Source organism: Magnolia sinica, chromosome 16, assembly GCF_029962835.1.
Source record: "Magnolia sinica isolate HGM2019 chromosome 16, MsV1, whole genome shotgun sequence".
NCBI lineage: Eukaryota > Viridiplantae > Streptophyta > Magnoliopsida > Magnoliales > Magnoliaceae > Magnolia > Magnolia sinica.
The window spans coordinates 70,439,203-70,511,291 of NC_080588.1; the positions used below are offsets into that span (position 1 = coordinate 70,439,203).

Genomic DNA, 72,089 nt, shown 5'->3' on the forward strand with positions numbered 1-72,089 from the left:
AATAAGCCCATAGGATCACGCACTCAACCTCCTACGTCTGAGAGCCGAGATCAGGGAAGCAGGCAAACTAGACCCCAAAGGGGTGTATTGACTGCTGCTGGTCCAACTAGATCCCGAACCCCTATGCTCAGCCAAGGCCCGACAACTGCTATCGTTATAGCCAACTGGGCCACCTATTAAATACTTATCTCCAGCAAAAAGTGACAAATATCGCCATCAATGATGGTAGTGCTGATAACACATATGAAAATTCAGATATTAAAGAACAAGAGCACACCACCGAGGACGAGGCAGATGAGTCAGGTTAGGTTTAGTAAGATCGCGGCGAGTTGTTCATCGTGAGGCAGCTATTATATGTGCTAAGAAAAGAAGTGCATCCACAACAACATAACATCTTCCGAACTAGGTGTATGGTAAATCGAAAGGTTTGTGATGTGATTATTGACAGTGGGAGCAGCGAGAACATCGTCTCCAAGGTCATGGTGAAAAATTGTAATTAAAAATAGAGCGTCATCCCTCCCTATATACAATTGGTTGGATCAAGAAGGTCAGCGAAACAAAAGTAACTGAACGGTGCACCATATCCTTTTCAATTGGCAAACATTATAAGGATGAAGTAGTATGCGATGTGGTTAACATGGAAGCATGTCACATACTACTCGGTCGACCCTGACAATCTAACCGTGATGCCACTCATAAAGGGCGAGATAACATATATATCTTCGTCAAGGACAGCCGAAAGACTATATTGGGCCCTATAAATCCAGAAGGACCACATCGAACTTTTAAAGTGGAGGGCCATTTTCTCTTAACCATGCAAGAATTTGTGGAAGAATCTAAAAAAAAGGACAGGCTTATGCAATAATTGTAAAAGGGGAAGAACTCAAGCCTATTATCATCTCTGAAAGACTAAAGCTCTTGTTATATGAATTCAAAGAAATTTGGCCCAATGACCTTCCTGATGAGCTACCTCCTATACGGGATATCCAGCACTATATCGACTTTGTCCCTGGGTCCAGTTTACCCAATCATCATCACTATCGGATGAGTCTGAATGAGTGCAAGATTCTACAGGGGCAAGTGGAGGAACTAATCCGTAAAGGTCTTTTTCGAGAAAGCATGAGCCCATGTGCCATACCAGCTCTATTGACTCCAAAGAAAGATGGAAGTTGACGCATGTGTGTCGACAGCCGGGCCATCAACAAAATCACCATCAAATACAGGTTTTCTATACCACGGTTGGATGATATGCTACATATATGCTAGAGGGCGCAAAAATATTCTCTAAATTAGACCTAAGGAAGGGCTACCATTAGATTCGAATACGACTGGGTGATAAGTAGAAAACATTCTTTAAGACCAAAGAAGGATCGTACGAATGATGGTCATGCCCTTTGGTCTTTCGAACACGCATAGCACATTCATGATATTGATGAACCAAGTTCTAAAACCTTTCATTGGGCGGTTCGTTGTGGTTTATTTTGATGATATTTCGATATATGGTCAAGACGAAACCACTCATATGGAACACCTCAAGAAGGTCCTTCAAGTGCTTATTGAAAATAAACTGTATCTCAATTTAAAAAAGTGCAGCTTCATGACTGATAGACTGTTATTTTTGAGTTTTATCGTAATATCTACGGGCATTCGGGTGGATAAGGAGAAGGTGAAGGTAATCAAAGAATGGCTGGTTCCCACAAATATTCACGAAGTGGAAAGTTTTCATGGACTGGTGACATTCTATTGTCGGTTCGTGAAAAATCTCAATATCATTGTGTCACCAATCATAGATTGCATGAAGAAATGACAGTTTCAATGGATTGACGAAGCCGACAGGAACTTTGTCGAAATTAAGCACAGGTTATCCACAACCTCGGTTTTTGTACTTTCCAATTTTGATAAATTATTTGAAGTTGAATGCAATACCTCATATGTCGGGATTGGGGGAGTTTTGTCTCAAGAAGTCAGGCCGGTAGTCTTCTACAGTGAGAAACTTAGTGATGCATGCATGAAGTGGTTTACATATGAGATTGAGTTGTATGCAGTGGTCCACGAACTGTGACACTGGCGACATTATTTTATTCAAAGGGAATTCATACTTTACACAGACCATCAGACTCTCAAATTTATTAATAGGCAAGCTAACATTAACCGTGTGCATACTAGATGGATCTCATTTTTACAGGAATTCGCGTTCGTGCTTAAATATAAGTCTGGGCAACAAAACAAAGTAGCCAATGCGTTGAGTTACCGTGTAACTTTGTTAGTTATTATGAGCAATGAATGTGAGACCCGTATCCTAGACCATATCGTTCTGTAGGCTTTCACGGTCCTCCTTATCGAATTCTGGGAACCCGCGACCCGTAGATAGCAGTTGCACGTGACCCTGAGTCATGTCCCGTATTTCATAGTCAGCTCAACTCAATACTTGTATCCTTGAGACCTCGCCGTCGTCGCATCTCGCGCGCTGAGGTGATACTTGGGCCAGGAGATGTGGACCCATGCTCACTGCGAGAAAAATGTTGCTCATTTACAAACATAAGAACACATGTCCCATCAATCAATCACATCACATCCCATCATGTCAAGTACAAGGGCAACCCCAAAGCAACTCTCTCTCTTACAACCCATACCTAGTCAAGTACACTCATCCATCAGTCACCATCCCTCTCTCCCATCACCTCTCTCTCTCTCTCTTTCTCTCCATTTTCAAGCAACCCCAAGGAGAGGAGAAAACTCCAATGTCCAAGGAAGAGAAGCTAGGTGTGACCTACCTTCCTACCACCCAATCCCACCCTCCAAAGATCATCTCGACTATTAAATCGCATCCCTTGGAGCTCTAGAACACGTTGCTGAAAAAAGGAAGAGGAGATCAAAGGTGGGTGTTCATCATCTCAATTTTGATGATTTGAGAGCACACATATGGTGGGACCCATCTTGATGTATGCATTGTATAGAGAGGGGCCCATAGTGGCGGGATCCCTCCCTTTCTCACGTTTCTCTCTCTCTCTCTCTCCATTTTGTGGCCCACATTGATGTTGATCTACACCGTCCACCCATGTGGACCGCCGTGATGTATATGTTATTCCACACCGTCCAGATGCCCTGGACGGTGGTACCCACCTGAGATAGGTGTTGTCCAGCACGTGGGCCACCTTGATTTATGTATTATATCCTAGCCGTCCATCTGGACGATGGGCCAGCAGGTCACACCACGCAGCAGTAATTGTTATGCCGACGATCAGCAAGCTCTGTGGGTCCCACGGCTACACAGCAGCATGTAGCTGCTGTGGTATTAATGTCAGCAATTTCTGTGGGGCCCACGTAGCTCTCAGTTGAATGACATCAGCAAGTGTGGGCCCTGATCACGAGGTACATGCTTTCTCTAAACCGTCCATCAATTTTGCAGTGGCCCACAGATGTATGCGTTATATATCACACCATCCGTTTCTGGACGGTGATTGGTGGGAACGCACCATGATGTATTGTACAATCAGGCCGTCCGTCCAGCACTCATGGACGCTGGATCATCCAAAAAAAAAAAAAGAAGACGAAGACATATATTAATATATATATATATAGGGAAAAGGTACTATGCGCTCGACCTCACGATAAGCTCTTATGAGGTCGAGCTGTGTGGGCCCCACCGTGATGTGTGTCGACCATCAACACCATGCATTTGATGGGTCCCCTTTAAATTATGGGATATCCCAAAAATCAATCGTATACGGAACTCAGGTGGGCCATACCATCTAAAATCATGTGAAGACATGCCAAAAACATATAAAAGCACTTGGTGGGGCCCACCTGAGTTTTAAATGCTGCTGAAAGTTGGTCTGAACCCTCATCCAAGTGGGACACACATAATGGATGGGCTGGATTTGCAAATCACATCTTGGTGGGCCCAAAAAATGATTATGAATGTTTTAATGGTGCACGATCCCTCCCCACTTCTGTATATGGTGTGGCCCACACAAGTCACGGATTGACTTGATTTTTGAGACCTAGATCCATGATGGAATGATGCATCTGACTGATGGGGTAGATGTTCGAAACGCATCACGGTGGGGCCCACACAACTCGACCTCATGGGACAGTCTTGTGAGGTCAAGCGCATAGTACCTTTTCCCATATATATATATATATATATATATAATGATGGCCCCATGTGGGACCCACCACAATGTATTTATTCTATATCCACACCATCCGATTGCCCAAGATGGTGGGACCCTACGATGTATGTGTTATATCAAAACTGTCCATCCATTCCAACCGTGTGGGACCCACCCCACACGTGTTGCACATGTGGGATGGGACCCACCTTAATATATGTATTCTGTGTCCTGCCGTCCATCCATTTTGGACGGGCAGGACCTTGGTGTATTTGTTGTATGCACATTGTCCATTTGGATGGTGGCCTTATGTGGGCCCACCTCGTGTATGTATTTTGCATCCACACCATCCATCTGGACGGTGCGGAGAGGGCGTACCGTGATGTATGTTTTCCTCCACGCCGCCCATCTATTTTCTGATGTGGGGTGCACTGAGATCTATGTGTTTCATCTGAGCCGTCCACTTATGCTGCCCACCACAATGTATGTTGTATCGACGCTGCCTGTCCATTTAGGCAGGCCTGGATGAAGGAAGAGTGCAAATATCAGTTTGATTCAAACTATGGTGGGCTACTCACATGGACCTACCATGCCGTATGTATTCTATTTCCATGCTGGCCATCTGTGTGGGGCCCATTAGTAATATGTGGGGTCCCCACACCCTCCAACAAATTCCACCATGGCCATGTGATGGGCCCACTTATTTTGTATTTGAGGCCCACATGATGCGGCATAATTTGACGTATTCGAGACCCATGTATTGTGGCCCATTTGATGTATATGAGGCCCATTGATGTGACCCACTTGATGTATATGAGGCCTATTGGTGCGGCCCATTGATGCGGTCCACTTGATGTATGTGAGGCCCATTGATGCGGCCCACTTGATGTATACGAGGCCCATGTGATATATTTGAGGCCCATATGATGAGGCCCGATGTGATGTATGAGGCCCATTGGTGCGGCCCGTGGATGCGGCCCACTTGATGTTTATGAGGCCCATTCGTGCGGCCCGTTGATGTGGCCCACTTGATGTATACGAGACCCATTGGTACGGCCATTGATGCGGCCTACTTGATATATATTGAGGCCCATAGGTTACAGCCCATTATGATGTATATTGAGGCCCATGGGTCATAGTCCATTGTGATGTATTTGAGGCCCATGAGTAAGGCCCATTGTGATGTATATATATGGCCCATGTGAGGAGGCCCACTATGATGTGTTCATAACCTTTGATGAGGCTCAATATGATGTATGAGAGGCCCATGTGATGCGGCCCATTGTGATATACGATAGGCCCATATCATGCGGCCCATTGTGATGTGTATTAGGCCTAGGAATGTGGCCCGTTGTAATGTATTTGAGGCCTAGGAATGTGGCCCGTTGTGATGTATTTGAGGCCCAGGTATGTGGCTCGTTGTAATATATTTGTGGCCCATTTGATAAGGCCCATTGTGATGTATTTGTGGCCCATATGGCGAGGCATAATGTGGTGTATGTGTGGCCCTCAACTAAGGCCCAAGGCGATGAATGTGTGGACCGATGTAATGTGTGATTTCACTATAATGTATGTAATGATGTTTATGTGGGTCACTCTTTGAGAGCAATGTTGGTTAAATGTCCACATTGATGGACAATGATGGTTGAATGTCCACATTGTGACCTTTTCTTAGGCCTTGTTAGGCTCATTCTCACTGATTCTGATTGTTGAGGTTGATTGTCGAGGCCAATTCCGATTGTCGAGGCCGATTCTGATTGTTGAGGCTGATTATCGAGGCCGATTTCGATTATCAAGGCCGATTCTGATTGTCGAGACTGATTATTGAGATCGATTCTGATTGTTGAGGCCAATCTCGATTATCGAGGCCGATTGTATAGGTCGATTACCGATTCTGATTGTCGAGGCCGATTGTATAGGCCGATTATCGATGCCAATTATCAGTGCCGATTGTCGATACCGATTATGAGTATAACATCATGATACATGCTCATACGCATCATCTTTATATTTGTTATGAGATGTGGTTGACCATTACATATTCCATTGGACAGGTTATTATGAAACTCCCTAATAGGTGGAGATTATCTTACATGAGCGCACGGTATGCATAGGATTGATGCATGACTAGATTGTATGACTCATGTATCTTACATTGTGTGCTATGATTACTGTACACCCTAGCGACTTCAAGGCCGTAGCCTCCACAGGCATGTTGTGGATGGCCAGATGGAATACCAAAAATTTGTTACTAGCATCGGGGCGCCATAGATGTCCCTAGGTGAAAATCCTTAAACCTCCGTGGCCAGGAGGCACTCCAACGTATACACCGAGTGGATATATGAGTGCCCGAGTGCCGAATACCAGTTGACCATGTCTTTCACTGTGTCATGGTCGGTTGGGAGGGGGTGTGGCCTTACTCGCCCGAGGTAGGAGGCATAGCTAGGCCGAATTTGACTAGCTCGTAAATGGGTCCGCTACCGACGTGCTGGGTAGATATTGGCTGACTATTGGCCAGGCGGATAGTGAGGTCTCTTCCACTTGCATGGTTGCCTGTCCGGTGGGTAGCGATTGCATGTAGAGTGTACTAGACCCTGGTGATGATCCTAGAGATGTACAGTACTGATATGTGGACTTATTGAGTAGGGGTTGCATACTTATTCATTCACTATTCACTCAGGCTAGTGGTGTGCAACTATTTGTTATGTGTACCTTCGCAATGGCCAGGATTTCGGTTGGGGCGCGCGACTAACCTGAGATCAGGAGTTTACCATATTAAATCTGACTATCTAAATTTAGGTATGAGACTGGTTTGGATAGAAGTCCCTTATGGTAGACCCCGTAACCTGCGATACTACGTACTATTATCCCGACTTCATACTCCTGCATGGTCATTCGCACCGCCTATTGCATTGCATCCTCGACATCTGATATTTGGCTCCCTGTGTCCCCGCATTGCATACTCTGATATTGTATAATTTATAAAATTGCCAGTATTTCCAATATTGTATGATTTATAGACCTGCATTGTATACTTGACACTTACCTTGTCCACACACTTACACCATAAACTTTCTATAAGCTTATGCACGATAGATGCGTGTAGGTGGCGTTAGGTCGCAGCAACGTTGAGCTTGGAGATGCAGCCATCTTTGGGAGCTTTGATTATTGATATATGTATTTTCCTTTCAGCACTGTATTCAAATGTTTATATTAGTGGATATGTGATTATGATGTTGCCTTTGTGATTTGGATAAACTTGTGGTTATGCTTATTATGAGTTAAATGTGCAAATAAAAAAAAACCTTCTTGTAGGATCCTAGGATCAGAATTTGACGTATGGACGCTAAGATCCGAGAATGGGGTAATACGGACGTTGTTGGCACCAGATTCAGCAATCGAGAATTTTATGAGCCCAGTTTCCGAGTTTAGGTCGTGATAATGAGGTTGTCGAGTTCGAGCGCCTCAAGGACATATATCAACGACGACGACTTCAAGGATGCATGGGTTAGATGCCAAGAAGGTCACTCCGTTGACTTACATATGCAAAACGGGTTCTTTTTCAAGGGGAATTGACTGTACATCCTCGAAAGTTCATTAAGGGAACAGATAATCCAAGAGCCACATGGAGGTGGCCTTAATGGACACATTGGGCGAGACAAGACGCGAGCTCTTGTGGAAGAGCGATATTACTTGCCGCAATTGGTACGTGAAGTGGTAAAGGTAGTTCAACGTTGTTATTCTTATCAAACCTTTAAGGGGCAATCTCATAATACGAGCCTTTATACCCCATTACCCGTGCCTAACGGCTCTTGGGAGGATTTATCTATTGACTTCGTGCTTGGTCTCCTATGAACACAACACGGCATGGATTCGACATTCGTGGTAGTAGATCGTTTCTCTAAGATAGTGCATTTTATTCCATGCAAGAAGACTCTCGATGCAACACATGTGGCGAATCTATTCTTCAGAGAAGTTATGCGACTATACGGGGTTCCCAGGACTATTACTTCTAACCGTGATACGAGGTTCACTAATCACTTTTGACGGACTTCGTGGATTCGATTTGATACACGGCTTCAGTTTAGCAGTGTCTACCACCCACAGACTAACGGGCAAACCGATGTTGTGAATCACACGTTGGGAAGCCTCATTTGATGTATTCTAGGAGAAAAACCGAAGTAGTGTGATTTGCCTTTGTCTCAAGCAGAGTTTACATTCAACAACATGCTGAACCGCTCGACAGGAAAATTCCCATTCCAAGTTATTTACGGACGAGTACCTCATCACACATTCGACTTGGTCCCTCAGCCTAAGCTCTTAGGCATGAGCATATTGCAGCAGAACATATGGCAGACAATATCACGGGCATTCATGCGGAAGTATAGACCAAATTACATGCCTCAAACGAAAAGTATTAGGAGCAAGCGGACAAGCATCAGCAACAAAAAGTGTTCGAGGTGGGTGATCAAGTAATGGTCCATCTGTGTAAAGAAAAATTTTCGAACGGAACGTACAATAAGTTAAAGAATAAAAAGATTGGACTAGTACTAATCATCCAAAAGATCAATGACAATGCTTATGTTGTTGATCTTCAAGATGACATGACGATCTCACGGACTTTCAATGTCACGGACCCAACCGAGTATCATGAACCAGAGCAAGATGAGAACTTGAGGACGAGTTCTTTTGAACTGGAGGAGACTGATGTAGAGCGGGTCGTGGACAATTACATGGCTAAGATGGATCGGAAAAGGCCCAGTTGACGACAGAAGTGATCTGGATCATCGGACCTTAAATCGAGTGTATCTCGCAATCCGAAATGAGTTATCGGACGTAAAATATATGATTTTGGGGTAAAACGAGCTACTTTAGCCAACCAACCCCGGTTTGCTGGGTTATGTAAGCCGGATTTACGAAATACCGCTAGATCGACGATCATTTCCCTATTTTAATTCCGTTTTTACTATAAATAGTAAGTTTTAGTTTGATTATAACTCTTCATCCGTTGGGATTTAGGAGTTGTGCCCAACGTGAAAAGAGCTTAAAAAAAACTAAGAGAATAGCTTGGTGAGGTCAAATAGGACACTTACTATTTTTGGGCGAAAACCTTGTGCACTAGTAGACAGCACGACCATCTATAAATAGTAAGTCGCGAATTCTAGGAGTTTCAATCGTAGTTTGATTCTGATTTCTCTCCCATTGCTTGGTATCCCTATTTAAAGGGTTGTGAACTTATTTTTATTCATTCATCAATTAATTTTGAATTTATTAGAATTTATTTCTATTTTCTTGCTTTCTTTCCTCATGGATTTGAGAAGTCTCTATGAGGAGTTCAGAGAAGTTTCGTGGATTCAGATTAGTTATCCTCATGAGGAAGATGGTGCTTGACCTCACGTCCTTCCTTGTGTTAAATTGTCAAGAAATCTAACTGATGTCACCACTCCAACTAACTCTTATGAAAACGAGTGAATGTGTTGCCTGGCATATGGAATTCTCCATGCTTTTGCAAGGGGACTCTATGGGTGGTGTATCATCCATGTTTCCCCCAATTTACATTATTATGGTCCTAACTCTAATGGGCCTAGACCTAAAGTTTGGCCTAATTTTATGATGTTTGGATGAGTTGATTAGGTTGATAGGGCTGGTTGGATTAACTGAGTTGACTAGTTTGATTAAGTTGATTGGATTTGACTAGGTTGATTGAGTTTAACTAAGTTTGATCGGGTTGATTGATCATCTTGTCGACCTCCATATAGAGTATCTACAAAATGTGCATATGAAAGAGAGTTACAACTACTGGTTATGACCAAGTCAATCCAACTTATAGTAGGGATGAACAGAGCTACTCCTATAAACTAAAGGTTCTATGTTAAAAAGTCAAGGAGAGGATAAATTCCTGAGGGGCTGGATAAGCATCGTTGTGCTGGATTGATTAATTGTTAATTTGTTATTGAGTTTTGGATTGATATTTTGATCATTTGCTTCGAACTCTCCTTTGCTATCTATAGACTTCGGGTGATGTCGAAAGAATAACCGTTTACTTACGTAGTGACATAACACGTTGGTAGCTGTAAAGTGACAGTTGCCTTTACCCGACCATGCCTTGCTTTTGTTGAACATATCCTTATCATGATAATAAGCTATGTATCGAACGTATCTTGGTACTAACGTAGCCCTAACAATTACTCATCTTTATTCAGATATTAGTCAAGCACCACAACTCCTCAAAGATTTATTCATTAGTATGTTGTCATTTTTATATTTAGCCCACATTGTGGAGATATCATGCTTGTCACGTGGCTTCTTTTATACCATTAATTTGGTGCTGCCAGATCTTATCCAAACAGATACACACCTTCAAAAATTCAGGATCATAGGATCCACCTTTAAAAGAAAAAAAAAAACCTAACATTATGTTTTAATTTCTATTTATATATTGTACCCGGCATTCTTTGATCCAAATTGATGTTAAGATAAACCTCACCATAGAAGGCCCATGCGCCGAACATCTTTGGATAAGGAGATGCTAACCGTGTAATATATTTCACCTTTTATCTAATTGAAAGTGAACTATTGCTTTGTTTCCATTTCTAATTTTTGTCAATATTTGAACCATGAATTGAGGATTAAGAGCCTTACATTTTTCATATTTTAGGGCATTGGCCTTCGGCATGAATCATACATGATATAAAGGTCCGAATACCATTAGGCCATAGGTATGTTGAGAAAACCTAAAGGTAGAAGGTTAAGAATATTGAAGCATAGATATGATCAATCATGTATATCGTGTATGTCAAGATGACCATCAGCCGCCTAAAGATTTCCCTTCTCCAAAAGATTTCATGTAATTACCTATAGCTCATCAAGCAAGCCATAGGTCTACATCGAATGTGGACCGTTTGAGAGGCTTTTTTTTTTTTTTTTTTGGTCCTTTTTAATCATGCACAATGTGGTCAGCATGTTTCTACATCTTACCTCCTTCAAGATGGGGCCATCTTATGGACAGATCAGATGTCCCATACACTTGTGCGAGTGGTTTTGCTTTGGCCTACAGGAGTGCACTGTAGCTAGCATGCACATGAGGCTGCTCTAGCAAACCCGTTATTTGAGAAAAATTTCGTCTTCCTGACCGTTGAATTGAAGGAACCTATGATCGATGAGCGATGCATAAAGTTTTCCACAATTTGATGATTCTGATCCTTGGATCTGTATCCTCGAAATAAACGGCTAGAGATAAAACACAATAACAGTCATGGATCTGATGGATGGGATCAAGTAACCTTTTTAAAACGTTGTACAATATACGTAAGAAGAATCACATCAACGTTCTGGATTACTAAAATGTGCCAACTTGCGAAGATCTGATGCTTCAATACACTTGTTCGGATGCATGAGGAGCGTATAATTCTAAGTCGGTCCTTGCTTGACGAATGACCTTCTAGATTCGTGCCACGTGCCGGATCCGGGACGTCCAATGGGTGGGACTCCTTGGCCAAACTTTCAACGACCCATTCGTTGGGTTTGCATCACGCGTCATGTATATAGAAATGTATGGTTGGAAAAAGGATAACCAACGGTCTACATTCAACGTCCATGCTCCCACGATAGACTATTTTGGCACGTGTGGTGCTTTTGTGCTTCGCATCTGATAGTGGAGCAAGTGGAATTAGCTTTCTCGAGTTTGCACACGTTAGCACGTGTGTGCAACACAGATCTCCGATCCACCGCAAGCGAGTGGCATTTGTGGGAAGCGAATTGCCCGTGCGCACTTCGAACCGGAACTTCCTGTAGGCGGAAGCTACGTGGGCCCGCCACAATAACTGTGTGACATCTGGAAGCGGATTTCCTGCCAAAGCCTTACACTCCCACACATGAAGTTCCTGCGCATGGAAGCTGGGTGGGGCCGCCAACAATTTTTTGAAAATCTACTCTGTCCATCCATTTTTAGAGATCATTTTAGGATATTTAACCAAAACTGAGGTGAATCCAAAATTAAAGTGGGCCACACGGGAGGAAACAGTGGGAATTCAGTGAGAACCATTGGAATATTCTTGTGCCATAAAAGTTTTGTAACATGCTAATTTTTGTCTATTTTCACTCCATTCCAATGGTAACGACCTTATAAACGGTTTCGATGGCATATAAACATTAAGATGGAGCCTAAGAAGGTTTCAATGGTAGTAATTTCTTTCCCCAATTTTCCCTCGGCCCTAGATCCATCTAACTTTTAGTCTAGTGTCCTCAAATGAGCTCTCAATACGGATGGACTAGGAAAACTATGTTGGGCCACTATTAATGCATGTGGTATATCCATGCCATCCATCCATTTATTCATCTAATTTAAGTGGCTGAGCTTAAAAATGTAACATATCCAAATATCAAGTGGATCATACAACAGGAAAAGTAGCGCTAATGATTTCCACCGTTAAAACCTTGCTATCCCCCAAAGTGATGTTTACTTTTCATCCAATCTATTCATAATATTATAAAGATATGGGTGAAGGAAAACATAAATATAAGCTTGATCCAAAACTTCCGTTTACTTAGACCCCATTTGTTAAATCTGAAGTCTAAAGCCAAAATCTGAAATCTGAAACCTGAATCTGGAATCTGAAGTCAAAAAACTTGTTGGGTAATTATGACTGAAATTTGAAAATTAAGTACTGAATTTGAAATAATCTGTTTGTTAACAAATATCTGAAATGTCTGAAATATGTTAATTTGACATATTTGCCCCTATTTTCTGTTTAGAAATATTTTACATTATAAAGAAATGTTTGGAAATGTTGAATGAGCTTTGTCCATTGAAAACATTTCACGGCCATAAAAGTTTTGAATCAAGCCGATTCTTATTTTTTCACTTCATCTAGGCATGTATGACCTAATCTACATATTGGATGTCAAATAAACAGTACAGTGGGCCCTAGGAGGATTTTAATGGTGGATACCCTATCACTATTGTTTTCCTGTGGTGGGGTCCACCTGAGATTTATACCCATCTTATTTTTGGGATAGAAAAAAAAATGACATGTAAAAATGGATGAAATACATCCATCATAGAGCCACGTAGTACTGACCATCACCCACCAGGCTGGGGAGTAGCCAATCCGTTTTCGTATCACACACCAGCTACATCGCTGGTGTAGATACGTGTCGGCGCAAGACGCTCCTCGAGGTCCTAGTTGTAGGAATCAAAGGAGATCAAAGTTACATGGGCCCCACAATAATGTATTTGTAATATCTACACCGTTCATAAATTTTTCTAGATTATTTAAGAGCATTTTCCAAAAAAAAAATAAAGAACCGTATCCAAAACTCAAATGGACCACACCAAAAATAGCTACGGGGTAATGATTTTCACCGTTAAAAAATTTGCAAGCCCACCGTAACGCTTATTTTGCACCTAATCTATTCATAATGTCAAAAATATCTGAATAAAGAGGAAAAACAAATTTCATATTGATCCGAAACTTTTGTGACCCCAAAAGGGTTTCAATGGTAGACGTTCAATCCCCTACTGCTTTTTGCAATGTGGTCCAATATATCTTTAGATCTATTTTATTTTTTGGCTCAAGTCTTACGACAAGCTCACAAGATGAATGGACGGTTTGGATATAACAAATACATCATGATGCGACCCACGTAACTTGCTAACATCAATACACCAGCCAATCCCCTTCCAATCTTGTCCCTGACTCGGAGACGGATTGGCTACTCCACCTGTGGTTGGTGCTCTGTGGCCCCACTATAATATACGTGTTTCATCCATTTTGCTCATCCATTTTTACAGATAATTTTAGTGCTTGTTACAAAAAATGATAGGGATATAAATCTTAGGTGGGCTACACCACAGGAAAAAAAATGAATGGATATCCACCATTAAAATCCTTCTAAGGCCCATTGTACTGTTTATGTGACATCCAATCTGTTGATTAGTTCATAAAGACCCAGATGAAGGGAAACAATAAATATAAATCTTATCCAAAACTTTTATGGCCCCTAAAACGTTTTTAATGGTCAATGTTCATTCAACACTGTTTCTTGTAATGTGGTCCACCTGAGATTGATATATAGTCCATTTTTTCTTTGATACCATAACATGATATATAAAAATAGATGGACGGAATGGATGAAACACATACATCATAGTGGGGCCCACACAGCACCGACTGGCAGCCATTGGCCGGTGGCAGTGGGAGTAGCCGATCTGTTCCCGTCTTCTGTCTAGGACACGGATTGCATGCTGCCCCCACCCGTCCCTAGCTTCGAACGGGCGGGTTCTGTGGGCAGGCCCACTGAGATGTATCTGTACATTCAAACCATCAATCCATTTTCTCAGATTATTTTAAGGATGAACACAAAAATGATGCAGATCCAATGCTCAAGTGGACCACACCAAAAATAGCAGCGGGATAATGATTTTCACCGTAAAAAAATTTATGTATACATCCATTGTTGAAACCTTTCTAAGGGCCACCATGATGTTTTTTAACTATCCAACCTATTCATTAGGTCATGTATACATGGATGAAGTGAAAACACAAATATCAATTTGATCTGAAACTTCTTCGACTCTTAAGAAGTTTTTAACGGTGGACGTTCAATTCCCGCCTTATGGTCCAATTAACCATTGGACTTGCTTCTTTTATTAAATCACAACTTAAATTATTTGAAAAAGTTGATGGACAATGTGGATCAAATACATAAATCATGGTGGGGCATAAAGAAGTTTCAAAGGTTAAAAGTTAATTTTGTATTGCACACACAATTTAAAAGAAAAAAATTCCGTAGTAACTTGAAAAGGGTACTTTTGGAAGCCAACAATTTTTGTTTAATGAAAGATCACAGAGCGCATTCCGCGTTCACCATTAAGCCAGACTCCTATCACGGAAAGAATTCAGTGAAAAACCACTTAGCGCTTTCCGTCTTCCATATTAATAACGCATTAACAAACACCACTAAACATGAAAAATTTTCCTCATTTAGTGTTAAGTGCAAAAATTCAACGTGAACAAACACGGCCTTAGTATGCTAAGGGTATTAAGTCACTACGCAATCCGCTTCTCATGTTCTAAAATGATAATCTCACAACGAATGGATGAATTGGTACGGATATAATAAATACATTATTTTGAAGCTAACTTTGATCTCATTTGAACCGTTCTAATCACTCTGGAACTCGGGGAGTGACGTACCACGTTTTCACACAACACGTACCCACACAAGCTAAGTCGCTGGTGTGACACACCGTACCAGCGATCTAGTTGGTAGACTGATGTCACCAAGTTCTATAGTTCCTATCGTGAAGTGTGTTATAACCAAATCATTCATTCATTTTACGAGATCATTGTAAAGTTCGAACTCAAAGCTAAAATATATCTAAAGATCACACACGTGAAAAAGAAAAAAAGAAAGAAAAAAAAAAACAGTGAGGGATTGAACGTTTACCATTGAAATACTTCTGGGGTCATGGAAGTTTTGGATCAATGTGATATTTGTTTGTTCTCTTCGTCATATTCATGCAGGACTTTGTGACCTTATGAATAGATCGGATGGAAAATATATGTAACGATGGGCCCGATGAATGTTTCATCCACTAAAATCATTATCCTGTTGTCCAATTGGGCATTCGATACGATTATTTCCGGGCGCATGCTGTGAAATGATACGAACGGTATGGATATAATAAATACTTCATTTTGAGCCACGTAATTTGATCTCCTTTGGACCGTTCGTGCAACTCTCGAGGACTGTACTCGCTCGTCGACACGTACCCTCATCAGCTAGATCGCTAGTGTGCTGTACATCAGAGCCAATACGCTTCCCCACAATCCACGGCAGTAACCTGGGGGTTGCGAAAAGAATACAAGGCAAAACTTTAATTGCTCTGTAAGACTACGACTATCCCTGCACAGTCACACATGATATGCATACGATATATGTAATTGAAGGATCCAAACCGTTCACACAGTTGAAAACAATGTATGAGGTCCAACTCTGAAACTCACCAAGTTAGAATTATAAATCTCCTTTCCATGGTCAGAACCGGATGGTTAATGTGAAAACAGGCAATGGTGTGATTAAACAAACGGACATCCATTAACTCAAAAGTTAAGCATGTCCCAGTCCATCTAAATGGTGGATACAACTCATCTAAAGTGGGACCAACGGTTTGGATGACTTACATATAGTAGTTTGAGAATTCGTATGCATGTATATGGACCGACATACTCTCCCGTGCATCAAATAAAACCCCTTTCTTCCTTCTTCCGTCTGTCGTCAAAATCAATACCTCAGTTTTTTCTTAGCTTTTAGTCGTTTTCTTGGAATCGCAGAGAAATTTCAGATCATTGAAGGAGTGCAGAGAAAAAGTATTAAAAGATCTCTCTTCTATGCTCGCGCATCAAATGACTTCCTATCGGATGCCAGAAACTGCATTTTCTCTGATTCGCAGCAACAGATGAAGAAAGGAAATTCCAGTTCTCCAATCCGGATATTGAAGGTGAAAATCCAATCCATTTCGAGAAAATGAAAATCCCTCTTTTCGGATTCCAGAAAATCAGAGCCTTTTCCACTTCAATTCCATCGATCGCCTGTTAAGGATGCCTCCCAACGATCTCGCTCTGTTTCTTATTCTCATCCTTTTCTTTTCTATTCCAAATCTACCGTCCATCTCTGCTAATATTAGAGGCCACTGTAACCGCTTCTGCGGCGGAAACAGCGTCCAGTACCCGTTCGGCTTCTCGGACGGCTGCGAAATCCCCTTAAAGTGCAGCAACAGCAGCAGCGGCGGCGAGATCCGCATCGGCGATTTCGGCGTCAAAAGCATAACGTCCGACGCCATCCTGATCGATATTCCGTCGAATTGCGGCCGTCGGATCCGATCCATCTCGAAGCTCTTCGGATCCAACTTCGCGCCGACGTGGTACAACGGGCTGCTACTGCAGAACTGCAGCTCGAATATCTCGGGCTGCTTGATATCTACATCGGTGCTGGAGCGGAAGTTCGAGCTAGAGAGCTGCGGACCGAAGAGCAGCAACATCAGCTGCTACGCGAAGGAAGTAAATGAGGGTTTTCTGGGATTGGATAACGTGACTAACAGTGGATGTCAGGTTCTGTTTTCGTCCGTCGTGGTCGGATATGGCGAGGGTCGAGCGGCGTTGTCGCTGGATTTTCAGAGGTTAGAGCTGGGATGGTGGATCGAAGGTACATGCAGCAGGAACGGCAGCTGCTCATTGCAGGCGAATTGTACGGATATGACGTCGCCTGTGAACGGACGGAAGGGGTTTCGATGCCGGTGCGTCGACGGGTACAAAGGAGATGGGTTTCGCGCGGGCGACGGATGCCAAAAAGGTATGTTACGGAACTGCCCGGTGGAAGAGTGAAATTAGAAAAGGACAAAACCTCGATACTCTGGTAGAATGTGATGGATGATACGCAGACACTTAAAAATTACTTAGCCATTGCATACGAAGCGTATAAGAAATTTAAACTAAACTGTCCAACTCTTGAATCCCAGTTTAGCTTTATTATTAACCAAAAACTAAGATTATTTGTTGATCCACCTAACGGACTGGTGGACATTTATTGGACAGCCAACAATGAAAAAATCTAATGCTCATCTTTCAACAAACAAGTGTCCCGAAATTGAAGGTTAGGATTGTTCAACCGATCTGATTTTGGGACTGAGAGTAAGTGAAAGCAGATTCTATTAATTGAGTTAGTATTTACCAAGTGTATAATTTCTAAGTGCCTGCGTATCAAGCATCATAGGCTGCCAAAGTATCAAATAACTCCCTACACAAAAAAATAACTCTAACTCGCTGTGTACATTCTGGCATGAGTACGCCGCCTTTTAGTTCCGGTTACCGCCTTGGTGCTCAAATTCCGATGATCTAGACCATCCGCCCAGTGGGCTCTTCTGGAGATGAGCTCTGCAAAAGGTCGCTGCTGGACAATCCTAGCCGTTTGATTATTGATCTGGTGATGATAGCAGAAAACTGAAATGTAGTCGAGAGCCGCGGTGGTTATCATATCTGATCAATGGTCTTATTCACTCATTCAGGGTTCGTTGATCTGATGGATCACACCGTCGGATATCCGTCAGTGGAGCCCATCATTAATATAGCAGCCGCTGTATGGTTAGACTGGCTGTCCATGTGGTGGGTCCCACCTGTGAATGGCCATTGATCCAAACTGTCTAAATTGGTGGCCACTGGTCCAAAAAATAATCTACGATCCAAATTCAACGGTCAAGATCAGACGGTTAAGATCACATAGGTTGTACAGTTTTTCAAACTATGCACCGTGTGCAGCAATGATTTGGATGGTCTGAAATGACGTGCGTGACCACTTGTACGGTGATGTGGATGGTCTGTATTGAGTTGCAGGACCACTTAATCGGTGGATTGTTGCCATCGCAGTGATGTGTAGTTGATGTCGCCATGTCGGTATGGCAGTTCGTCGGATCACCTCTATTTGACTGGCGAGCTGTACCATTTCCACAATTGGGAGGCGACCCAACCACCTAATTTGGTGGACCTTGTTTTACCGTCCTTAATAGCCCATACTCCTAATTTATCTGTATCGGGTGGACCCACAGGCTGACGGTCCCGATCTTCTTAAGAGATCGGGATTAGAAAACATTGCCCATTTAAGTAAAATTAGATCAGGCTCTTGCTGACGGACGCGGATTGACTACTGACGCTCTCGGTAGCCATTAGCTACCGGACGGTTCTTTCTGGGCGCCGCCTTGATGTCTGTGTTTTATTAACGCTGTCCATATATATATATATATGAAAAAACGTACTATGCACTCGAGCTGGGTGGGCCCCACCGTGATGCGTTTTAAACATCTACCCCATCAATCAGATGCACCATTCCATCGTGGTTCTAGTTCTCAAAAATCAAGTCCATCCGTGACTTGTGTGAGCCACACCACAGACAGAAGTGGGAAGGGGCCGTGCACCATTAAAACATCCATAATCGTTTTTTGGTCCCACCGAGATTTGGTTTGCAAATCCAGCCCATCCATTATGTGTGTCCCACTTCGACGAGGGTTCAGACCAAGTTTCAGTAGCATTCAAAACTCAGGTGGCCCCACCAAGTGCTTTTATATGTTTTAATGGTATCTTCACATGATTTTAGATGGTATGGCCCACATGGGTTCCGTATACGGGTGATTTTTGGGATATCCCATAATTTAGAGGGTACCCATCAAATGCACGGTGTTGATGGTCGACACACATCATGGTGGAGCCCACACAGCTCGACCTCACGGGTGCTTATCGTGAGGTCGAGCGCATAGTACCTAAACCCATATATATATCATTTCAAAGCATGAGCCCAAAAACGAAAAGATCCAAATCTCATGTGAAACACACCACATGAAATAGGGGTGATTGAACGCCAACTATTAAAAGCATATTGGATGTACAAAAGTTTTAGATGAAGCTGATGCTTGTTTTTTTTTTTTTTTTTCCCTGATCATTATGACTTAATTAAAAGGTTGCATGGAAAATAAACATTACAGGGACTTATGAAGTTTTTAATGGCAGAAGTTCAATCACTACTATTTTCTTGTGGTGTGGTCGGCTTGAGATTTGGATCTGCCTCAGATTTTTTGGCTAATGCCTTACAATGATTTGAAAAAATAGATGAATGGTCTGGATAAAACACGTACATTCTGTAGCGTGGTGGACACTGGCAGCGACAGTAGGCAATCTGCATTCCTTTGTTGACGGAAGCCGATTGCCTGCTGAAGGCTAAGCCAGAAGGCTACTGAAGCCACGTGGCAGAAATTTGTTGGTGCTCTTTGGACACCGCCATAATGTATCGTTTTATCCATGCCCACCATCCATTTTTTTCGAGATCATTTTAAGGCATGATCCCAAAATTGTGGCAGATCCAAATCTCATGTGGATCACATCACACGAAACAATGTTGATTGAATGCCCACCGTTTAAAAACTTCCTGGGGCAGCAAAAGTTTGGATAAAGTTGTTATTTTTGTCTTCCTTTCATATAGGTCTGTGTGACTTAATCAACAGGTTAAATGACAAATAAACATTATAATGAGCCCTAGGAAGTTTTTTAATAATGGCAGTTTAATCACCACTGTTTTCTTCTGGTGTGGTTACTTGAGATTTGGATTTATCTCATTTCTTGGCTGGTAACCCGAAATGATCTTGAAAAATAGATGGAGAGTACATAAAAGACATATATCATGGTGGGCCATCTGGCAGCATCAGTATCCACCTCGCAATCCGCATCCCTTGTTGACCAAGTCCTGCCCATATGGTACCCGCCCATGTATAGTAAAAGAGAAACACTTGTACACAAGCAGAGTGTGATGGATGATATGCAGGCACTTAGAAATGCCTATGTTGCATGCACGTAGTTCAAATTAAAATGTCCAAAATATATATTGGACGGTTGAAAATGAAAGATATACAGTGGTCCTATTTCAATAAAAATAAATAAAATGGAGGCTAGTGATTGTTCCCCCAATCCGATTTTATGATCGCAACGTAGCGACAGTGATTTCACTAATCCGTCGGTCTAATTTAAAATTAATGCATGCAACTTGCGAAAGTTGTAGGATTATGCCTATCAACTGTCATGAGCTGCCATCGTAATAAATAATTCCCCATGATAAACATAAATCAAATAAAGATAGGCTTGCGGCCAATCGATTGGACCATCAATTTACCATCCAAGAAGGATAATTTCCATCTTATATCATGTGTGCACGACGTCTAATCTATCCAAAACGGTGGGACCCGCCACGTCTATGGTGTAGTTTGTCGGATGAACATGACTTATTCGGTCCCGTGTGCGCTAAGTCGGCCCCACTCACCCAAGTCGGCAGTGGACTTGTACATTGAATTGTATCCGGTGCTACCTTAGTCTGAGTCGACTTAGACGAGTCTTATCAGTCGTCCAAGTCTTAGAAACAAATGGTAACTTGCCATTTCAATTTTTTCACGAGTAGACCTGGGTTCAGGAATCTGCCCATTTGTAAGGCTGATCATCTCATCTCGAGTCATGGGTCAGGGTTTGGCTGGTCCTGACCCAACCCGGGCCCGTCTTTGGTAATTCCTATCCTCGCATGGGAGCCTGGTGAAGTAGAAACGAATAGATTAGTTTGGCAGTCCAAGTAGCCAATGGTTATGATGGACTGATGGCTCATCCACATACACGTCAATTAGCTTTATATGCGTTATAATCGAAAACTTATCACAAATGATACATGTAAATCGTGCGGTTCGAACTCAACAAACAAATGTCCACTAATCAAAGGCCCCCACTGATTACCGGATCAATCCGATTTCTGTGATATGAACTACGTAGAGTAGGTTTCACGATTTGAACTCTTGGGTTCGTATTTATATTTTCCACTTACATATGACAGAGTCCATGCATGTAAATCATCACACTCCATCAAAGAACGTGGGCCACACAATAAAAATACCTAAATCACAGTAGGCCCCACAGAGCGTACTCAGTACGCAATCTGCTTCCCATCTCGACTCCCATGTATACGGTCCTTCCTACACGAATCACAGATGCCAGCCCGCCCAAGGCTGGTCCACTGCTCTGCTGGTTGGCCCCTGTTAGAAAGGGCGGGACACTTTTTTAAAACTTGCCAACCGTCCATATTAATCGGACATATCTGGCGTCCTGATAAATGTTCACTGCATGACCTTTGCATTAGATCATCTCCGTAGTAGGGCCCACGTTATGCACGGTCAGATGTCCCACAAACTTGCTGTGTTGGCAGGCGTGTTGCATTTAAAGGTGCTGGTCGTTGCGGGGGCCAATCCAACATCTCCTTTTGTTGGCGTGGAGACTTTCGATCATGACTAGACAAAATCACCTAAAAACCCACTCAACGTTCTCCTACAAACGAGCACTAGTGTCCCAATATAGGTTGGCTTTTTGGTCAACTAACAAATCCACGGAAATTGCGGTTCATAAAGAAGAACGTGCGAGGGAACACGCTCTGCACTTTTTTCTTCCGTAATTACCGGTGAATGATGGAACATTTCTAGAAGGAGGCTTGCTAATTCCACACGCGTGTATTGAGCCGTACAGATCCATCTACACGCATGTACGCGAGCCAATATGAAACACGTGCGTGAGATCTGAAATTTCCATATGCTTGTAAATAAAGCTTAGATCTTCCGCCCGAAAATTCGGACAATTTCACTCTTCAAGTGGGCCGTAACGTACAAAGTGACGGTTAGAGATTGTTTTATCTAGCCATTTACTAGTTTTGAGGTATACCAACTGATGGAAAGGCAGTTCTGACACGTGTCAATATCACGTGCCCAACACGGCGCGAGTGGATTTGGAGAAAATCATTTTTAGTTTGACCACGACTCAAGAGACCCGGTGCATCCGGTCAAGCTAAAATTTGGCCAGTAGCAGCAATTCAGCAATCGCTGCATACACGCGTTCCAGTCTAAGACTTTTCAAATCGTGGGCCCCACTGCTGAAGGAGTATGGCCTGAAAATCCAACTGTTGAGACGATCTTAACCGTCTAAATTCCACGTGTTAAACTTGGACGGACAACGTTCTTTTAAGCATTCACGCTGTGGTCGACAAGTGGACGATTATGTACCATCAAACATCGGCTCCATGATTTGGATGTTCCCGAATTTTTATCCGTGTAAATTTCAAAGATTCTCAAAAGGGGTATTATAGTCATTTGGATGACGTTGTGGTACAGTCGAGAACGTGGATTGATTTTTGGTCCAATCGCAATCAGACGGATATTAGTGCAGCTATTTTTGACGTTCGCTCAGACGAAGTTACCGTCTTATACTGACCACTTGATAATCTTTGATTTTGTTTACAGTCAATCGCAACTGCAATCCGTCAAAGTACATCTCGCGCCGATGCGGCAGAACCATTCAGCTTGGCGTTATGATTGGAGGTAAATTACTCAAATGCTCTTTTAATTTCAAAGAAGTAAAAGTCAAAAGAGATTGGAGACAGGTTTGTGGATATGACGTCCAAAATCTGTCATTCACGATCAACACAGGATGAGATTTGGACGCCCGAAAAATCAGGCCGATCCAAACATCCCGTGACCACCACATAACTTTCTAGATTTTTATTTATTTTTACTGGTTTAGCCTATATAATGATTTCATAAGACTGATTTTTGGCCATCCATGGTGGGCCCCCATTGAATGGCATATGCACAACACTGTGGGCTCCAAATGAGAAAATAATGGACAACATTCCGTAAACCTCCAAATTATACATGATGGACCTGGACCTAATGATGGTTGGGTCTGCGTGGCCTTTTGTGTCCAAGTGTCATGATGGGGCTCATTGAATGAACACTCACACCTCGGTGAGCCCCACACCAGGCACTCTTTGGATAAGCTAACTCCACGAGTCCTTGAACCTTAATAAAAAGGGACTGTAGCGGATCAGATGTTACCTGGGTTACACGTTAGTGCCTGTTACCCTGAACGTGTGGGACCTACTTTGATGAATTTTTCGCATATGCGCGACCTCCATCCGTTTTACGGTTCATTTTAGGATGTGATCCTACTTATGAAGATCCAAATCTCAGGTGGACCACACACCACTAGAAAAAGTGGTGATTGATCATTAAAAATTTTTTGTGGGCCACACAAGTTTTGGATCAAGTTGAACTTTGTATTTTCCCTTCATTCGGATTTTTTAACCTTATCAACAGGTTTGGTGGCAAATAAAACTTACCGTGGGCCTTAGGAAGTTTTTAATGGTGGGTGTTGAATCACTGCAGTTTCCTATGGTGTGGTCCACCTGAGATTTGGATCTACTTAACTTTTGAGACCATGCTCTAAAGTGAACTGCAAAAATGAATGGAGAGCATGGATATACAACACATTAATCAAGGTGGGCCCCACGGTCAGGTAACACCCACTGACGTGATAGTGGGTAACACCTAATCTACTCCCCTAGCAGGGTAACAGGGCCTCTTGAGAAAAAAAAGAAGAAGAGAAGAACGGAACGGAACGGGACCGTGCCCTCCAATGAGATTCGCATGCTTGAAAAGCTGACTATTGAAATCTGACGTGGACACATGAGCCTTATTAAGTTGGATACACGCACGGCAAAGGTTGTTGCATGCGAACCTCTTCCATAGATTGAACGGTGATGAAACGCGGTGTCCCATCTGCTCTTACCTTTTGGTTATAGTCATGGGATATGTTGGCCTCACAGCCCATGTATGGACGGTGACGGCATTTGGGACAATGATAAGATGCCGGACAGCATACCACAAGTACAGTGCTCCGCGACCCGTGCTGTATAAGTGACGCCCATCTCAAAATCCAAACTATCGAATTAGTGGGCCGTAGATTCCCCGAAAGTCCAATTTCAGATTCATAATATGACACGTTTTGCTTGGTTTTGAAATTTGTTTATATTTTTCATATTTTCGGTCCATTATTTGTTCACCGGATCAGCTAGTTAGGATCATATTTTCACTATAGTTACCTTTTTTATATATATATATAAAAAGGAACTTTGATATTCTGGCAACCATGATAGATGATAAGCAGGCACCAAAGAATTACCTAGAATGTGGAAGGAATTAACAGAAAAATGACCCCGAGAAACTTACACTGACCATCTAACTTCTCACTTAGAATTTGAACCACCTACCATTTTACTTTTAACCATCCACTTGGTAGCCACTAAATTGATGGTTAGGATTGCTTGATCAGCGTGATTTTAGAGATATGCACCTAACATGGATCCCACAACTAGGATGGTCTGGATAACCGTATATGAATGCCACCTATGGGGAAGATGGGCCACCACCATCTTAAAAATGGTGCTGAACTAACATTGGAATCTAACCCTATGTTGATGTTAGGATGGCCAATGTGCTTGCCTGGCCTGAGTCTAATGGGTTTGAGTTAGGTATTTGGGCCCATTGGTTCAGCTTCGACTAGGACTAGAGACCAATTTCTAGTTTGGGCGTGGATGGTGGAGGATAAGGCCTGTCAATTGGCCAGGGGCCAAGCAAAATGAAAGTTGGCCAAGCAAAATGAAAGTTATAAAGCGATGCGTGGTGGGTGAGATTGAAGAGACAGGTCACAGCATAGGTTCCTGTGTGACACACGTGTGAGCCTGGGACATTCATCAACTGAGACATACCATAAACATTCCTTATCCCAAAAATCATTACGCTCCCTTCTGCAGATGGGCTCTACTCATATCTGGATGGTTACTAGGGCTATCAGCGGGCCGGCTTGGAGTCATCTTCAGCCTGGATTTTGAACTGTTTGGGTCGGGCTTTTTCAACATGTGTGGGGGCCCATTGAGGCGACATGCCTGGATTCTTGTGCCAAGGCATGTCACCACGCCCCACCTGCTCTGCCACAGATATTGCACGAGTGTGCCATGTCGGCACATGTGGCGTGAATAAGCTATTCGATGTCTCCTCACACGGATTGTTCATAGAATCATTGAGAGCTATCCGACTCGTTGAGTTGCTGGTCTTGCCCACGGTCCGGTAGTCGCTGGTCTAAAAGTCAGTATTGAACTTTGTGATCCACCAGGATTGGTCTAGCCTGTTGGGTCTTGGGCCTGGCCTAGCTTGGCTCATTGGGTCAGGTCAGTTCTAAAGCTCAGTCTTGATTAGTAATCAGCCCGGAGTCAGATTAAGCTCATTAGTCAATTGGGTTGGGTTTGGCCAATTTGAGTCTTGAGTTTGAACCATGTTAAGAATAATGTGTCATAGTCATGTATACGTGAAAAGGGCCTTTCAGTGGTTTTTTGGGCCCATCAGATAAGCAGGTGGACCACTTCAGTGCGTGAAATCTGAATTGTCTCATACACCATCCGTGGGGTAAAAACTAACTAAAATAATTTTTGAGCGACGTCCAAACATGCCCTAAAGGTTTTCAAATTAAAAGTAGATTTGAATTTTGAGTGGTTGTTTTCTTTAAATTCGTTAAAATGATGTTTCCAGGTTTGAAAATCAGTAACCTACACCTCCCATCTCAATGATGAGTGGGTTGTACTACACGTAATATATGCATTTGACATCTGGGCGGCAGAGTGGTGGGCCCGCCTTGAAGATCACTGGGCACAAAGTCAAGCTCATTCATTAATCAGATGGTCTACACAGTAGAAAACAGCAGATGGCGAATGGGTAGAACATACGGCCGTTTGATGTACTCAATGTACACGTGTGGCCCACTTGATGAATGGATCAGCCTCTCTTTTTTTCTTTTTTTTTTTTCACGATGATATCCAAGGTGGATCCTACGTTTTCAGTGGCTCGGATGTCGCATAAACATGACACGTTGATAGTATACGCTCGATGAACAGTGATCTTGGTGTGGACTGAAGTGGATGTGAAAATCTTTTGATAATTTCATTGTGGAAAAACCGTTATGTTCTGTTACGAAAGGTTAGGGGTGTGTTTGGTTGTGCCAAATTTCATAAAATATTATGAATTTTTGTAATAAATTAGACTGATTAGTCATATAATATTCTGAAATTTCATGATATTTCGTGATATTTCATACAACCAAACGCAGCCTTGATGCCTATTGCCAGAAAGAGATGATTTTGGCCACACAAGTGCATGCTTTCTATTTCTCAATCAGGAATTCTCTTCTCAGGTATTGTCGCAGGAGCTTCCTTGGTGGCCGCTCTCGCTTTTCTATGCTGCTACATTCGACGGTGTTCCACTACCCTCAAATCCCGACGGAGCGCTAGACTCTTGCTGTCCGAAGCCGCAGGTTCCTGCACCATCCCTTTCTATTCCTACAAAGAAATCGAGAGAGCCACGAATGGATTCTCGGAAAAAGAGAGGCTAGGAACGGGTGCATACGGAACAGTGTATGCAGGAAAACTCCATAATGAAGAATGGGTTGCCATAAAAAAGATCAGGCACCGAGATAGCATCGAGCAAGTCATGAATGAAATTAGGCTAATCTCATCGGTCAGCCACCCAAATCTCGTCCGCCTCTTGGGTTACTGCATTGAGAGAGGCGAACAGATGCTTGTATATGAGTTTATGCCGAATGGAACTCTTTCACAGCACCTACAAGGGGAGAGGGGATCTGGACTACCTTGGACGACTCGACTCACGATAGCTGTCGATACAGCCAATGCCATTGCCTATTTGCATTCTGCATTGAATCCACCAATCTACCACAGAGACATTAAATCAAGCAACATTCTGTTGGACTACAAATTCAATTCGAAAGTGGCAGATTTCGGCCTCTCGAGGATGGGCCTAACAGAGTCATCACATATCTCGACTGCCCCACAAGGCACGCCGGGGTATGTCGACCCTCAGTATCATCAGAACTTCCATCTCTCTGACAAGAGCGACGTCTACAGTTTTGGGGTTGTTCTTGTTGAGATCATAACAGCATTGAAGGTGGTTGATTTCTCAAGGGTGCAAGATGAGGTGAATTTGGCCAAACTTGCAATTGATAAGATTGGGAAGGGATGTGTGCATGAGATCATAGATCCATTTCTAGAGCCAAACAGCGATACATGGACACTCTCATCGATTCACAAGGTGGCTGAGCTGGCATTCAGGTGCCTTGCATATCACAGAGACATGAGGCCATCCATGATGGAAGTGGCAGCTGAACTAGAGCAAATCAGGCGTAGTGGGTGGACCCATATGGAAGATGACTTGGGATCCTGCGATTCATCCTGCTCATCACCATTGAATGGCAGCAAGAAACTGCCGGCGATGTCGAAGACGACATCCATGGAGAGTAGGAGATTGGTGAAGGATTTATCACCTGTGTCTGTGGAAGATCCGTGGTTCAGTGAACAGAGCTCCCCTTCATCAAACAGCTTATTGGATAATGCAATTCAATAATCTAAGGTACTAAAATTGCTACTGTTTGGTTGATTTGCATTACTGTCTTTGATTTTGATTACATTAAGTGTCCATATCTTTAGTATCTGTCACTGCTTTCTTTGCCTTGTGAGTTGAAGATACATAGATGTAAGTCTATTTGTGTATGTGGGTTTAGGTCCTGTTCTAACACTGAACATATATTCTTTATTGGAGTATTCTCTTCTACCTATTACTGATGTGCTTCTAGTCATGAAATTTATAAAATTGCAACCTTTTTAAGTATGTGCAATGCCCCACATAGGATAAAAGATAAAAGATTCATCCTCTCATGAATCTTAATCATTCATCGATGGGACCTACAGAGATGATGGGGCTACCGTATGTATGGCTTGGAATGATGATGGTAGCCAATGTAATGAACAGGCGGTTACAGCCATTCAATGTGCAGGAATTCTTCTGAATTCTTTTACAGGGCAGCCAATGTAATGTTGGTTAATGAATGAACAGTCCAGATTTATTTATTTTGGGTACACTAATGAACAGTCCAGATTGACGATCTGAAAAGCCCGTTGTGTTGCGTTGTCGGATGCCCAACCTTGAAGGTCACCGGTTCTGGCTAGGCTCATCAGCCAACCATTGTGATTTTCGGTTCCCAATAATCCATGTAGGACGTGACAGATGAATGACCAACGGTGCAGATATCATACATGTGTGCAAAGAAGCGGAATAGAGTGCTGGATGACATAGGCCAACCAGTAGAAATGGGTAGATGGCTAGCTGTATACTCACATTCATGAAGGTAAAAGAAAGCCACAAAGGCGACAACGAAAAGAGCCAAGCGCACGGTGTTGATCTTAGCCATCGTTCCAAAATGCAAGTAAAATCAGATGGTTGATATTTAAACTGTTCGTGTATGGGATTTTTATAAGTGGTTAAGCGTCCACAAACTTAGTATTTACGGATATAAGAATCTCATATTCATAAATTACGTTGATTCGAATATTAATAAAGGTAATTTACTTAAGGATAGAGATTTTATGGGATATTATAATCCATTGTGTATCAGCCACTTCTTGTGGCATTTATTACATACCATCCGCTACCATGGCTCGTGTGCGATGGACCCCACCTGGTGATATGTACGGAAACCTTTTTACGCATTGGTTGCATTTGGACTTGTTTCTACTTGCATCGCCAATCTGGACCATCCATTGGGTCTAGTACACTCTTCTCACTTTACTGTGCAAAATTTGCAGCAATCGGATCGTTCCGACATTTGTGTGTGGACCTATCTTCTACAAATGATCTTGTCCATTCGTTTTTACATGCCACTAAGGAGATGATTTGGACCTCGTAATCAGTGTGACTTTTTCAACATCAAGGTTGGCCCAGATAATGGATGGCCCACATTAAAGATGAACTCTGCATGATGGACAACCCACATCAAAGGTGGGTGCGACCGACATGATCGACGGTCAACGTCAGGGTGGCCTCACGTGGGCCGTGCATTTTGGACCCGTATACAACCAAGGTGGGCTTCGCATTATAGACAGTCCATATCCAAGGTGGGCTGCACACAATATATAGTCCACGTGAATGGCACCCAACATGATGTGCGACTTAGATCAATGGTGGGCCCCACAAGATGGACAGTCCACATTAATGGTGAGACACATGATTTACTGTCCATATGAAGGCGAGCCCCATATAATGGACAGTCCATGTATATCAAGGTGGGCCCTGCATAACGGATTGCCACATCAAACTTGGGCCCTACATGATGGACGGTCCACATCGATGGTGGCCCCACCTAAAATGTCACATCAATCCTCCGTTGAAAATACAGGAAAGAGCCTTTACCTGGGTGTTAGACAAAGCGCGTTTGAACAAGGAGGTCTTAGGTTGACGGACGCCCATACATACCAATAAATCAAAAAAGGAAAAAATTTATATAGAAAGGATCTTGTCCAACAAACTGTATAATAAGTTTAGAATGCAACCTGTTGCTTTAGACACATGGACCATCTTGAACAATCAAAGATGTGCACTTTTTTTTAAAAAAAATTTGGGAACTTTAACCAATTGACCCTTTTATTGAAGGAAAAACAATCAAAGAATCACAACAGATGCTCGTAGCTTATCCTTATCTCTATCTCATCCTTATCTCTCCTTTATTAGAGTAATTTTAACATAAATAATATAAAGATTGAGTGCATTAGACACCTCTCTCTTTTCTCTTTTCATTTGAACATTCAACATAGTATTAGACTAGAAGGCCTATGTTTGAATCTCGAGAACGGCTAATATGACTTGCTAGGGGTTAGGAAAATCAGTTCCAGCCCACGGACCAGGAAATCAAGCCCGGCCAAGTCAGGGTGGGCTGATCCTAAACCCAATCTGCCACCCTTTACTCTATGACCCCAACGCTCGATAAAATTTATGAAGTCCAAGGCCGACTTAATGTGGCCTATTTAATTGTAATTGGGTTGGGGTTGACTCACCTAACCGGACCCACCATGACCTAAGTCGAGTTCACAAATGGAACATGAGCCTAAAGGGCATGCACAAACTGACTCAAGGTGCACACCCGTCTACATTAATAAATCATATATACTTATATTCTTTATTTTGTTGGGGTTTTGGGTATTTTACCCAACCCATTGGAGCCTGTCTGTGTGGGTCGGGTAAAAAAAAAAGCCCTTCCCATGATCGGGTCACATTTCTAGCCCTAGCCAGAGCCAGTACCCATTTAGTTGGCTTGGACCCAACCAGAGGTGGCATTTGGCTCAGTAGCGTACCTGACTCATTTTTTGGGCATGGCCCGATTAAGTTTTGGTTTGAGCTTGGGCTCAAGTCATTTTATGTTGTACTATGCCATTCCAACCATTAGTTAGGTAACGTATCAACTTAAACATAGACCCGTTGGTTTCATCCCTCAAAAATGTTTATTTCTTTTTGTATGTGTGGCCCACTTGATCAACGGACAGTTTGGGAACATTCAAGTTGAAAAGTCTGCCCCGGCCCAAGTAAGTTTTGGCCTTGGGCTTGGGACTTAGGTGTTACTATTTGGGCAGACAAGGGCTTCGCTCCACGCCTTCACCATTCAGTTGAGCGCAGTGCGCACCGATGAATACGTTAGCACCAAACGTGTGTCGCCACATCCTTCTGTCTCACCGCTTGGGAAAGGGTTTAGGGTTTAAACGGTTGGATGGATCGTTAGCACCAGCCCCTGTATCGCCACATCCTTCTCCCTCACCGCCTGGGAAAGGGTTTAGGGTTTAATCGGTCGGAATACGTTAGCACCTGCCACTGTGTCGCCACGTCATTCTCTCTCACCGCCTGGTAGTGTTTAGTGTTTAAACGGTCGAGAGAGAGAGAGAGAGAGAGACGCCATCGACGACAGAAGAGAAAATGGCTTTGCAATCCGTCTCATGCTCCCATTTCCTCCCTAATCTCTCATTAAACAATATTAGCAAGAAAAAATCCTTCTCAAATCCTCCATTATCTTTTCCATCCGTAAGTACTTCCTTCCTCGTATCTGACTACGAATATAAGCTTGAATTTTATTTCATTTTAGCAAATTAAGGACAGAGAAATCAAGGGAGTAGATATCTAAACCCCCTTCTTTTGATACATGCACCCCTTTTCTCTTTCTGTGTGTCCACAAAGGGTGCAGCCGTGGAGGTATCAGAAATAGGGTCCATGCGTATCATTTCAATGAAGAAAATCAGTATTATTATTTTTTTCTTTCAGTTTTTCTTTCATCGAACTTGTGGGTGTTGAAAGAAAAAGATAAAAAAATAGACAGAATTTGAATTATGGTGAATATTAGATTGTTAAAGTCCCTTGATAAGCTCGAGCTTTTAGAGAAAGTGGCAATTTGACATGGGATTAGAGCAGTAGGCGCCATTTAGGGAGGCATATTTGATACTCCCATTCGAACACAGGACCTTCCGCTTTGATACCATGTCAAATCACCACTTTCTCTAAAAGCTCGAGCCATCAGAAGATGGTGTAACGATGTATATCAAGGGACTTTAACACTAATAGTGAAAGATAATTGATGTATATCAAGGGACTTTAACACTAATAGTGAAAGATAATTGTTCACTGCATTCGATTTTGAAATGGTATCAGGTTTCCACTGCCTGTATTTCTCTATACAAGAACTCCGGAAGTGGTGTTGGATGGCGAATTTGGAGAGTTCAATCTGGGGATGCTGTAAAATGTATGAACTCTTATTCCTTTTTCTTTGGAGGATCAGCAGCTGTATAGGTGGGCCCACCATTATCAATCCAGGCTATTTCATCTTTTGATCCCCATCATGAATGGGTCATGCTCTGCACAATCAATCCCACTGATCGTTTTTTTTTTTCACATTGAATTTTGTCTGAACTGTCAATTTGCAGGCCAAAGTTAGGATAGTTAAGAACGTTTGATGGATGGAAATTTTGGGGGTGTGGACCTTCAGTAATGGTGCCCAATAGATGAATGATTCAGATTGTTGGAAGGTGGTGGACCCCACCTGTGCATTTGCTGGGCTGGCTGGACAAAGATTGGCAATTTGTTCAATTTAGAATCATAGAATGCCCGTTTTTCTTTCTTTTTTCATTTTTTTTTTTAATGCTAATGAAAGCCGTGTATCAACCAACTTTCTTACATTACCTGACTGCTGATTATAATTTCTCGGCATTTCGTAGGTCATAATGTGCCCACCTTTTGCTTTGAGAAATTGCCCAAGAGAAAAAATGCAGTTTTCTATTCATCCAATTCAGATACAGGAACCGCTGTTGGTGCTTCGGATATTGGTCAAGTTGCAATCGAGTCTTCCAGCAAGAATACCACTCAGCAGACTACTGGTGAAATGATTTTCGATCGGAGAGAACCTTTCCGTGGTAAATCGGGTTCAATTTCATTCTGTGGATTGACTCACCAGCTTGTTGAGGAAAGGAAATTGGAGTCTTCACCATTCAAGGAAGGGACAGGTTCATTTGTTTGGGTTCTGGCCCCGATTGCATTGATATCTTCTTTGCTGCTTCCGCAGTTTTTCTTTAGTAATATAGAGGCAGTTCTGGATAATGAGGTCCTTGCAGGTATTTTGTTTGTTTTTTTTTTTTTTTGTTTTACAAATCTCCACTTCGATTCACTTATTTATCTTTTACTTTGTGCTCTCCTTTGCAAAAATTGTGCGGTTCCTTGTGCAGTGAAATTGTAGATCAGAACATTGGTTGCAGCTAGATGTTTCTTCAGATCACTGAATTTTTATAAGGTTTTCTTTAGTGCATTGTTGTGTATACTTGGCGGTTTAATGGTTTACATGTGCTCTGTTTTGTTCCTTTTAGCCTTGTCGCACTTTCATGGGGTCACTGAAAGCGGGCCCATGTCTTTTTGCTACATTAGTAGAGAGGGTACCTGAACCTTATCAAACTCAAAATGTCTCAAACGATCAATGTATGTCCCTAAGTGATCCCATCTGTTCATCTCATCAGCCCCATTTTGTATAGGCCATGTCTGATAAGTTCTCAACCACCTGATCGGCTTTGTAATAGGGATAATTTTCCTTTCTATTCAGCTGAGGAGGAACTCCTGAAAATTCTCACAGAAGTAGTTGTAAATGGTTTCAACAAATCCTTTTAAGACTTCAATCTGGGAAAGTCTCCTCAGAGAAGTGTACAATGCAGTTATCCAAGTCTCTTATGTAACAAAGTCAGTAAGAAATCCACCTAAGTAAACATGAAGTAATGGCTGATATGCCACAAGGAGGAAAGTCCAGGAGAGTGAAGAAACCTTAGCTGCATGATCCTTCTAACCAGGTCTGCTCCCACTTTGTAGCTGTTTATACTTGCTGGTGTTTTGAAACGGACGCTTCCACACTACTACACCTGAATTTGTTACTGCTTGCTTCAGCTTCGAGCAACCATAAATTGAAGAAACCAAGGTGTATCAATTTACTGCCTTAATGGATCTAGTTAATTAGCATGCCAGTTGATTGGTTCTACACAACAAACTTAGATGAGAACAATACATCAGAAGTATATACAAGTAGGCCTATGTGGGTCTCATCTTATTTTCTTTTCTTGTCTTGCTTGCACCTTGTTTTTGGTTGTCTGACATGAGTTTTGTTCATCGCCATTGAATCATATTGCATCTTTCCCTATGAATGTTTTCTTGGCGTTTTTCTTCCCTAATCTGTTACAGGTGGGATCACGCCAACATTATCCATTATTGTGCTCGAGTGATCCACATTCATATCAATCAATACCTTTTCTCTTGTATTTTTTGAAAGAGGATTTTGCATATGGTTGATTTTCAATAACATAATCAGTTTTGAGAGACATGGCATTTTCATTTTTCTCCGAAAGGGATATCATTAGACCCCATCAGAAGTCTATCAATTCAGAAGCTAATTGGTCTGAAGTAGGCTACATTTGAAACAGAGAAACAACTGATGAGGTTACTTCAAAGGGAAGCGTTGATGACACATATCTCAACATCTTTCGTCTTATAAGTTTGGTTATTCTTTGGGGACTTTTAGGCTGCATTTGGATGCCTAACAAATTGAATTGCAGTCATCAGTTTAATCAAGAGGAAATCACAAAAATTGCTATGATCAGACTTCAAATTCATTAAAGAAAGGAGTAGCCTCAAATTTCCGTTTCGCACCTTTCTACTCCTACTTGAAAGTAACACTATTGCAATTTGGAGCCCTGGCCCTTCATATGAATGCTAAGGAAACTACAATTTGGTTCTTTCCTCTTTATTAGACTAACGACTGCAATAGCAATTTGATTGTAGCCTTGTGAGTTCTGCTTTATTAGACTAATGTCCTGGCTCATTGTAACCCATTGTTCTTGTGTTGTGAATGGTGATGGTGGAAGGTGCCTGGCAAAATGCTGTGTCGTGTGCATTGTAGCCTTGTAACTTTTGATGGTCATTATTTTAATGAGATCCGGGACCTTGCCTTTAGGTCAGACATCTTGTTTGCACATGTTGACATGGAGGCAAATGGTATTTGTTAATATTTTAGCTGAAGATGGTGTTTGCCATGAGGCCCTTGTATTGTGGATTCATTCTCCAACGTTCTTTTCCCAATAAAATTACCATTAGAAAAATTCTATGGTGCATCCAAACATGCACTTAAATAGCACTTCTGCCTCACATTAGTTTATGCTGTGTATTATTTACTTCTGGTCATCTGCTGCAGTACTATCTGATTTGAATGGTCACTTTTTTTTTTTCAATATTTCTGTGATTGTGTGAATGATTTTGCTGATATCTTCATGGTTTAGGATTTCAAAGTAGCTCATGTTCACAACTATTCACACCTTTGCAGACATCATTATCTCCTTGGCTTCCGAGGCCATGTTTTATACTGGGATTGCTGCATTCCTGCTTGTCACTGATCATGTGCAGCGGCCATATCTTCAGTTCAGTCATAAACGATGGGGCCTCATCACTGGTCTCAGAGGATACTTGACCACTGCTTTCTTCATCATGGGCTTCAAGATTTTCGCTCCTCTTCTGGCTGTTTATGTAGTTTGGCCCATGATTGGCCTTCCAGCTGTGGTTGCAGTGACTCCTTTTTTACTTGGATGTGCTGCTCAATCGTTGTTTGAAGCCTATCTCGACAAGCGTGGTTCATCTTGTTGGCCACTGGTGCATATTATCTTTGAGGTATATGACCATGATCCCAATCTCAACCTCACATGTGGCAATTGAAGTCAATAAACGCTAAAGCAATTTGGGCAGATTGAAGATGTTCACGGGGCACAAGTCAATGTGGCATGTGTGCAAGATCGAGGCCATTAATTAGGTGGGGCCCACCATGAACACACCCTGGCCCAAAAAATAAGATGGCCTATTCACCAAGTTTGTGACATATATACTGAACACCCATTTCTCCAATACACTTGTGGCCAGCCTGATCAGCTGACTAGTCCTTTTGGCCAGGGCATTCTCACGGTGGGCTCCATCTCCATCAGATGAATGGCCTGATCTAATATGAGTGTGCTGCAAGTTCCCTCTCTGGCCTTCTCATTCAAATCTTTGCATTGTTATGATTCTTTGAATTGATTTGACAGGTTTACAGACTCTATCAGTTGAGCAGAGCAGCACATTTTATTGAGAGGTTGATGTTATCACTGAAGGGACGCGCTGTAACCCCGGCATTGTTGGAGATGAGCAGTGCATATGTTTCCATGGTGGCAGTCTTCCAAGTCCTTGGCATTGTGTGCCTGTGGTCCTTGACAACCTTTCTTCTCAGGCTGTTCCCTTCTAGACCTGTAGCTGAGAAGTACTGATCTTTGTAAGTCCTCTTGTGCATTCTCTACCACTAGTTTGTAGACAGCTACTGATCTCTCTTCTTGTTTGCTGTATTTGTGGAATTGGTAAGGATAAATTTCAAGTTTTGAAACAGATATAGTTGCACCTCAGTATTTATACACATCAATTGGACCTTTACACCCATAAACCATTGTATGTTTCTTTCTATATGAGTAGAGAATGGTGGCCTACTTGTCGTTTACTTGTAACATGCTTTAGAGTATGCAACCCAAGTAAATGCAGTATAAGTTATGATCTGTTGAATATGCTAATAATTCCACATGCATGGACAGGGCAGCCATGCCCCTGTACATTCTGCTACATGTACCAATTTGGCATGCTTGTGGACCATCTATTACTGTGTTCATGTAGATTTCCTGGCCCAAAAATCAGGTCGATCATGCATCAGGTTGTTTATGGTGTACGACTACATTGTATAGCTAAAATGATTTGGCAAAGTTACTTTAGCGATCTGATGCCTTGTCCCATTAAATAAGCAGACTCCTCTTATTTAGGCCAAAGCATCTATGTGGTGGGCCTGCCCACCTTAATTATGACTTGAAATCGTGCACATGCGCCTTGTTGACATGTGTGGCAGCTTGTTTAGGGGGTTGGTCACACGGGTTGCGCTTTGCTTCCTACGCTGTATTGGCATTTTTCAAAATGGATGGGAGGGAGGGAGAGAAAAAGGAAAAGAGGAGCAAGGAAAAAAACATCGAGGGAGGAAGGGACGGAGAGGCAAAGAAGATTAGTTTGGTTTTCATGCCATGATCCATTTGCATTTGGAGACAATTGCTGATCGCATTTACCGAGGTAGCGCATGTGTGTGTTTGTTTTTCATTCAATCTCAACAATGTATGGCATATCCAAGCTGATCATCAGGTTGGCCCCACAATATAAATGACATGGACTGAAAAATCAAGCCTGTTCATCCAATGGATCTCCATAAACTTTGGACATTGTTAGTTAATATATATTTTTTAATGTTTGTTAAAAAAAATAAAATTGCAAATAATGCGCATCTCAAACTATAATTGAAATAACTAGAATCATGTGAGAAGGTATTTTCCAAGTCATATGAAATAACTCCTCTCTCCTTCATATTACTAATTGGAACAGTTGGATGTCTCATACAAGTGAAGTCTAGTCAGTGAGTGGTTGTGGCTGATTTTTGCACAATCCTCTTTAACAGGGCTGACCTGTTGGAAGGATGTGATATTGTACTCACATCAAAGGTTGGAAGTTGTCCCTTGAGTCGACCATAACACGTCGTTATGAAGAATGATTGCTCGGGCCCACAGACCTTCAATCCATGCATTCCAACACTTGCATTCTTAGTTACCTGAATCAATATTCAATCAATTTGAATTCGAATTTGTGTTTCTCAATTTGATGATTTTCAAACTTGTTCAGTTCCTTGAGTCTCTCTCCCCGTGTGCCAATTCATACTTCTTATAAAATAGTGAGAAGGTATTTTTGTGCTTTCAATTCATCCCATTAGGAATGACCTATGAATGGTATGGATGGCATACAAACATCATGGTCAACTCTAAGGAGGTTTCAATGATGGGTATTTCCAACTCACTTTTTTTTTTTTCCTGTGGTACGGCCACATGAGTTTTGGATCTGCTTCATTGTATGGCCATGCCTAACACGATCTAGCAAAACGGATGGATGGAGTGGATTTCTTACATGAGGTCGACATCATAGTACCATTTCCCAAATATATATATATATATATATATATATATATAGGGAAATAGTTCCCTGCAGTGGAGCTCATGGGAACTCCCCAATGAGGTTGAGCTGTGTGGGCCCCACCATGATGCGTGTCAAACATCTACCCCATCAGTCAGATTCACCATTCCATGGTAGGCCTTATGCTTAAAAATCAAGTCAATCCATGGCTTTTGTGGGCCACACCACATACATAAGTTGAGAGGGGTTATCTTCCCATTACAACATTCATAATCATTTTTTTGGGCCCACCGAGATGTCATTCACAAATCCAGCCCATCCATTATGTGTGTCCCACTTGGATGAGGGGTCAGACCAAGTTTCAGACATCCAAATTTCAGGTGGGCCCCACCAAGTACTTTTATATGTTTTAGGCATGTCTTCATGTGATTTTAGATGGTATTGCCTACCTGAGTTTCGTGTATGGCTGATTTTTTGCGATATCTCGTAATTTAAAGGGGACCCATCAAATTCACGATGTTGATGTTTGACACACATAATGGTAGGCCCACACAGCTCGAGCTCATGGGAAGTTCCCATGAGCTCAACCGCATAGAACCATTTCCCATATATATATATATATATATATATATATATATATATATATATATATATATATATATATATATATATATATATATGCTCACACACAACTAGTTGGACTAGTTGGACCGTCCAACTGGTTCAATTAATTAATGCTAATTAATGTTGAGACGGAGATAGGACTTTGTTTCCCGTTACCTTTCAAACGGGTCTTTCAAAATAGTTAATGGCTTGGGTGGGCTCGTTTGTGGTGTTAATGTAAAATCCACTGTGTCACCCAATGTTAGACTAATATACTGAAAATCAACCCCATTGGTGGTTCAGGTGGACCGCATAGTTGGAAACAGTGTGCTGAAATATCTCACCTTCTAAAATGATTCATTTGATAAGGCCCACTTGAATCACGTGTGGATCTTATTTTTTCGGTACCACACCTAGAATTTTCTGTCTCATCTAATTGTGGAGTGGATTTTACATATTTATGATTGGGGTCCTGTAAAAATCAAAGGTGGACGTCTCTTCCTCAAATGTTCTATTGGTGTGGCTCACTTGAATTACAAGTCTGCTTTATAATTCGGCTCTAGACCTACAATGAGATTGCACATCTGATGGTCGGAGTAAATCTTATATATATGACTTGGTGGGCCATATCAAAAATCAAGGTAGGCCTTTTCTTCCATTGTTAAACTTCTTCTTCGAAAAAAGTGGGAGTAGATTAGGTGCAGCTTGTCCTCAAGTAGTACTTTGCATCCCTAACCCTGGGGCCTACCTTGATATACTTATTGTATATCCATCCCCTACATCCATATTTTCAGCTCATGATAGGACATGATTCAAAAAATGAAGTAGATGAAATTCTCAGGTGGACCACACCATAGAAACTATGGTGGCCCATTAAAAACTTTTTGTGGGCCAAAAGTTTTGAATCAAGCTGAAATTTGTTTTTTATTTTAAATTTATTTCATCAAGGTCTTTGTGAACTTATCAATAAGTTGGTTGGCAAGTAAAAAATTACGGTGAGCCTTAGGAAAATTTTAATGGTAGTTCAATATCCACTATTTCCTATGGTGTGTACCACTTGAGATTTATAACTGCTTCATTTTTTAGATTAATGTTCTAAAATGAGCTAAAAAAAAAAAAAAACCAATGGACAGCTTAGATTTACAATACCTACATCAATGTAGGCTGCATGATCAGGGATGAACTGTGTTGAATGAGGAAGGGGCTGCACTTAATCCACTCTTTTTTTCTTTTTCTTTTTTTTCCTTTCAAAGAATATAATAAGCACTTTTTCTTTTTCTTTTTGTAATGGAGCCGAAGAAACTTAACGATTGAAGAGGAATGTATAACCTTATTTTTATTGGGTCCAGCGTGATGTGCATGTGACATCCAGTCTGACTGTCAGATGTGTCATCTCATTCTACGTCTTGGTACAAAATATCAAACTGACTATTGATTCAGGTAGGCCACACCAATAGAACAGTAGAGAGAGATGTCAACCTCTGATTTTTATAATACTCACAATCATGAGTAAATTAAATCAACTCCAACCATTAGATGTCACACCAAAGGTTAGACGTAGAACTCAAAAATTAGAGCCATACTTGATTTAAGTGTACCTCATCAAAGGAATTATTTTGGAAGATAAGCTTTTTTCGCACACTATTTCTAGTTGTGTGGTCCACTTGAACCATGGATAGAGTTAAATTTTGGTTCCTAGGTCTAATATGGGTTGACATACATGATGGTCAAGGTGGATTTTACATTAACACCACAGTAGGGCGCACCCAAGCCAGGGATCATTCTCAAGAGACCTCTTAAAAAGCGCTAAGGTAAAGCAAATGCCCTCTCTCTCAGGATTAAAATGTCTAGCTAGTTGGACCAATAGGCAGCGGCCAACTAGTCATGTGTTAGCATTTCTCTAAGATACGCTCACACACAACTAGTTGGACATTACGTTTTTGTCCAACTAGCTATGCATTTAATGGAAACTTTCTTCTTAATTAATGTAAGTAAATGTTTTCACTGCACCCTAATTTCATTCTAGCATAGAAAAGTGGCCACGGCTTGAGTAGGTCCCATCATAGTGTTATAAAATCAACCTGACCATCACTTATGTCACTCAACTTTAGATGAAGGTCTCAAAATTTATCCCCATTGGTAATTCAAGAGGACCACGCAATTGGAATTAGCAGACGATGGAAAGGTTCACCCTCCAAACAGTTTCCCATAGAGCGGCTAATATGAATCATATTAAACCTGAATTTTGGGACCTATTCTTACTTTTGACGTGACATCTAAGATTGGAATAGATTCCACAGTTTCATCATGATGGCCCTGTAAAAATCAAGGTTGGTTGTCTCTCTCCTAATTATTCTCATTGGTGTGGCCCATCTGAGTCACTGGTTAGCCTGATTTATTGGCTGTAAGCTTATTACTTGATTACACATCCAATGGTAAAAGTGGATCTCACACACATATCAGAGTAGGCCCAAAAAAAAAAAAAAACCAGGAGTGGGAGTCCATGTTAGACCCGTCTCCAGAACACCCAAAACACTACTATCGAGCGTAATTTAAGGTGGTAGTTAATGCTTGTAATGCTAGCAGCCGCGGATTAGCTACTGAACCCGGTGGTAACTCGCTGATGAAGTGATATCACCACGTTCTGTGGGCCCCAGCATGATGTATGTATTATATCCATATCATTCATCCATTTGGAGAGGTCCTTTAATTTAGGGCATGAGCCGAAGGATTAGGTAGATTCAAAGTTCAAGTGAACCACACCACAGAAATCAGTGTGGACAATGACGACCACTGTTGAAACCTTCATGGGCCCACCATGATGTCTATTTGAGATCCAACCTATTTATAAGTTAACAAAAACATGGAATAAGGGAAAACACGAATATCAACTTGATCGACAGCTTTTGTGGCCTCGAGATGTTTTTAAGGGTAGGCATTCAATCCCCACTTTCTTCAATGGTGGGTCCACTTGAGCTTTGGATTTGAATCGTTCTTTGTCTCGTGCCGTAAAATGATCTCTCCAAATGGATGGACGGTGTGGATAAAACACATACATCATGGTTGGGCTCAAATATCCTAGTGACATCACTTTAGTAGCTAATCCACGTACAATGGTACCGGGTTAGCATAATTTAAGGTCGTAATTAATCCTCGTAATGCTAACATTATACACATAAAACGTTGTGGACCACACCACTGTAAATAGTGGTGATTGTTAGGACCGGCCAAAAAATAAGGTAGATCCACGGCTAATATGGGTTGTGGAAAGAGTGGTCATGGTTAAAACCTCTTTTAGAAACAAAGATATTAGCCTGATGCAAAACTTTTGTGGCCCAACCAATGTTTTAACAACGGACGTTCAATATATAGTTTTTCATATTACGTGGCCGTTAGAGTTTTGGATCTGTCTTATTTTTAGGACCGTGTCGTAACATAATCTAAAGAAACTGATGGACCGAATAGGTTTATTACAAGCATTATAGTGGGCCCACTAGCTTCCTATGGCAAGAAGTTGATGAAGGGTAAGAGGCAATTGACGTCAGTTTCCAAGCGCAGACATGGAGAGAGCTTAAAATGAGGAGAGAGAGAGAGAGGGAGGAGCAGTAAGTTTGTATATATAAAAAAAAAGGATATACCCGAGGAAGGTGTGCACATGCGATGGGTTTGAATAATGTATCAGATGTGTAAGAAATCCAATTCATGTCATAGATCAAGTTTATTCATCAAATAGAGTTCACTAATTAAATTTTATGTTTAAAAAAATAATAAATGAATCCCATCATTAGAGCCACACATGCTACTTGAATTTGGACGGATTGAATGAATTTCTAACATCCCATTTTTCTTGTAAAAGAATATCTACTATTGATTACAAAAAAATAATATTTTATATTATTTATGCACTTACAAGGTAACCTACCTGATTAACGGACCATATTTCTTACATGTGTGGTTCATCATATAAATACATTGCGCGTGTATGACATGTCCAATTATCTCATTTTCTTTGAAAACAAACCTCCTTCTCCTCCAGCACTTCATTTGACAACTTCTCTATCCTTATTTAATAATCTCTTTCCCTACTCGATTGGAAACAGGGGAATTGCCTCCAAAAGCTAGGTGGGCCTTCTGTGATGTTTGTGATAAATCTAAGCCATTTATCAATTTTTATAAGATAAGTTAGAACATGGGTCAAAAAATAAGTTAGCTCCAAAACTCAAGTAGGTCACACAAGTAAAGGTAAGGATTAAACGTTTACCGTGAAACATTCATGAGGCCATGGAAGTTCTTGATTAGGTTAACATTTTTGTAATTTCAATTCATCCTAAGTAGGAAGGACCTCATGAACGGTATAGATGGTATATAAACATCACGACCGACTAGCACCAACCGGTGCCGATACTGGAAAGCCAAATGAAAACTTTATTAGAAGTAGAGCTCGGCATCGGACCGAGTCGAATTGGATTGGATCCAACTTGACTCGGTTTGGATCCTACATGGCCTGACCCGAACTCGATTTGATCGAGGACCGAGTCCAGGCCATTGGACTCGATCCGATGCGATACACTGATAGTCTGACCCAAACTGAGTCCGGCTCGATAAGGAAAACCGAATCGGTTCGGGTTGGGTACCATTCGGATTGGAAGAGAGAAGGGATTGATCCAAACCATCCATCCATTTAGAGAGCTTGTCTTAAGGCTTGAGCCAAAAAATAAGATTGATTTAAAGATCAGTTGGACCACACTGTAAAAAACAATGGAGGATTGATTGTTTACCATTGAAACCTTTTTAATATCATAGAAGTTTCAGACCAATATAAAATTTGTTTTTCCACTTTATCCATGTATTTTTAACATTATTAACAGATTAGCTAGAAAATAAACGTTATGGTGGGGCCATGTAAGTTTGATCTCATTTGAGCCGTTCGTACAACTCGGAGCTCCAGGCATGTATGTGCTCGTCCTTACACGACACGTATGTACAACGGTTGTCACCTGATGTAGGTTGCGTGTGGGAGGCGGATTAGCTACTGACAAGTTGAGATGTAGCTAAAACCTTAGCTCCTACAGAAGTGACGTGACCAAGTTCTGTGGGACCCGCCATGAAATATTTGTTGTATCCACACCGTCCATTCATTTGGAGATATCAATTTAGGGCAGGAGCCAAAGAATGAGTAAGATCTAAAGCTCAAATGGACCCCAACCATAGAAAACAGTGGAGAGAGTGACGCTCACCATTAAAATTTTCTAAGGCTCACGAAAGTTTTCGATCAAACTGAAATTTTTGTTTTCCCTTCTTTCATGTTTGTCTTAACTCATGAACACGTTAGATTTTAAATAAACATTATAGTGGACCTTAGGACAGTTTCAACGATAGAGTCACTCTTACCACTGTTTTCTGTGGTGGGGTCCACTCCAAATCTAGATCTGACTCATTCTTTGTCTCATGGCCTAAAATGAGCTCTAAAAATTGATGGACGGTGTGGATACAACACATACATCGTGGTGGATCCCATGGAATCCGATGGCATCACTTCAGTAGGGAGTCTCGCCTGATACTCAACTTGTCACTTTTTGCATGTGATATAAGAAAGTAATTTGAATTTATCCAGCAAGGCAGAAACATATGGCTGTATAGTTGCCCACTCTAAGCATGAATGCATGTGGGCCCACCATGAATGCATGTGGTTGATCTACACCATCCATTTGTTTTTCCAGATCATTTTAGGGGTTGAACCCATTGTTTTGTTGGAGGGAGTAGATGAGTGGTAGAAAGAGAATAAGAGGGGAGATGTTTGCATATGAGAAAAATGACGGATCGGATCTGATCAGATCCATTCGGTTCGGATCAGTCTAAATTCACCATGATCCGACCTTGATCTGATGAACGGTCCAATCAGACTGACCATACTCAAACCGCACCGATCCAAGCCTTCAGTTCGGTTCAGATGAGGTTAGATTGGGTAGGATTCACCGGACCGGACTAAAAATGCCCAGCTCTTTAGAAGGTCTTAACTACATGAGACTGGACTAAAAGCTAAGGTCAAACTAGTCACAACGCCAAACTTTTCATGTATATATAAAATCAAAACCGTTTGATAGATTTTACATCACAAGAATCACCTTTTAAACCTTTTAAAAATGTAATATTCGTAGTTGATGGGTCAGAACTTATTTTCTATTTATCACTGTTTGAATGCTATTTTAAAGGGTGTGGGTCATTTGATCTGTAGATATTAATGATCATTTTAAAATACGATCCAAATTATGGGGCCAAAATTTTGAAATGACTGGATTTGATATGAACATCATACTTTATAAGTTATCATACGATGGTCGTAACGTTTAGTCCAACCAGTTGAACTTGAAAGTTTCCTGGAATGTAACTACACATGTGGAACACCTTCAGGAACGGAGGTATAGGTGGTATTGATGATATATATGCCATCCACGATGATGCATATATGCCATCCATATCATTTATGAGGTCATTCCTGCTGGGATGAACTGAAATTATAAAAACATTAGCATGATCCAACACTTATGTAGCCGTTTGAATGTTTCAACAGTGGAAGTTCAATCCTTACCTTTTCCTTTCGTGTGGCCCACTCGACGTTTGGATCTATGTCATTGTTAGTTCAACTAGTAACATGATCTAGTAAAATTGATGAGCGGGATAGATTTAATACAAACATCATGGTGGGCCCCAGCTTGCTTTCACTTACAGCCGAAGGCTCTGGGTTTCCTTTTCCAATAACATAGGGAGAGAGACGTTGGTAAAGGAGATGGGATTGAATGAAGAGAGAGGATGATGAGAAATTTTATTTTAAAATAAATTGAAACATTTAGAGAAGGTGAACTCTTGTGATTTATCCCAGCAATGTACCACATGTATAACAAATCCAGTTCATTAAACGGTTATGGTCCCTTATGAACATGTGAAGCATATAAAATTATTATTTTTATGTAATTAATAGTATAATCTTATTTTACAAGAAAAGTGGATGGTTAGAAATTCATTCCAACCATTCTCATTCAATTTGCACGTGTGGCTTAAGTGAATTAGGATCATTTAATAATTTTTTACATATAAAATTAAATTAATATGACTTATTTGATAAATGGAATAGATATGTAACATGTATTTCCATCATACCTATATAAAAGTTAATACCATGTACTCTCGTGAGGAAGCATCATATGTGAACAAATATGTTTTTTTTTATATATTTAATGCATAACTAATTGGACCCTTTCAATTGTCTTTTATATATATATATATATAGAGAGAGAGAGAGAGAGAGAGAGAGCTCCGGTGGTAGACTCCCTGGAGTTTCAACACCCGGTCAAAGCTTCCACCATCCATAGGTGGTGAAATCCCACTATGATGTGTGTGTATGGGGGTGCGTGTGCATGTGTAAAAGAAAAAAAATAAAAAATGCTCATACACAACTAGTTGGATATTGCATTTTCATCCAACTAGTTGATTAATTCAAGGACCAATTAACGCTATTTAATACCAAGAAAGAAAAGTTATTCTAAGAGGAAAAGTAGCCCGCGGTTGTGGCCGTACTATAGTGTTAAAGTGAAATCCACCCCAACCCCCATAACGGTGGATTAAAAAATCAGCATCATCTATGGTTCAAGTGGACCACATGATTGAAAACAATGTACAAAGAAAACTCACTCTCCAAACTATTTTCATTGGTTTGGCCCACCTGAATCAAGTATGCCCCTGATTTTTGGACATTAGGCATACATTTTAAGTGTGTCATCTTACTAGTTGGAGTGGATTTCACATGCTTGTTAAGTTGAGCATAGTAAAAATCAAGGGTGGACATCTCTCCCAATGTTTTCATTGCCGTCGCTGAATTCAATCAAAGGTTAGCATGATTTTTTATTTTTATTTTTAAAATTTTATTTTTGGCTTTAGACCCATAATGGGATTACGCATATAATGATTGGAGTAAATCTTACTCATACATCATGGTGGGCCTGTAAAAATAGGAGGGTAGTTGTCCGCACTGCTGCACCACTCGATTACATAGATGAATACCACTAGAGATGAGTGATTTCAAGTCACAATGGTTGGTCATTTAGATGGGCCTGCTATGGTATTAGTTTGAAATTCACTTCCAATGTCAAGTGGATCACCCAATGTTAGATTAAGGGACTTAAAATCAATCCCAACATGATTTATATGTTTTATCCACGCTGTCCATACATATTTTTAAATCATTTTAGGGATGATCCCAAAAATGAGGCAGATCCAACGTTCAAGTGGACCACACCACAAGAAAAGGCGGAGATGGAAGGCCTACCTTCAAAAACTTCTTGGGTTTCACAGAAGTTTTAGATCAAGCTGATATTTGTATTTTCCCTTCTTCATCCAGGTCTATATGACTTTTTGAATAGGTTGGATATGGAAAATAAACATCATGATGGGCCCTAGGAAGATGTCAACACCTAGCATCATTGTTCCCATTATTTCTTTTGGTGGGGTTCACTTGATCTTTGGATCAGCCTCAGTTTTAGGGCCATGCCTTCAAGTAATATGAGAAAATGGATGGACGGTGTGGATAAAACAAATACACCATGGTGAGGCAGACATATCTTTGCCATATATAGACGCTCATGCACAAGTTACTGATCTATCCTTCAAACTTGACTATTTTCTGTGAACCGGTGCGGGAGGGACGCCAGCAGTGATATTTTACGGGGTCATATGTTAATGTGTATGTGAGATAAAATCTGACCATTATATGTGTAATCAAATCCGACCATTAGATGTGTAATCCCGTGATAGGATAGTAGCCAAAACATCAAGATGATACGTTATTAATTTGAGGCACACAAAGGAAAATAGTTGTGAGAGACGTCCACCCTCGATTTTTATAGGGCCCACTGTAATGTGTATGTAAAATCCATTACACCCATTAGATGAGAAACCAAAAGATTGGCTTAAAGGCTAAAAACTCAAATTCAAATGTGATTCAAGTGGGTCACATTTAGGGAATAGTGTAGAGGGTCAGATTTTTCGATAAAAATTTTCCAATAAATGTGGCCCAACTGAAATAAAATGGGCAGGTTTTTTGGCCCTGGGTCAAACAGAGGGTGTGTGAGACTCGTATCCTAGCCTGTACCATTCCATAGGCTCCTGCGGTCCTCCCGGTCGAATTCCGATGACCTGCGATGCGTAGATAGCATTTGCATGCGACTTTGAGTGTCATCCTGTAATTTCGAGTCAGCTTGACCTAAGACCTATGTCATTGCGACCGCATCATCGCTGCGGTTCCAACGCCGCGTCTCGTATGACAATCCGAGATGTACATCAAAAGATGTAGGCCTGCTTTATTTGAACCTTAATCGCATTTGTGGGACCCACCTATGGCATGACACGCCACCCTATGCATGCATGACATCATCATCCTCATAATTTCCTACCCACCTATGGCTAGTTTAGACCCCTAGCCACCTATAGCTAGTCTAGACCCCTAACCCCCTCCCTTATATTCATTATGACATGCATTTATTACTCTCTTTCTCTCTCTCTCTCTCTCTCTCTCTTATCTCTCTCCTTCCCTCTTTCTTTCTTATTTCCTAGCAAGAGAGAGAGCTCCCAACGTTCATTAGAGCTCTCCATTTCCAACCCTTTTTGCAAGCTCTCCACCCCTAAATCGAACCCTCTAAAATCAATCTCAACCATTGAATTTTGTTCCTTTGGAGCTCTAGATCACATTGGTGAAAGAAGGAGTCCAAGATCTAAGGTGGGTGCTTCTCTCTCTCTCTTTCTCATTTTTTTTGTGATGTATGGCCCACTTGGATGAACCCCACATTGAGGTATGTATTATCCTTTATCCAAACCGTCCAAGTCATGTGGACCCTACCTTATGGCGGTGGAAACACACAAGTATCGGTTTGATTTAAACCTTGATGAAATGTGGCCACATCGGCGTGGGACCTACCACTATGTTATTCCATGACGTCCAGCATCCAGGGACGCTGGACGTGGGACGTGAGGGTGGCTAATGTGAAGTGTGTGTTCTGGCATGCACGTGTACTATCAGTTTAAATATATATATACATACATATATATATATATGCTTTGCTTTTTAAAGTTTAGGGTGGGTCACCCATACAGGCCCTACCTTGATTCATAGAACTAATCTACACCGTCCATCCCATTCCTTAGCCTATTTTAAGCGTTGAGCCGAAATTTGAGACCGATCTGATAATCAAGCGGGCCATACCATAGGAAATAGCGGTATTGCCATTAAAATACCTCCCTGATGCTCCTATATATCAAAAACCACCCAATATTGGACTCGATGTGATTATATCGAGCCACAGGGACCAATGGCTGGGATGGATTCGTCTGTGGTGGGCCCCATCTATCAAAAACCATCAAATCACTGGTTTTTCAAAAAAAAATGGAATAAGAGGCAGCAGCATCTGCTGCTGCCGCTGTCAGAGGGCGGGCGGACGGACCGAGCAGGCCCTCACGGCCCAACTGTGGGCCCCACCTCGATGCTTTTCGGCCATCAACACCATGCATTTGATGGGTCCCCTCGGACCAGCCGTCCACCCCAAAAATCAGCCGTAAACGGAACTCAGGCGGGCCATACCATCTAAAATCATGTGAAGACATGCCTAAAACATATAAAATCATTTGGTGGGGCCTACCTGAGTTTTGGATGTCGCTGAAACTTGGTATGGACCGTCAGTCAGGTGGGACTCACACAATGAATGGGCTGGATTTGTGAACCACATTTCGGTGGGCCCCACATCCACCCCCAGGTCCAGGTGACCTTATAAATAGGTTGGACGTCAAATGAATGTAACGGTGGGCTCCCTGCCCACGTAGGTTAAATGAAAAATAAATATTACAGTGGGCCCATTTTGGACGAAAAATAAATATTACAGTGGGCCCTATCCAGGCCCACGTGACCTTATGAATAGATTGGATAATAAATAAATATTACAGTGGGCCCTACCCTTGGCCCACGTGACCTTATGAACAGTTGGTTGGAAAATAAACATTATGTTGGGCCCTAGGTTGCTTGGAAAATAAACATTACTGTGGGCCTCGGTCTGAATGTCCTTATTAATGGGTTGGATGAGAAATAAACATTATGGTAGGCCCCACATGGGACCCACTTATGTATGTATTGTAAACCATACCCTCCATTAGAGTGGGCTCCACCATGATGCATGTGTTTCATCCAACCGTCCAACCATTTTTTTGGGAAATGATTTTTTTAGGTTTGGGACGAAAATAAGACAGATTTATTTATCAGGCGGACCATAGTGCACGGTGAGGATCGAACGGCTACCTTCGAAATCCTTGAGATCTTATGATTTGATTGGATGGGAAATAAATGTTATGACGGGCCTTGGAAATTCTAGTAGTGGAAATCATTATCACCACTTATATTTGAGTGTGGCTCATTTGATATACATGTGGCCCATGTGGTGTGGCCCACTTACCATATTTATGGCCCATTGTTAAGGCCCACCTTGTTATGTATTTGAGGCCCGTGTGATGCGGCCCATTAGATGTATTTAGGGCCCACGGGTCGAGGCCCAATATGATGTATATAAGGCCCATTTCAATGTGTGATTTCGCCATGATAAATGTATTGTATATCTGCACCATTTAGCCCGCTGGATGGTGGGACTTTCCCCCGATGTATATATTTTATATTCACACTGTCTACTTGTCTTGCTGGCGTAGGGCCCGCTTGCTGCATGTGCTGGGCCTGCCTACCTTGTACAGGCCCACCATGCTGTGTGTACTTCACCCATACCGTCCACTTGTGCCGCCTACCTAGATGTACGTATTTTGTATCCACACCTTCCATAATGTTGGGATAGTGTTGGACAATGTTTGATTGGCGCCGATTTACATGGATATGTTTAGACAGTGCTGATCATCATACGTGGGCCATGAGTAGAGTAATACGCATGTTATACCTGCAACTATTGAAATGATTTTTGGTGTGGCCCATATAATGAGGCCCACCTTGATAAGTATATACGAGACCCATGTATGAGGCCCATTTGATGTACTAGAGGCCCATGGGTCAAGGCCCAATAGGACGTACATAAGGCCCATTATAGTGTGATTCCACCATGGTATTTATGTTGATTTTATAGTGGACTATACCTTAGGAGCAATGATGGTTTGATGTCCACATTGTAAGGATGATGTTGGTTTAATGTCCGCATTGTCACTCTCTCCCTAGGGCCCATTAATAGGCCCGTACCTATAGCATATAGTCCGTCTAGGCCCATATTCGTTTTGATCAGAGCCCACCTCATATGTTCCACCCTAACCGTCCAGGTCATAGAGGACTAGCCTCGATGTATGTTTTATTCACACCGTCCGTGGGATGTGTGACCCACTAGATGTATGCATTCTATGTCCTCACTAACCATCTAGTGGGGCCTATCTGCTGCATGTGCAGGGCCTACCTATTGTGCATTGTACGACTCATTGATGCGGCCCACTTGTTGTATATGAGGCCCATTAGTACGGCCCAATGTATCGACCGCCATGATGTGTAGGCCCATGTGCTTCATGTGTAAGGCTCACCTGTGATGACTAATTAAGGCCACTTATTGGATATTTGGGCCCACCTTATGATTAACTCTATGCGGACCACTGCTTGGGAGCAGTGTTGGTTGAATGTCCACATTTTTGGGTAATGATGGTTAAACGCCCACATGGTGACCTTTCCTTAAGCCTAGTTAGACCCATTCTCATCGATACTTATTGTATAGGCCGATTTATTGAGGCCGATTCTGATTGCCAAGGCCGAGTATCGAGGCCGGTTCCGAGTGTCGAATCCGATTATTAAGGCCGATTTCGTTTGTCGAGACCTATTTGATGTATATGCGACCCATAGTTGAGGCCCAATGAAATGTGTATTCGGTCTGCGTAATGTATATGCAGCCCGTGTTTAAGGCCTAATATGAATAGGAGGTCTATGTAATAAGGCCCATTGAGATGTGTATTAGGCCCATGATGCATGACCTATTTGATGTATTCGAGACTCATGTGCAGGGCCCATATGTCATGTATTTGAGGCCCATGAGCAGGGCCCACTTATTGCGTATATGTGACCCTTGAGTAATGCTCATTGTGTTGTATATTAGGCCTTTATGTAAGGCTGTGGGCCCATTATATGTTTGGTTTTATGTGGGCCATACCTTGGGGGACAATGTTGGTTAAATGTCCACATTGTTGTGATTGATGGTCGATGCCGGTTATTGATACTGATTATGAGTATGTGACAGTATAGCATCATGATACATGCCCATACACATCATCTATATGTTTGTTATGAGATGTGGTTGATCATTGCATATGTCATTGAGCATGTTAAGAGACTCCCTAATAGGCGGAGGTTATCTCACATGAGCACGCGGTGTGTGCAGGATTGATGCGTGACTGGATTGTATGATTCATATATCTTGCATTATGATTACTGTATGCCCTAGCGACGTCAGGGTCGTAGCCTCCACAGGCATATCATGGATGGCCAAATGAGACACCGGAAATGTTTGGTTCTAGCATACAGGCGCCATAGATGTCCCTGGGTGAAAATTCCTAAACCTCCGTGGCCAGGAGACGCCCCAACGTCGAGACTGAGTGGATGCATGAGCGCCGGAGTGCCGAATACCAGGAGGCCGCGTCTCCCACTGTGTCGTGGTCGGTTGGGAAGGGGTGTGGCCTTACCCGCCCGAGGGTAGGGGGCAATACTAGGCTGAGTTTGACTAGCTCGTGAATGGGTCCACTATCGACGTGCCGGATAGGTATTGGCAAGCAGGTAATGAGGTCTTTTCCACTCGCTGGACTACGTGGCCAGCAAGGGCAGTAGCCAGCTTGGAGTGTACTAGACCCCAGTGATGATCCCAGAGATGTACGATAGTGATATGTGGACTTACTGAGTAGCAGTTGTATACTTAGCATTTGATTGATTCATTCATTCACTATCCACTCGGGTTGGTGGTGCGCAACTAATTATTGTGTACCTTCGTAATGGCCAGGATTTTGGTTGGGGCGCATAACTAACCTGAGATCAGGAGTTTACCACATTGGGTCTGGCTATCCAAATTGAGGTATGGGACTGGTTTAGATAGAAGTCCCTTGTGATGAACTCCATAGCCTACGATACTAAGTACTATCATCCCGACTTCACACTCCAGCATGTTCGTTCCATTCGCACCGCATATTGCATTACATCCGTGGCATACGACATCTTGGGTTACTGTGCTTCTACATTTATATGGTCTAGATATGGCTGACGTACATAAAGAATTATATACCCCATTGCATTCTCGGCATTTGAAATTTGCCTCTTTATGACTCCTCGTTTGCATAGTTGTTATATACTGCGTATTCTGATATTGATTGGTTCATGGACTTGTTCGTATTTCCGCTTACTCTGTTATCGTATGATCTATGATCTTGTGAGTATTTCTGTTTACTCTGATAATTTCTGCTCTTGTCAGTATTTCTGCTTATTCAGATAATACATGATCTTGCTAGTATCTTTGCTTATTCCGATATTGTACGATTTATGGATTACCAGTATTTCCAGTTTTATGATAATGGCATTGTATTGAATACTTGGCACTTACCTTGTGCACACACTTACACCATCCTCTAAGCTTTCTATAAGCTTATGCACGATAGATGCGTGCAGATGATGATAGGTTGCAGCAGTGTTGAGCTTGGAGCGTGTAGTAGTTCTCTGGAGCTTGATTTTTTTTATTTATGTATTTTCCTCTCAGTATTGTATTCAAATGTTTATATTAGTGGATATGTGATGATGATGTTGTCTTTGTAATTTGGGTATACTTGTGATAATGCTTATTACGAGTTAAATGTACATTGGAAAAAAAAAATCCTCCTTGTAGGATCCCAGGATCGGAATCTGGCGTATGAACGCTAGGAGCCGAGAATGGGGTACTACGGAGGCTGTCGGCACCAGATTCGACGATCGGGATTCCTGTGAATCCGATTTTTGGATTTGGGGCGTGACAGGGTGACTCACCTAATGGTTGGGGTGGATTTCACTTTAACACCACAGTGAGGCCCACCCAAGATGGGTACTCCTTTTGCGTAGTAACCTCGAGCAGCTTCTCTCCACATGAGAGCATTTATTAACATTAGTTGATGTAATGGATTTCAAGAGAAAATGGGATGAATTAGGAAGCTGCACACATGTAATGTATTTATGCGTGCAATAAATGTATATAAAATCTAGTCCATTAATTAGGTAGGATTTCTTTTAAATATGTGAAGGACATAAATTAGTATTTTTAATGATTAATGGTATGATATCTATTTACAAAAAAACGGGGCTATTAGAAATTCATTTTAGCCGTACATATTTAACTTGTATGTGTGGCTTTAGTGATGATGATCTTTTATTAAATTTTAGCAGATAAAATATATTTAATAGGCCTTATTTAGTGGACTGGCCGGATCTTTGACATATAATTTCTATCATACTTATGTAAAACATATAGCTAGTTGGACCAATTTGATTTGTCATATATATATATATATATATATATAGAGAGAGAGAGAGAGAGAGAGAGAGAGAGAGAGAGAGAGAGAGAGAGAGGTTCTATACTGTCGAGCTCATGGGAACTTGATGTCAAGCTGTGTGGCTCCACTGTGATGCGTGTCGACCATTAACACCGTGCATTTGATGGGTCCCTTTTAAATTATGGGATATCCCAAAAATCAGCTGTATATAGAACTCAGGTGGGCCATACCATCTAAAATAATGTGAAGACATGCCTGAAACATATAAAAGCACTTGGTGGGCCCCATCTGGAATTTGGATGCATCTGAAACTTGGTCTGACCCCTCATCCAAGTGAGACACACATAGTGGATGGGATGGATTTGTGAACCACGCCTCAGTGGGCTAAAAAAATGACTATGAATGTTTTAATAGAGGGTAACCCCTCCCAACTTTTGTACGTGGTGTGGCCCACAAAAGTCAAGGATTGACTTTATTTTTAAGCCTCAGGCCCACCATGGAATGGTGCATCTGACTGATGAGGTTGTTGGTTGACATGCATCACAGTGGGGCCTACACAACTCGACCTCATGGGAAGTTTTCATGAGCTCAACGGGATGTAACCTTTTCCACACACACACACACACACACACACACACATATATATATAATATTAAAGTTGGTAACTTTTATATTTTAAGGTGGTTCCTTCTTTTATTGTATTTTTTTAATGAGTTTGGTGTGCTCAATTGGCACACAACGCTGCCATTCAATGAACGTAGCGTGATGTATGGGTTGCAATTTCACATATATGATGCATTTTAATATTTGAACCTTGGCTTTACGTGGCATGTTTTTGGACCTTTTTTTTAATTATTGCAATCTCCAGAGTAAATGAAAGTGACCTTTTGGACATGACAACTACTAGATAATTTAATATATACACATGTACATATGTTTAAATGACCCAGCTCTTTGATTTATGTATATTTTTTTTATCATTCTCAATGGATTACGGGTTGGAATTTTCAAAAGATGTTTCCTTGTTAAATATAAAAAGGTCCCAAATCAAATTGGTTGGATCACAGGGTGCTGTCATAGGTTCTTATCTTTTACATGTGTGCAGTATGTAAGCTATTCAGATAGAGTAGGAAGATTCCCTGGTGCTAATGTCAATACATCCACTCATTGGGTAGAAGATGACTACATTTTTCTATTTAACAATATTATTTCGAACGTGTGCCCACACACACCTAATGAGTACTTGAACCAACGACCTCAATGTTAGAACACACTCAAATGTTCGGAATTAAAATTTTTTTTTTTTTTTTAAAAAAAACAATTCGAAAATTAATATCAAGCAGTATAGATTTGACTTGCAAGTGATCACATGATAAGTGGGCCCACCCGATTTTTAGGATAGTCCACATCCATTGCGAGGATCAACTTATGAACATTTCACACCCAAGAAAGTTTGGCTCTTACCGTGGGGCAAACCTTGATGTATGTATTTTATATCCACTCTGTTCATCTGTTTTGGTAAGTCAATTTAGAGCATGATTCCAAAAATGAAATAGATCTAAATATCAGGTGGACCATATTATAGGATACTGTAGTGATTGACCATTAAAATTTTCTTATAATAGTAAAAGTTTTAAAATTTTCCCTTTATCTAAGTTTGTGTGACCTTACCAACAGGTTTAATAGCAATTAAACATTGGCTTGAGGGCGGGCCGCGTACACGTTTACAATGAAAAGGAGAAAGGAAACGTGAATCGATGATAAAGTAGATGACCGACTAACCTGACAAAAAAGGAAAAAGTTGGATCGAATCCATGTGCTGTGCTGCCGCACCGGACGAACGTCAACTCTCTCTGCCGGGTCAACTGGAAATATGTCGGAATTGGAAGTCATGTGGGGCAAACAAAATTGTCTGTGAGAAATCCACTCCGTCCATTAGTTTCTTAAGATCACATTAGAACAGGTTTCTAAAATTAGTAAGATCCAAAACACAGGTTAGCCACACAACAGCCACCCTTGAAACCTTCATAGAGCCGACTATGATGTTTATATGCCATCCAAACCCTTCGTGAGGTTATTACCACTGGAATGTGGTCTCTTATGATAAACTGATGGATGGGGTGGATATCTCATTGGAATCTCTGTAGTTACAAAAATGCCCTCATTTATTTTTATCTATAAAATTAGTGAAATTTAAGATTTGTGGGCCCACATGACACGTGTATGACATCCAATTCATTTAATGGTATGCACTACACCATCCTAATAACACCAACAAAACAGCAGGCTAATTAGATCATCATATGGCCTACACTTGAATTGGAATGTTGTAAATGATGTACATCATTTCTTTTTATGAATTGGACCACCGTTTAGTCGGACCTTCCATATTTTTGTTCGCCTAGTGGATAACGTTCACGTGCATCTGTTGGAAGGGTTGGATGTGAGACGCATAGCCTGTGGACCCCACAACTTTGGTGGTTCCATTTTGTTTAAAGGAGGACAGAAATGTTATTTCTCTTCTTAAAAAGCACGGCCCGGTGATATCGTTTATGAAAACGCGATATTTTAAAATCTACCAATATTATGAATATATCGGTTTTATATTATCGCGAGATTTCGAAAACTCAGTCATTGTTGTCACGCTGCGTGTTGGCTGTCCTTTCCGTTGTAGAACGGACGCAGTTTACGTGCGACCCGGATCCAGCAAGGTGCGTGTGGCCCTAACAGTGGAGATTAAGTGCGACCCGGATCCAGCAAGGTGCGTGTGGCCCTAACAGTGGGACCGACCTCAATTCATGTGTTGTATATCCACACCGTCCATCAATTTTGCCAACTCAAGTGGACCACACATTAGTGATTGGCCATCGAAGTTTTGAATCAAGCTGCTATTTGTATTTTCCATCAATTTTTCAACACTTATGGATACTTGAACCCTTGACCGGGTGTTGAAACTCCGAAGAGTCTACCACCGGAGCAAGAGTAGGGATCCACCTTATCAACAGGTTGGATGGCAAATAAACATTACATGGACTTAGAAAATTTTAATGGTAGGCATTCAATGACCACTGTTTCCTGCGGTGTGGTCCACCTGGAAAAACGGATGGACGGCTTGGATATATAACACATACATTGAGGTGGGCGCACCCACCTGAGTCAACGGTCGCACCTAATGGGCCTTTGGCTAAAGGTGGGATCCCTAACTGTGGGGCCCACCTTGATGTATCTTTCTTACATCCGCATCATCCAACCATTTTGTAATCTCATTTTAGAGCAAGATCCTGGAAATAAAGCAGATCCAAATCTCATTTGGACCACACTGCAGGAAAAAGCAGTGATTGAACATTAAAAATTACTTCCGGTGGGCAACAAAAGTTTTGGATCAATCTGATATTTGTGTGGTCACTCTTTCTAACCTTTTTGATGGAAAATAAATTCACGGTGGCCTCCAAAAAGTTTTTAATAGTGGGGATTCAATTACCATTGTTTCTTGTGGCATGGTCCACCTGAGATTTGAATATGCATCGTTTTAAGAATCATGACTAAAATGAGCTATCAATATGTATGGACGGTGTGGATGTAAGTACATGAATCAAGGTGGGCCCTACAGTTAAGTATCCACCACCTCGCTAGGATCAGATGAGTCGTGGTACAGCTTAATGGGGGAGGCTGGGCCCCACCTAGATGTATTTGTTATATATCCACGTCATCCACCTGTTTTCCATTTCCTTTTAAGGCATGGTATTAAAAATGAGGCAGATTCGAATCACGTTGAGGTCTGCATGAGCCACTCTCCTTATCATGGCTTGCAATTACAAGATGTTAAAGACATTTTCCTACTAGTTCTTTTCCTAGTGCCAACATTGGATCCTGCTTAGGACCCATCATAGGGGGTCGAGTTGAAGGATAGGGTCAAGCAGGAACCCTCGCAAGTTGTGTTTCTGCCGTACCTACAAATTGAATTGTTTCATCCATAGTCCTGACTGGGTACATCTGAACTCGGTCATGAATTATCGATCGTAACCCACCTATAAATCGTGCTACCTTCTATAACTCAGATTCTGACTGATCGTTTCGTGTTGCCAACCGCTGGAATTCTTCAGTATAATCTGTGACAGTTCAATTTTCTTGTCGGTAATTCTGGTGTTACTAGAATAATATTTGCTCATAATCACTGGGAAAAAATCGTGATCGAAGAAGACGTCTCATCCGTGGCCATGATAAGATGGGCACCTTGTTTTGGCGGGCTTGTGAGAGTTGTAATTGCTCCCACCATGCAGAAGCACCAGATTTTAATTTAAACGCTATCAATTTTACCTTCTTATGATCTGGCACGTCCATATAATCAAAATATCTCTATATTCGGCTAGCCAATTGAGGAAATCTTTTATGCATAATAAACCATTAAAACTATGAAGTTCATCCTTAACTCGATAGTATCTTTTAACACGATCTAGATGATTGCTTCCATAGATTGGTCGTCGGGCAAAACCTTCATTATTGTCCTCGTCGCTAGAACTTGAATCATCTGGTGTAGCCATACGATTTTCCACTAGTAGTACTCTACGAAAATCGGAATTGTGTCGTACAGCAACCACGGGCGGTGGAGCAACCATAGGTGGTGGAGCACCGTATAGGGCTCGGGGCAGAAGTAGTGCATCCACAAGACAGTCGAGGGTTACCTGCAGCCCTTGCATGGTCAACTGACTCTCTTGGTGGAAAACTTATATTCTTTCCACAAGATCACGAATCCCTAAATCACTATCCACAGGATTTTGGTTCATACCTTCGTTGTTTGTCATCGGCCCAAGGGAAATTTGTTGAGGGTCAAATATTGCATATTAGACCCCAGTTATTGCTTGGATTTACGAACATAATATCGTTTAATGGCCCGCTTTAATCATGCTTGTGATGCAGAGTGTATTTACGAGTATGGACTGAAAAGAAAGCTTAAAGCATGGATTTAACGCTCTGATGACACTAAAGGCAAGGGACGGACTCCAGGGGACCAAGATTGACGGAATTACATGCCAGGGATCTGCGAAAATCGAGAAACTGAAGCTTAAGCGGCCTGAAAGTCAGCCAGAATGCAAGATCACTGGGTTTCCATCATCTGTTTGGCTCGAAACTTCATACATGGCTCGAGGACCAAAAAATAACCGTACACGTTAAATTTCAGCCATTGGATCCCTCTAGAAGTGGCCCAACGGACAGATCAGCCCATAAATCAGTGATTTGGGGCCCGCCTGGTATCTGAAAATGCTTCAATTTTGTTCTCAACACCTTAAATGGAGTGACACATCAAATGGACGGAGCGGATGTCTCATGAACATCACAGTGGAACCTACATATACAGTGCGTGTACATAGTGTACACGCACCGGTTGTGCACCAGACGGTCAGCCCTGTCAAAGACGGGCTACCTCGTCTTCTTCTTATGCAGGGACAGCGGATGGATGTTGTCCGTCCGTTTTTGGCTAGTGGGCTCTACTCATCATCTGGTTCGATGATCTGAACCGTCCATTGCATCAAGGGGGTAGGTACAACCCTCACCAAGCTCACCTTTTGGTCCCATGCACGTGTACGCACATGAATTGTCAGAGAACGCAAGATGAACGGCGGAAGAAAAACTGCAGTGGACTGCATCAAAACTTGACAAAAAACTAGTCCATTTTGACCAAAATTTTGAGAGGAATTTGATTAACGGGGTGGATTTCATCAAAAGCATCACTGCGAGGCCCACTGAACACGTCAGCACCATGACGTGCGAATGGCGTGCGTCCGTGAAAACCAGAATTTTCAGGGAGTTGCATGGCCCAAATCACAATATTTTCGATGATCTGAACCGTCCATCATGTAGAGGACCCAAGAAAGTCCTAAGGGACGATGTTTCTTTGGAATTTGAGCGAGGAAAGTGGCGAATTTTGAAGCCTCGAACTTGGTTGCGAAAAGACTTTCGCTGCGCGTGCGATAGCTTTCCAAATCCGATTTCCACCACTCCAGCCACTCTAGCAGCTATAAAAAGAGTTCCAAAACGTGAAGGAGGGCATTCAATCTGGAGGGATCGACAGCTTGGATGTGAAGCACAGGAGAGAGAGAGAGTTTATTTGTTTTTCTATTTTTATTTGGTTTTTTTTCTTCTTCTTTTCTTTTCTTTTTGAGATTTAGTCTAATCATGTTTATGTGTGGCTAAACCTCTTAGCTAGGGCTAAGAGGTGAAGCTTGTAGCAAGATGGGAGACTCTTTGCTTGTGCCTTTTGTTTAGATTAAACTGATGTTGATTTTGGTTTAATTAAGGGAATGTTTTTAGTTTTTAATGGTCTGTTGTAATTAAAATTACAATGGGTCTGCGATTGCTTTGAGCATGTTCCTTTACCTTTTATGTTTATGATGTCAGGAAGCCCTGTTGTTCACCATCGTCTCCTGGGCATGGTCAGATGACGATACCCTTCCTAACCTTTATGACATGTTGATTGGTTGGTAATTAGTTTATTTCTGTTGTTTGCTTTGTCTCCTGGGCATGGTTTGGTGATGGAATCCATTCTAATTCATATACCTTTCATCTATTTAAATTATATCAGAGGAAGTTCAGTTTAATTTCCATGATTTTTTGAAGCAGGCATAAGATCTCCCTGATCTCTACAAGTGGATCCTCTGAATCCCTAATTTCTTATCTCTGATTTCTCTTAAGTTTTACATTAATCTCTCACCATTATTCATCAATTTATATTTGATTTAGATTTCATCTTAGGCTAGTTCTATTTCTACCTAGTTTCAGATAACGTATAGGTTTCAGTCCCTTGGGATTCGACCTCGGTCTTATCGAGTTTATTACTACATCACAACCCTGCACTTGGGGAGTGAACAAAATCCTCGCTCTGATAACAATTGACGCAGGGATGAACGTGATGAGGTTGAACATCGTTTCCCTCAAGAGGATAACTATTCTGAATCCACAGAATTTCTCTAAACTCCTCACAGAGGCTTCTCGAATCCACGAGAAAGAAAGCAAGTAAAATAGAAAATAAATTCTATAACAATCAAAATTGATTAATGAATTAAATAAATGAGTTCACAACCCTTTAAATAGGGGTACCAAGCAATGTGAGAGAAATTAGAATTAAACTACAACTAAAACTCTTCGAATTCGCAACTTACTATTTATAGACGGTCGTGATGTCTACTAGTGCGCAAGGTTTTCGGCCAAAAATAGTAAGTGTCCTATTTGGCTTCACCAAGCTGTTCTCCTAATTATTCTAAGCACTTTTCATATTGGACACAACTCCTAATGCCCAACGGATGAAGAGTTATAATCAAACTAAAACTTACTATTTATAGTAAAAACGGAATTAAAATAGGGAAACGACCGTTGATCCTGGGGTATTTCGCAAATCTAGCTTGCGTAACCTGGCATAGTTGAGTTAGTTGGCTAAATTAGCTCGTTCTACCGCAAAATCATATATTTTACGCCTAATAACTCATTCTGGATTGTGAGATACGCCCAATTTAAGGCCTGACAGTCCGGATCACTTCTATCGTCCCAGGACTTTTCTTATCCATCTTAGCCATGAAACTGTCCACGACCCGGTCTACATCAGTCCCCTCCATGTCAAAAGAACTCGTTTTGCTCTGGTTCATGATACTCGGCCAGGTCCAAGACGTTGAGAGTCCATGAGATCGCCATGTTATCTAGAAGATCAACAACATAAGCGTTGTCATTGATATTTCGGATGATTGAGATGAGTCCAATCTTCTTATTCTTCAACTTGTTGTACGTCCCGGTCAAAAAACTCTCTTTGCGCAGATGAACCATAACGCAGTCGCCCACCTCGAACACTTTTTGTCGTCGATGCTTGTCCGCTTGTTCCTTGTATTTCTCGTTCGAGGCATCTAGCTTGGTCTGTACTTCCGCATGAATGCCCATGATCCTGTCTGCCATATGTTCTACTGCAATGCTCGTGCCTGGGAGCTTGTACAGAGAGACAAAGTTAAGCGTGTGATGAGGCACTTATCTGTAGATAATCTGGAATGACGATTTTCTTGTCGAGCGGTTCATCATGTTGTTGAATGCAAACTCTGCTTGAGACAAGGTCAAATTTCACTACTTTGGTTTCTCTCCTGAAATACAGCAAAGGAAGTTTTTCAACGTGCGATTCACAATCTTGGTCCACCTATCAGTGTATGGGGGGTAGCACCGCTGAATTGAAGTCGTGTATCAAATCGAGTCCATAAAGTCCGCCAAAAGTGGCTAATAAACTTCATGTCATGATCAGAAGTAATGGTCTTCGGGGCCCCATGTATCCGTACGACCTCCCTGAAGAATAAATTCACCACGTATGTTGCATTGAGGGTCTTCTTGCATGGGATAAGTGCGCCATCTTGGAGAAACGATCTACCACCACGAACACCGAATCCATGCCACGTTGTGTTCATGGGAGACCAAGCACGAAATTCATAAATAAATCCTCTCAAGGACCATTAGGCACAGGTAATGGGGTGTAGATGCCCGTATTCTGAGATTGCCCCTTGGAAATCTGACAAACATGACAACGTTGTACCACTTTTTCCACATCATGTACTAATTGCGGCCAGTAATACTACTCTTCCACAAGAGCTCGCGTCTTGTCTCGCCCAAGGTATCCACCGAGGTCATCTTCATGTATCTCTTGAATAATCTGCTCTCTCAGAGAACTTTAGGGGGTGCATAATCGATTCCCATTGTAGAGGAAACCGTCTAGTATATGAAGGTCACTGGGGTGACCTTCTTGGTACTTCACCCAAGAATCTTTAAAGTTCTCGTCCTCAGCATATAGCTCCTTGAGACAGTTGAAGCCGACCACCTCGTTGCTCATCGTAAAAAGTAGTGATGCACGACGGATAAGTGCATCAGCCACCTTATTCTGCTACCCTAACTTGTGCTTTAGAACGAATGTGAATTCCTGTAAAAACGCAACTCGTCTAGCATGCACACGATTCACGTTAGTCTGATCATTAATAAACTTTAATGCTTAATGGTCAGTGTACGGAACAAATTCTCTTTGAATCAGATAATTCCGCTAATGTCGCAGCGCCTGAACAACTGCATACAACTTAAGCTCATACGTCGACCACTTCTTTCGGGATTTGCTGAGCTTCTCGCTGTAAAAGGCTACCGGCCTACCTTTTTGTGATAATACTCCTCCAATTCTAACGTATGAAACGTCACACTCTACTTCAAATAGCTTGTCGAAATTAGGAATCACTAAAACCGGTGTTGTGGACAAATGGTGCTTGATCTCATGAAAGCCCTTGTTAGCTTCATCGGTCGACTGAAATAGTCATTTTTTCATGCAATCTGTAATAGGCACGACTATTGTGTTAAAATTTCGCACGAATCGACGATAGAAAGTCGCAAATCCGTGAAAACTCCTCACCTCATGAATGTTTGTCGGGATCAGTCATTTCTTAATGGCTCGTACCTTTTCATCGTCCACACGGATACCTGTGGACGTTACAATAAATCTTAGGAACAAGAGGTTATTCGTTAAAAAACTGCACTTCTTCAAGTTGAGGTACAACTTGTTAATATATAGGACTTGCAGCACTTATCTGAGATGTTTCCTATGCTCCGTTTCATCCTCACTATATATCAGTATGTCATCAAAATATACTACCATAAATCGGGCAGTAAACGGTTTTATAACTTGATTCATCAAATGCATAAAAGTACTTGGTGCGTTTGATAGGCCAAAGGGCATGACCAGCCACTCATACAACCCTTCCTTGGTCTTGAATGTCATTTTCTACTCATCACCGAGTCATATACGAATCTGATGGTACCCGATCCTTAGGTCTAGTTTAAAGAACACCTTAACCCTTTCTAGTATATCGAGCATATCGTTCAACCATGGTATTGGGAACCGATATTTGATGTTAATTTTATTAATTGCTCAGCTGTCGACACACATACCCCAACTTCCATATTTTTTTGGTGTTAATAATGCTGGTACGACACATGGGCTCATGTTCTCTCTTAAAAGACCCTTACGGATCAATTCCTCCACTCTCCCCTGAAGTATCTCATACTCATTCGGACTCATCCGATAATGAGGGCAGTTGGGCAAGCTAGCTCCAGGGATGAAGTTTTTGTGATGTTGGATGTCCCTCATGAGGGGTAATCCATCAGGTAAATCTTCATGACAGACTTCTTTGAATTCGTTTAGCAAAGGTCTTAAACTTGGAGAAATGTTTGAGGGTTCCGATTCCTCGTCCTTCACTACTACCGCGTATACCTCGCCAGTTTCCTTGGATTCATATATGAAATCCCGAATGGTTAAGAGGGAACTCTCCTTCGCTTTAGAGACTTTAGGGTGATTCTCTGGTGTCATAGGGAAAAGGATTATTTTTCGACTATCATTAACGAATATGTAGACATTGTCTCGTCCTCGATGGGTTGCATCACAGTCTGATTGCCAGGGTCGACCAAGTAACATATGACATGCTTTCATGTCGACTACATCATAAAGTATTTGATCCCTATAATTTTTACCAATTGAAAACGAGATAATGCATTGTTCAGTTAGTTTGGTCTTGTTCACCTTTTTTATTTAGCCAATTGAGTACGGGGAAGGATGTTTTGTCGTTTGTAGTTGCGACTTGTCTACCATCACTCTTGAGACGATGTTCTCGCTACTACCACTATCTATGATCACATCACAGACATTTTCGTTGACAGTGCACCGCGTACGAAATATATTGTGTCGTTATGGATGTAATTCTTTTCGTGGAGTATGCCGTAATCGCCTCACAACTAGAGACTCGCCACAATCCTCACCCATTAATTCATCACCATCTGTTATTTCCTCAGTGGCTTATTCATGTTCATCAAAGCTAGAGTCTTCTTCTGCGGCCTCACATTTAGCGCTCCCTTCGTTTATGGTCAAGTGTGCCGCGGGATGTTGAGGACAGTTGTTTGATAAGTGACCCAGTTAGCCACAACTATAACAATTGTTCGACCTTGGCCGAGCATAAGGATTTTGAATCCTACTCAGGCCCATTGTTGTGGGTGCTACACGTTGAGGTCTGGATGAACCGCTCCTCGTATCACGGCTTGCAATTGCAAAAGGTTGAAAACGTTCTCCTACTAGTTCTTTTCCTCGTGCCAGCACTGAATCCTGCGTGGGACCCATCATAGGGGGTCGAGTTGAAGGATAGAGTTAAGCAGAAACCCTCGCAAGTTGCATTCTACCCTACCTGCTAATTGAACTGCTTCATTCATGGTCCCTACTGGGTACATTTGAACTCGATCCTAAATTATCTGTCACGACCCACTTATAAACCGTGCCACCTTCTGTGACTCAGATTCTGACAGATCGTTTCGTGTTGCCAACCGCTGGAATTCTTCAGTGTAATCTGTGATAGTTCAATTTTCTTGTCGGCAATTCTGGTGTTGTTGGAATAATATCTGCTCATAATCATTAGGAAGAAATCGTGATCGAAGAAGACGTCTCATTCGTGGCTATGATGAGATGGGCGCCTTATTCTGATGGGCTTGTCAAAGTTGTAATTGCTCCCACCATGCAGAAGCACCAGATTTTTATTTAAACGCTATCAATTTTACCTTCTTATGATCTGGCACGTCTATATAATTAAAATATCTCTCTACTTCGGCTAGTCAATCGAGGAAATCTTTTATGCATAAAAATCATTAAAACTATGAAGTTCATCCTTACCTCGATAGTTTCTTTCAGCACGATCTATATGATCGCTTCCATGTATTGGTCGTTGGGCAAAACCTTCATTATTGTCCTCGTCGCTAGAACTTAAATCATCTAGTATAGCCCTACGGTTTGCCACTGGTAGTGCTTTATGAAAATCAGAGTTGTGTCGTACAGCAACCACGGATGGTGGAGTAACCATGGGTGGTGGAGCACCGCTTAAGGCTCGCGGCGAAAGTAGTGCATCCGCAAGACGGTCGAGGGTTGCTTGTAGCCCTTGCAGGGTCAATTGACTCTCCTGTTGGAAAACTTCCATTCTTTCCACAAGATCACAAATCCCTAAATCACTGTCCACAGGATTTTGGTTTATACCTTCGTTGTTTGTCATCGGCCCAAGGGAAATCCTCGCTCTGATACCAATTGACGTAGGGATGAACGTGATGAGGTTGAGCACCGTCTCCCTCAAGAGAATAACTATTCTGAATCCACGAAAATTTTCAAAACTCCTCATAGAGGCTTTTCGAATCCACGAGAAAGAAAGCAAGCAAAATAGAAAGTAAATTTTATAAAATTCGAAATTGATTAATGAATGAAATAAATGAGTTCGCAACCCTTTAAATAGGGGTACCAAGCATTGAGAGAGAAATTAGAATCAAACTACAACTAAAACTCCTCGAATTCGCAACTTACTATAAATAGTAAACTTATTATTTATAGACGATCATGATGTCTACTAGTGCGCAAGGTTTTCGGCCAAAAATAATAAGTGTCCTATTTGGCTTCACCAAGCTGTTCTCCTAATTATTCTAAGAACTTTTTGTGTTGGACACAACTCCTAAAACGTAACGGAAGAAGAGTTATAATCAAACTAAAATTTATTATTTGTAGTAAAAACGGAATTAAAATAGGGAAACGACCGTTGATCTAGGGGTATTTTGTAAATCCGGCTTGTGTAACCCGGCATAGCCGGGTTGGTTGGCTAAAGTAGCTTGTTTTATCTCAAAATCATATATTTTACGCCTGATAACTCATTCCAGATTGTGAGATACGCCGGATCTAAGGCTCGACGGTCCGGATCACTTCTATCGTCAACCGGGCCTTTTCTTATCCATCTTGGCCATGAAACTGTCCACCAGGCGCTCTACATCAATCTACCTAATTTTTGAACCATGCCCTAAATGATCTGAAATACGGATGGACGACGTAGATATACCACAAATATATCGTTGTGGGCCCAAGATGAGGGCCTTGCCGACTTTTAGTTGTTACCCCTTCCTCACCTAATCCGCGCCCACCTTTTCCGACTCACCGCGCAAACTCACCACTTTCCTCCGTTTACAAATACCCACCACCCCTTCTTCGAGTCCAGAACTCTTCTCACAATACCGAAACTCTAGAAAAAAAGATTTTTTTTCCATGTCTTCTCCTCAAAACGAGCTCGTCTTCGACAACAACGCGGCATCGACACTCCCCATACGTGAAATCCCTGGCAGCTATGGTATTCCTTTCATCAGTGCAATCAAAGACCGTCTCGACTACTACTACAACCAAGGCCGAGATAATTTCTTCAAGATCCGAATGCAGAAATACGAATCAACGGTCTTCCGATCCAACATGCCACCAGGACCCTTCATGGCCAAGGACCCACGAGTCATCGTCCTCCTCGATGGAAAAAGCTTCCCCGTCCTCTTCGATGTAACCAAAGTCGAAAAACGCGACGTCTTTACCGGCACTTACATGCCCTCCACCTCACTCACCGGCGGCTACCGAGTCCTCCCCTACCTCGACCCGTCCGAACCCAACCATACCAAAATCAAACAGCTCCTCTTCTTTCTACTCTCCACCCGTTGTGACAAATTCATACCAGAATTCCACACAAGCTTCAGCACCCTCTTCGATAATCTCGAAGCCGAGATTTCTACGAATGGAAAAGCCGATTTCAATGCTCTAAATGACGTTACATCTTTCAATTACCTTTCGCAGGCGTATTTCAGTGTAAACCCTTCTGATACTAAGCTCGGCTCCGACGGACCTACGATCTCCGCGAAATGGCTTTTGTTCCAGCTTCATCCATTGATGACTCTGGGACTGCCGAAGTTTGTGGAAGACCTCCTTCTCCATACATTCCATCTTCCTCCATTCCTCGTGAAATCCGATTATAAGAAGCTCTACGATTTCTTCTACGGGGCCTCAACTAAGATTCTAGACGAGGCGGAGAAGTTGGGAATCAAAAGAGATGAAGCATGCCATAATATCCTCTTCGCGACGTGTTTTAACACATATGGTGGGATGAAGGTGTTATTCCCAGGTATATTGAAGTGGATCTCTATTGCGGGACCTGAGCTGCACAAGCAGCTTGCAGATGAAATCCGGTCTACCGTTAAATCCAACGGCGGGCACGTAACGTTAGCGGCTATTGAGCAGATGCCTTTAACGAAGTCCGCTGTTTATGAGGCTTTGCGGATCGAACCACCAGTTATGTTCCAGTATGGGAAGGCGAAGAAGGATCTGACTATCGAGAGTCATGATGCAGCGTTTGAGGTCAAGAAAGGGGAGATGATTTTCGGATTTCAGCCATTTGCGACGAAAGATCCAAAGATTTTCAAAGATGCTGAGGAGTTTGTTGGGAATAGGTTTGTTGGGGATGGCGAGAAGCTGCTGAAGTACGTGCTTTGGTCGAATGGGCCAGAGACAGAGAATCCAACGGTGGGAAATAAGCAATGTCCTGGGAAGGATTTTGTGGGGTTGATTGGGAGGCTTCTGGTGATTGAGTTCTTCCTTCGTTATGATACGTTTACAGCTAATGTTGGGACTCAGCTGTTAGGGTCGTCGGTGACGGTGACGTCGTTGACGAAGGCCACCTGAAAGTTGTAATGTTGCCGGAAATGTGGTGGGTGTGTCAGTTTCCGGTGTTTGGTATTATGGTTTCTCCGTCTCTTTGTTTCATATTGTTGGTTTCTTGTTAGTTGTTAATAAACAGTGACAGAATAGTAAAGTTGTATACGTTGCCTTAAACAATTTTTGTAATACCAAGCAGGGCCCTGTAGGACCCACTGTGATCTATGGGTTTTATCCATGCCGTTCATCCATTTATCCAGATCATCTTAGTTTAGGATCCTAAAAATGAGGCAGATCCAGGTGGACCACAGCACAGGAAGCAGCGGAAATAATGACGCCCACCGTTGGTGAAACCTTACTAGAGCGTACCGTTATTTCTATTTGCCATCTAAACTGTTCATAATATCATAAAAGCACGGATGAAGTGAAAGTACAAATTTCAGCTGGATGAAGTGAAAGTACAAATTTCAGCTTGATCCAAAACTTCTGTGGTCCCAGGAAGTTTATAATGGTAAGAGTTCAATAACTACTGTGTGGTCTACTGAAATTTAGATCTGCCTCGTTTTTTCGTTAGAATCTTAAAATGATCTGTAACAATGGATGAACAGCGTGGATAAAATCTATACATCACGTTGGGCCCATATCCCCTGCATGGACCGAAATGCCCTTTTGTAGTGCGTAAGAGGCACGCCCTAGGATATAAATTCAACGGTTACTGAGGGCTTTCATCACTTTTTTTTTTTTCCTGAGTGCGTATACTCTGTTTCGTGGAAACAGTGAGCGGCTGAATCCAGCTTTATTATTGGTCCACACGTCACTGTAATTGCCACGTCACTAGTTTTATTAAATATGTCTTTCTGAGTGCGGATCTCTGCTGCGTGGAAACAGTCAGCTTTATTATTTGCCCACGTCACTGTAATTGCCACATCACCAGTTTTATTAAATATATTCAAAAAATTACATTTCACGGAAAGTCTAACAGAAACGGTAGATTGCGTACTGTGTACAGTACGCTGTTATTGTACTGAGTAAACTCAGTTGGGCTCACCTTGTATGTATGTGGTCTATCCATGCCGTCCATCCGTTTTTCCATCTAATTTAATGGGTTGAGCCCAAAATTGAAGTATATTCAAATATCAAGTGGATCATACCACAGTAAACAGTGGGGATAATGATTTCCACCGTTAAAACCTTGCTAGGCCCCACAATGGTGTTTATTTGTCATCCAACATGTTTATAAGATCATATAGACATGGATGAAGGGAAAACACAAATATAAGATTGATCCGAAACATTTGTAACCCCCTAGAAAGTTTCAACAGTAAACCTTCAATTCAACTGTTTCCTATGGTATGGTCCATTTGAACATTATATATCCTTCATTTTTTGTCTCGAGCCCTAAAATTATCTAGTAAAATTGATGGACGGAGCAGATAAAATACATAAATCATGGTGGACCCCACAGAATTTACTTAGTACGCCAAGCGTAGCGAGTTACTCCCTGGGCAATCCGCTTCCTTCCCTTTGGGGATTCAGCGCATGGGTCGAGTAGCAAGCCTAGCAACTAAAGTGATGTCACCTAGTTACGTGGGGCCCACCATAATATATGTTTTGTATCCGCATCATCCATTCATTTGGAGAGATCATTTTATGGCATGAGCCAAAGAATGAATCAGATCCAGAACTCGCGCGAACCCCACCACAGGAAACAGTGGAGAGAGTCATACCCACCATTAAAAACTTGGTCACAAAAGTTTTCATTGAAGCTGATATTTGTGATTTCCCTTCTTTAATGTTTGTGTTAACTTAAGTTCAATCATGATTTTTATTTAAGTTTCCATCTGGGGATTCAATGCCCAAGTTGAGTAGCTAGACTCGCTACTAAAGTGACGTCACCTAGTTATGTCAGTCCCACCATAATGTATGTTTTGTATCCACATCATCCATTTGTTTGTAGATATCATTTTAAGGCATGAGCCAAAGAATGAATCAGATCAACTCGAGTGGATCCCACCATAGAAAATAGTGAAGAGAGTATGCTCACCTTTAAAAACTTAGGGCCACGAAAGTTTTCGATCAGGCTAATATTTGTGTTTCCACTTCTTTAATGCTTGTGTTAACTTATGAACAGGTTGGATCTCAAATAAAAGTCATGGTGGACCTTAGGAAGGCTTCCACGGTGGACGTCACTCTCCTCACTGTGGGTGTCCACTCCAGCTTTGGACCTGCCTCATTCCTTGGATCATGCCCTAAAATGATCTCTCCAAATGGATGGACAATGTGGATACAACACATACATCATGATGGGCCCCACAGAACTTGGCGGTGCCACTTCAGTAGCGAGTCTAGCTACTCAACCTATCGGTTGCTAATCCGCCTCCAAGTTCTTTCTTCTAAAATTTAATTAGGCCATGTCATCTCACGACAATTTTATACGATTAAAAAAATATATATTTACAAAATCTGCTTGATTAACAAGGAATATTATCTACGACTCATGATGAGTGATGTCCGTAGGATCCTCACCGTGGGCCCACCTTGATCTATGCATTGTATATCTACTCCATCCATCCATTTTCTCGTATTATTTTAAGACTCGATCTGAATCGGTACTTATGATTGGGTCAGACTCAGTCTGGATTAGTCTAGGCCAAACCTGGACTTGAATCAGGTTAGGCATGTTGAACTTGGTACCAAGTCAGGTCAAGTTCGGGTCAAGCCTATTTCAAAACCGAATAGAGTCGGGTAAGCCCTAACTCGATTTGAATCAACTCGATGCCCACCTCTAACCATGATGGTTTTTTTTATCCACACTGTTTATCTATTTTGCTCACTTACATCAGGGCAAGAGTCTAAAGATAGATAGATCGATGTCTCAAGTGGACCACACCATAGGAAAAGTGGTGATTGAACACATACCATTATAAACTTCGTAGAGCCCAATTAATGTTTATTTTCCATCCAACCAACTGATAACTTCATAAGACATGGATGAAGAGTAAATAAATATATCATCTTGATCTAAAACTTTTGTAACTCCCAATAAGTTTTAATCTTTTAATCATCCATGTTTCTTATGGTGTGGTCTACCTAAGATTTGGATCTTCCTCAATTTTGTGCTCATGAACTACAATGATCCGTAAAAATGGATGGATGGCGTGGATAAAATACATACATCATGGTGGAGCCAATAGAGCTTTTCTAGGATCCTTACTCTTGCTCCAATGTTAGACTCTCCAGAGTTTCAACACCCAGTCAACGGTTCGAGTATCCATACGGCGTGAGTGTGTGGGGTGTGTGTACGTGTGTTAAAAAAAATAGAGCTTTCCAATAGCACATAGTATTGTAGTTGGTAGTATATGCTACCAGTGTCCCCTTTTTCAAAGCCACTTGTATGAGCAAA

The 72,089-nt window shown here is 41.7% G+C and overlaps 3 protein-coding genes across 6 annotated transcripts; all 3 read left to right on the forward strand.

Annotated features, from left to right (window-relative positions):
* Positions 1-16,160: 16,160 nt before the first annotated feature.
* LOC131228556 (wall-associated receptor kinase-like 14) lies at positions 16,161-28,951 on the forward strand. 4 transcript variants are annotated; one of them, XM_058224303.1, is made up of 4 exons: positions 16,161-17,471; positions 22,981-23,058; positions 26,762-27,990; positions 28,510-28,951. In XM_058224303.1, exons 1-3 carry the CDS (start codon positions 16,721-16,723, stop codon positions 27,982-27,984), a joined length of 2,052 nt encoding a protein of 683 aa, XP_058080286.1. In that variant the 5' UTR covers positions 16,161-16,720; the 3' UTR covers positions 27,985-27,990; positions 28,510-28,951. The 4 variants fall into 4 exon arrangements, with proteins under 4 accessions (XP_058080286.1, XP_058080287.1, XP_058080288.1 ...); XM_058224304.1 differs by having other exon boundaries at positions 28,515-28,951; XM_058224305.1 differs by lacking the exon at positions 28,510-28,951 and adding an exon at positions 28,268-28,286.
* Positions 28,952-31,222: 2,271 nt separating this feature from the next.
* LOC131229204 (uncharacterized) lies at positions 31,223-36,490 on the forward strand. The gene is made up of 5 exons (XM_058225089.1): positions 31,223-31,482; positions 32,104-32,194; positions 32,667-33,059; positions 35,300-35,640; positions 36,048-36,490. Exons 1-5 carry the CDS (start codon positions 31,378-31,380, stop codon positions 36,264-36,266), a joined length of 1,149 nt encoding a protein of 382 aa, XP_058081072.1. The 5' UTR covers positions 31,223-31,377; the 3' UTR covers positions 36,267-36,490.
* A 30,723-nt stretch (positions 36,491-67,213) lies between these two features.
* On the forward strand, positions 67,214-68,849 carry LOC131229324 (allene oxide synthase 1, chloroplastic-like). The gene has a single exon (XM_058225254.1). The coding sequence runs from the start codon at positions 67,265-67,267 to the stop codon at positions 68,711-68,713; it is 1,449 nt and encodes a 482-aa protein (XP_058081237.1). The 5' UTR covers positions 67,214-67,264; the 3' UTR covers positions 68,714-68,849.
* The last annotated feature ends 3,240 nt before the right edge of the window (positions 68,850-72,089 follow it).

Excerpts from the sequence above, each read along its gene's own strand:
- LOC131229204 (XM_058225089.1), top strand. The coding sequence starts at position 31,378 with ATGGCTTTGCAATCCGTCTCATGCTCCCATTTCCTCCCTAATCTCTCA. Across the intron at positions 31,483-32,103 it reads CTCCATTATCTTTTCCATCC|GTTTCCACTGCCTGTATTTC; the intron begins GTAAGTACTTCC and ends AAATGGTATCAG. Across the intron at positions 32,195-32,666 it reads ATCTGGGGATGCTGTAAAAT|GTCATAATGTGCCCACCTTT; the intron begins GTATGAACTCTT and ends GGCATTTCGTAG.
- LOC131229324 (XM_058225254.1), top strand. The coding sequence starts at position 67,265 with ATGTCTTCTCCTCAAAACGAGCTCGTCTTCGACAACAACGCGGCATCG.
- LOC131228556 (XM_058224303.1), top strand. The coding sequence starts at position 16,721 with ATGCCTCCCAACGATCTCGCTCTGTTTCTTATTCTCATCCTTTTCTTT. Across the intron at positions 17,472-22,980 it reads GGGCGACGGATGCCAAAAAG|TCAATCGCAACTGCAATCCG; the intron begins GTATGTTACGGA and ends TTTTGTTTACAG. Across the intron at positions 23,059-26,761 it reads GCTTGGCGTTATGATTGGAG|GTATTGTCGCAGGAGCTTCC; the intron begins GTAAATTACTCA and ends TTCTCTTCTCAG.